At 37.3% G+C, this 72,089-nt stretch overlaps 3 protein-coding genes, 1 long non-coding RNA gene and 1 pseudogene across 7 annotated transcripts in view; 3 read left to right on the top strand and 2 right to left on the bottom strand.

Moving 5' to 3' along the window:
- Window positions 1-1,116: 1,116 nt before the first annotated feature.
- Window positions 1,117-15,403, top strand: LOC113640951 (nectin-3-like). 3 transcript variants are annotated; one of them, XM_027143504.2, is made up of 8 exons: window positions 1,117-1,253; window positions 9,925-10,266; window positions 11,603-11,908; window positions 12,067-12,175; window positions 13,081-13,226; window positions 13,707-13,818; window positions 13,915-13,963; window positions 14,058-15,403. In XM_027143504.2, the coding sequence occupies exons 1-8, from the start codon at window positions 1,190-1,192 to the stop codon at window positions 14,058-14,060; spliced, it is 1,131 nt and encodes a 376-aa protein (XP_026999305.1). In that variant the 5' UTR covers window positions 1,117-1,189; the 3' UTR covers window positions 14,061-15,403. The 3 variants fall into 3 exon arrangements, with proteins under 3 accessions (XP_026999305.1, XP_026999304.1, XP_047671376.1); XM_027143503.2 differs by having other exon boundaries at window positions 14,053-15,403; XM_047815420.1 differs by lacking the exons at window positions 1,117-1,253; window positions 9,925-10,266 and adding an exon at window positions 11,042-11,202 and having other exon boundaries at window positions 14,053-15,403.
- LOC125141537 lies at window positions 14,558-18,321 on the bottom strand. The gene is made up of 2 exons (XR_007140955.1): window positions 17,836-18,321; window positions 14,558-14,706 (listed from the first exon to the last, which is right to left on the bottom strand). It is a non-coding gene; the product is annotated as an uncharacterized LOC125141537 (long non-coding RNA).
- Window positions 18,322-23,693: 5,372 nt separating this feature from the next.
- Window positions 23,694-47,258, bottom strand: LOC113640957 (annotated as a pseudogene).
- Window positions 47,259-50,802: 3,544 nt separating this feature from the next.
- LOC113640947 (fibroblast growth factor 4-like) lies at window positions 50,803-55,222 on the top strand. Its single transcript, XM_027143496.2, has 4 exons — window positions 50,803-50,884; window positions 52,324-52,449; window positions 52,636-52,739; window positions 54,476-55,222. The coding sequence occupies exons 1-4, from the start codon at window positions 50,803-50,805 to the stop codon at window positions 54,662-54,664; spliced, it is 501 nt and encodes a 166-aa protein (XP_026999297.2). The 3' UTR covers window positions 54,665-55,222.
- A 14,687-nt stretch (window positions 55,223-69,909) lies between these two features.
- Window positions 69,910-72,089, top strand: part of LOC125141522 (nectin-4-like) — an 11,294-nt gene continuing 9,114 nt past the window's right edge. For both annotated transcript variants that reach the window (XR_007140923.1, XM_047815282.1), the window contains exon 1: window positions 69,910-70,649. Coding sequence is in view for 1 of the 2 variants with exons in the window: in XM_047815282.1 (XP_047671238.1) it covers window positions 70,586-70,649 (64 nt within the window). In the remaining variant the exon portion in view is untranslated. The remainder of the gene's footprint in view (window positions 70,650-72,089) is intronic.

Here is a 72,089-nt window from a genome sequence, read left to right as displayed (position 1 = left end):
GAAAAGATAGAAACAAAGGAAATGGTGGTGGGGTAGCAACATTTATTAAACAAGATATTGGGTATAGAAAAGATGAGGTAAATGGGGAGCAATATGTTGTAGTGGTGGAAATATGGGAAGGTGTATATAGTATTAGAATAATTAACTTTTACAATCCATGTGACAGGTTAAGTAAGGATAAGCTAGAAAATATTGGAGGAAAAGGAAGTAATAAAGTAGTGTGGTGTGGTGATTTTAATGCCCACAGCACATTATGGGGAGTACAAACACAGATAGTAATGGACTGATTGTGGAAGACATGCTCGATTGGGGAGGATTAGTGTGCATCAATGATGGTAGCTATACAAGAGTTGATTTGTCACAAGGAAAATATGCAATATTAGACTTAACTCTAGTCTCTGAATGTTTAGCAAGAAAATGTGATTGGAAAGTATTAAAGTTGGGAGTGATCATTTCCCTGTCAACAGTACGATCGGTTTAGATGTAGCACAAATTGTGACGGAAAGAATGCCGAGGTGGAAATTTAAATCAGCCAACTGGGACAAATTTAAAGAGGTGTGCAGTAACAGAATGTCAGAAATTAGTAAGTATATGGACGATGTAGAGGATTTCAATTTTAAGATATGTGAAGTTCTTCAAAGTATAGAGGTAATAGGTAAGAAGAAGGCTGGTATCAGGAAGAAAGCCGTCCCATGGTGGAATGAGGAGTGTAGTGAGCCAATTAGGAAAAGGAATAAAGCATTTAAGAAAGTTAGAAAATCATTCAATTATAATGAATTTATTCAGTATAAAAAAAACACAGGCCATAGTGAGAAGAGTAATACGGACATCTAAGAGAAATTATTGGAGGTAATTTTGCAGCAATATTGGGGAAGATATTGAAATAAATGAAGTTTGGAGTATGATAAGGAAAATGGGAGGAAAACAAAGAAATAGCAGCATTCCTGTTTTAGTATATAAAGATAAACTAGTCATATCAGACAGTGAAAAAGATAACATACAGTTGTATTATTAATTTTAATTTTAATTTTATTTATTTCTTTATTTCTTTCTTTGTTTATTTCTTTCTTCCAAACCATTACGCGCTCCACACTCCAGTCCAGTAGGTGGCGGAAAATGCACCATCAAAAAAAATCAAAAGAAGAACAAGTGTGTTGGGCAAAGAAACAAGACAATTAAATGATGTGTTATGATGTTCAGGATTTATTTACCATGTTTTTGTCTGCCGCTTTTGTTTTTTGCCAGCATTAAAGGTATGGGCTCCTTCTTTATCTGTTAAACAAAAGTATAATTGTATGGGTTGAAAAAATCTTTCAGCTAAATTGAGCTAAAATAGCACCTCTGTCTTTGTTTTCCATGTAGATTAGATATTAATATAGAAACCCATCAAGGCTGTCCATTATCTCAGTATTTATTTATAGTTCTTACCAAAAAAAACCCAAAATGATATTTAAAAAAAACTAAATGTGTTTTATACAGTTGTGCTGCTTATTAAATATATGATAAATAGTCAAAAGGTTTTTCTGCGTGAGAAATACGATGTGTGGCGTGAGAAAAGACCGAACTGAGTGACTGTCACTCTCAATGTGTGACACTTGAACGCCCTGCATGACATTAAAATTTATTTATATATTACTTTTTATATTAAATTTATGATATATTACTTGCCGGCTGCAACAAACCAAAAATGCGTCTGCTTGTGTGTCGTGTTTCGCAAGTCGGCAGTTATGACGCATATTTTGAATTAACCACTGTTTATTTTAATGTTACAAGAGCATCATGATCTTATAATTAAGAATGACTTTTTTTTTAACTAACTAAATAAATAGTTAAATTTAAATTCAATATTTAACTTCCAAATCTACAGGGAGCCGCAGCAGAGGGATGCCGACCCCTGCACTTAAAATCAGGGATCAGAAACTAGGGTGCTTTCACACCTATAGTTCGGTTCATTTGATCCGGACCAAAAGCAAAAAATTATACATTGTAGCTTTTTAGCAGTTTTGGTTCCTTTTCACAATACACTAGTGATGGCCAGTTCGTGAACGAATCGTTCTTTTGAACCAGTTCTTTTTAGTGAACTGGATGAACCGGTTCACCAAATCGGACTGATTCGTTCTAAACAGTTCGCGTCTTGAATCAGCGCTGATCCACAAGTTACTAAAGTTACTCACTTTCGGTCATGCCTGAAAGTCGGTCCGACTCTAAATAAACTAATATCCCGGAGTATATGTAACTCCTGTACACTGAACTGACATGTTGTGCTGAGAGTACTGTGGGCGCGAGCTGTTAATACTGCGCATGCTTGAATAACTGAACCGATACAGCGAATCACCAGTACAATGAACTGAGAACTGTTTCTTTCGGACGCGTCCGAGAACCGATGACCTAGTACAGCGAATCATCAGTACACTGAACTGGGAACTGTTTCGGACGCGTCCGACATACTGTTGATGCTGCGCATGCGTGAACCTTCATAGCAAATTATACATATTGGGATATGCATAGTAACTAGTTATAGGCTATTAAACATTTTTATAAAAAAAATCAATATATGTCAGTTAATTTTACTATTGACTATTGTGCAGGTTAGTCTGTATTTTTATATGCCGCTTTTTGTAAATTGATGAAGATTAGTTTATTAACTTTATATCTTTGACACGTAAAACATCCACGTTTGCACATAAATGCCTGTACTGCGTGTTTTAGTTGCAAAACTTAAATGTAAGAAACGTATTCAACTAAAGTTATGATTACAAAGAACTTTTCGATTGTGTTAAATTGATTGTATTAATATCTGCCGGCAGCGGGATAATGGAACTTGCGTCATTACGTCATTGTGAATGACGTCATTACGTCAGGACGTAAAAGAACTGGTGAACTGGATTTTTGAACTGGTTCATTAAATCGAACTGTCCGAAAGAACCGGTTCGTGGAAAAGAACCGAACTTCCCATCACTACACCACACTGATCGTTCTGTTCCGCACCAGTTATCACATGCAGTCATGTGATAACATCCACATCACTCATTGTCCACATGTCTTTGAGCGTATTTCCTAAACTGCTTCTCGATTGGTCAGAATAAACGTGCGGGAAATTTCAATGAAACTCCGGAAGTAAACAAAAAGGAAAATTCAGCATACAGTACACCATGGAGAGACGACTGCACGCTGCAATTATGTTCGTGGCGCTGGCGTCTTTTAAATCTGTGGTGTGGAGACATTTCGGTTTTTCACTTTTTTCAGCACCGAGATAATTCCCGACCTCTATGAAAAGACATGCAACAGTATTGTGTACAAATTGGCTCAAGCACAGAGCCTGACCACAGATGGTTGGACCTTGCGGGCAACCGTGAGTTACCTCACTGTAACTGTTCACTGCATGTCGAATTGGGAAATGAAAAGCGCTGTACTCCAAACCCGTCCCCTGTATAAAAGTCATACAAGCGCTTATTTGGCAGAAGAGTTGACAAACGCAGTGAATACATGAAAGTTGAGGAGGCCAAATATGTTACTTCCAGTCACCACAGATAATGCTCCAAATATTATGAATGCAGTTAATGAAGCTGATGGGCTGGGGCCACAGATAAGTTGTTTTTGCGCATGCTGTAAACGTAGCAGCCAAGAAAACAGTGTCAATCAACACAGTGTCCTGCCTCCTGGGGAGGGTTAGAAAAATAGTGACTTTTTTCACAAAAGCACCAAAGCCCACCATGTTTTGACTGTGAAGCAGGAGATGTTAAATGCCCCGACACAAGTTAATTCATGATGTCACAACTCGGTGGAATGCAGTACATGACATGTTGGAAAGATACACAGAACAGCAGCCTGCCGTCTATTCTGCATTACTGGACAAAGATCTGAAGCTGTCTCTCAAGAACATAACCATGTTGAATGACAGTGAACAGAAACTGGCAGAACTGTTTCAGGTCCTCACACCACTGAAAACAGTGACAACCCTGATGAGCAGTGAAACAAACGCCACTATGTCAATGATCTTTCCTCTGAAAGAGATGACACTCAAATCCATGTAACCAGGAGACCAGGACACTGCAACAGTCAAAGAAGCCAAAGCAGCCATTACAAATGACCTGGCAAAGAGGTACACTGACCCTAATCTTCATGATTACCTCCAAATGGCCACAGCCCTTGACCCCAGGTCTAACCCTCTGGAGTCTGATTTGCCGCCGGCGCCCAAACATGCTTTTTTTTCAGATGCCGGCAAAAAGAGCTTAAACTGCTCTGTCATATTTGATCAACATGTCAAAGTAATACATCATTTAAATTTGTAAAGGGTCTACTTTCATTTGTGTATGCTCAATATATAAACAAAACGTTGTATTTTTTTTAAATGATTAAAATAATCAGGGTGCGCTGTCTGTCACCTTTGTCTGCGTGATCTTCTTTTAGAAACACGTCATTAAAAAGCACTGAAACTTGGCCAATATCTGACACACGGAAATAAAAAATATATCTTTAGACAGCTTAAATTATGTAGTTTTAGAATAAGTCTGTGAAATAAATAACATATGTTTCCAATGAATATAAATCATGTGAAACCAAGTAGAGGCACAGAATTTCTAGCTCAGGTCATTATCTGATAATAAAAACACAAAGGAAACACATTATTTCTTGTAGTACTGTACTTCTCACTCAGATCCTGGCTCAGTGATCCACAGCTCATTATGAGAGATGGTTGTGGTTCTGAGCTGTGTGTGCTTATATGTGTAATAATTATACTAAGGGATCATTCTCTTTGATGCAAAGTGTCTAGTGGAGAATCCTGTGCCCTCCACAGAGGACGACAATCCATCCTCTCCCCCTCCCAAGAAGAAGACAGCAATGTCAGATGTATTTGGGGAGCTTTTCAAAACTGAGGAACAGCAGCGTAGGCCATTTGCCCAGATCATTGAGGAGGAAGTTACCACATACAAGTTAGCAGACAGTATTCATGTGGATGCTGATCCATTCATATGGTGGAAAACAAATGAATGCAAGTTCCCCCATGTACCTGTAGCAAAAGCTGCACAACAACACCTCTGTGTCCCTTTTTACAGAAGAACCTCAAAATACAGGAATAGATAGCTGACCTAAGTGAAATTGCACTTTACATTCTGAATGAAGGATACTGTACTGGAGTACTGTTAAGTTTAATTAAGATGGTTTATTTATGTTCACTGAAGTACAAGTATGTTCATTTGAAATGGTCAGTTTATGTTTACTAACTTCACATGTATGTTTATTTTCAAAATTTAGGAATTTATGTTCCCCAGTTTGTACATGGGCTACCAGCAGCTGTGAGATGTCAGTGTTAATTTTAAAATAAAAAATGTTTATATTATACAAAACACTAGGAACCAGTGGAGTTTTCTTTGCTTTTAAGTAAAATAAAGGAGTATTGCAATAAATCATTTTTATTTGTTTCTTCTTAACCTCTTACTCTTCCTATTGCCTAAGCATAGAATAACAAAAAACACTTTTATGTGTTAAGCCATCAGAACAGAACCGAATCGAAAACCGTGGTTAAAAAAACCGAGGTACTGTATGTATTGAACCGTGGGCATCTACTCTCCATGAACAGTTTATTAGGAACAACATACTAATACTGAATGTGGTCTACTTTTGCTCTCAAATCACCTTTAATTCTTTCTGGCATGTATTCTGCAAGATGTTAGAAAATGTTTGCATTATTCATTTTCTGAAAATTGTTCAGCTGCACTTTAATACAGTGAATCACCATTTCTGCCACATCCCAGACCATCCTTAAAAATATTCTTGTTTGTCATAACCCAACCGACCGTGCCAATTTAGGACCGACTCAATTTTTTATTTTTTTTGCTTTAAGTTCAACCAACTTGGCGGTTGTAAATTTGCGTTAAGACCGACCATTTTTTTTACTCTTCAAACAACTAATACAAAAGCAATAAAATAAAATTTAACGGGTTCAGGCACCATAAAACATCTAAAAAAATCATTAAAACAGCTTGACACCGCTTAAACTTGGCACAAAGTTCTGGAAAAACTGCTCAGCATCAAAATGAGGTTTACAATGATAGGCACGGGTTGAAGACCCAGTCAGTGACGTCACGATATGCTAATTTGTTTAAAGTCATACCTACGAAATCACCATCACCAAAATGGTACTTTTTTTTTTTTTTTACATTGAAACTTGAAAAAAAATTAAAATATATAGACCTACCTACCGACCTTTTTTTTTTTTTTTTTTTTTTTTTTTTTTTTATTTTTTTTTTTTTTTACTGTTACTGCAAACCAAAATATTTTTAAGAATGGCCCCACTGCTGATTTATTGGATTTAGTGTTGGTGACTGGAAAGACACCGAACTCCTTGTCATTGTGACACCAGATTAAGGTTTTTGCTCAGGCAGATGATCAGCACCAGTACTCAGAAACAATCACCAAACTATTACATTATCTCCACCAGCATGGAATTTTGACAAAAAAAAAATTCTGACCTTACTATAGGTACATAGGTTATACTATTATCCTACTATAGGTGTGCTTTATTCGAAATAAAAAAATCTTCAAATCAGACTTTGTTTTTCAGTCTTTAGATGTCCACTTTTAGTCTAGAGAGTCCATGCCAACTGCAGCCTCGGCTTTCTGTTGTCTGACAGGAGTGAAGCCTGTCATGGTTCTGCTGTTGTAGCTCATCTGTTTCAAGGTTTGATGTGTTGTGTAGTCTTTTCTGCTTCCCACAGATGTACGTATTGATCTGAATTACTGTTGCCTTGTCCATCTGAAAAACCGCTGCACACCTGAATTTTTACTTTTTTTGCACCATGCTGATCAAGTCAGGTCAAGAAGCTTTTATTAAACATTTTTAAACATTATTCTCATGTTTGCAGTATAGAAAATGCATCATTTTGAGACTTTAGAATATTAAACTTCTTATCAGTTATGAATTAAGTAACAGTACTATGAAGTAGATTAAATACATTTAATTATGCATTGTTTATAAGCACTGGTGGTTTGTCTAAAATGCATCACATGAGGATCTCAAATTCTCATGTGATAAATTTTATTTGTATGTTGCTTTCAACAATAGATACTTCCTCAAAGCAGCTTTAAAAATCCAGATGATATTTATATTCCTTATGAGTGAGTAAGGTTGTGCCTAGAAATACTCCATGAGATGTTGTGTGGAAGAAAACTTCAGAGGCACCAAACTCAAATGGGAGCCAATCATTTTCTTGGGGGAAAAAAACAGGTATTGGGTCTATAATCCATTACAGAATTCAAAATGCTGTTTCATTAAAACATTTAAATGGCTGAGACTAGATAAATATGAAAATGAAACATCAGGCTGTTGACAGTGCATGCGGTTGTAAACTAAGACAGATCTGATTACTTGAACTTGAGCGTACATGGGTTTTTAATGGTTTTCACCACTGCAGAATGTTATAGTTGTGCAGTGTGAAGTTCACTGCTCTAAAGTCAAACCCTACCATCACAACAAGTCTACAATGTCTTCACTGTTCTATAAATAAAACTTGTTCTAAATCACATGAGTGATCAGGGTCAGACATACATATTAATGAAACATATTCACCCAGAGATCAGTTAAACAACATTATTTATTTATTTTTGTTATTCTTGTTCATGTTTTTGTTTTCAGTTCCTCCTGTTGTGACTGTGGGCACTGATGTTCCTGCTGTTGCTGGAGACACTGAAGGGATTTTAGCGACCTTTATTTGAAATAAAAAATTCTTCAAATCAGACTTTGTTTTTCAGTCTTTAGATGTCCACTTTTAGTCTAGAGAGTCCATGCCAACTGCAGCCTCGGCTTTCTGTTGTCTGACAGGAGTGAAGCCTGTCATGGTTCTGCTGTTGTAGCTCATCTGTTTCAAGGTTTGATGTGTTGTGTAGTCTTTTCTGCTTCCCACAGATGTACGTATTGATCTGAATTACTCTTGCCTTGTCCATCTGAAAAACCGCTGCACACCTGAATTTTTACTTTTTTTGCACCATGCTGATCAAGTCAGGTCAAGAAGCTTTTATTGTCATTACAACCATATATAGCTGTTGCAGTACATAGTGAAATTTCTCCAGGGCCATGGTGCTACATAAAACAAAGACAGAGTTAAGGACTTAGTATAAATAAAATGAATTGCATCTGTGCAACCTGTTGCAAACAGTGCAGGACAAAAGACAGTGCAAACAAAAAAAAATACAAGACATTACACAAAAGACAATACACAAAATGCAATAAACAGAAACATCCATCAATCTGTTTACATGCTGTTTTTGCACACATTTTTGCTCTTTGCACATGCTGTGTCACATTTCAGCTGTTTGCTGTTTACAATACCTCATGTAACTGTAAACAGCAAACAGCTGAAATGTGAGACAGCATGTGCAAAGAGCAAAAATGTGTGCAAAAACAGCATGTAAACAGATTGATGGATGTATATTGGAAGTGTGTGTATTTGGTGTAGGTCTGTTCAGTCCATACAGTTTATGTGCATGTGTGTGTTGTGCTCAGTACAGTTCAGTTCAGTTATTGAGAAATCTGATGGCTTGTGGAAAGAAACTGTTACACAGTCTGGTCGTGAGGGCCCAAATGCTTCAGTACCTTTTTCCAGACGGTGGGAGTGTGAAGAGTGTGTGTGAGGGGTGTGTGGGGTCATCCACAGTGCTGTTGGCTTTGCGGATGCAGCGTGTGGTGTAAGTGTCCATGATAGAGGGAAGAGAGACTCCAATGATCTTCTCAGCTGTTGTCTCTATCCACTGCAGGGTCTTGCGATCCGAGATGGTGCCATTCCTAAACCAGATAGTGATGCAGCTGTTCAGAATGCTCTCAATGGTCCCTCTGTAAAAAGTAGTCAGGATGGGGGGAGGGAGATGTGCCTTTCTCAGGCTTCATAAGAAGTAGAGACGCTGCTGGGCTGTCTTGGTGATGGAGCTGGTGTTGAGTGACCAGGTGAAGTTCTCCGCTAGATGAACACCAAGAAATTTGGTACTCTTGATGATCTCTACAGATGATCCGCCGATGTTCAGTGGAGAGTCGTCACTCTGTGCTCTCCTGAAGTAAACAATCATCTCTTTGGTTTTATCAACATTTAGAGACGGGTTGTTGGTTCTACACCAGGTAGTTAGCTTCTGCACCTCCTCCCTGTATGCTGACCCGTCGTTCTTGCTGATGAGGCCCACAACAGTATCATTAGCGAACTTGATAATATGGTTTGATCTGTGCAACTAACAGTCACAAACTCCTCTAGCGATGAGCAGTAAATAGAAACAAGCAGAGTTCTTACACCATTCTATGTTGATGAAAACACACACACCACCACCGCAATCCTTACCGCACAGAGCTTCTAAACCCTTGCCATGTAGTGCGTTCGAGTCAGATATAATCCAGTTTATTGTCCAGGGAGCAAACATTGGAGAGTAGAATGGATGGGAGAGCTAGCCGGCTAGGGTTTGTTTTTAGCCTAGCATGGACACCCACCCGCTTACAGCGCTTCTGCTTCCTTGCGCACCAAGTCGAGGTCGTGAAACCTTTCCAGCACATCATCGTGGAGGTTGGTTTTTGCACGATTTCTGTATTTTATAAGTTTCTGGCTGTTGTATACATGAACACCGCTGTCTCTGGTTTCCATGTACTGGTATATCTAATAAAGTGACTGGTGAGTGTATATGAACTTGAACACTGATATGGCTTTGGTAAAAGTTTCTGAGTGCCCTTAATTGACCCAGCCCATGCTTGAATTGCATTACTCTTGAGATATTTGCTAAAACTCCACTAACCAGTCAGCCTTCTTCTGAATTCTGGTTGGTTCTTGGCAGAGTAGAGGTGCACAACACACCATTAGCTCTCTGGAGGAAAGCAACAATTTGCTCATTCTCATGATGTGAACATATTTCTTTGTTAAAATATTCTCCTTTTCTCTTTTTTAAACACAGCCATAAAGGTCATTGGTCGGGATGTGACTGTGACAGCAGGAGATGATGCGCAGTTATTCTGTGAAGCAATCGAAGCAACAGAGCCTCTAACAACTATTAGGTGGCATAGACGAACAAAGAAAAAGCCGACAAATACAGATTTTCTGATTATCACTGCCAATGGCAAAGAAGAACATATAAACGGACTTGGGGACCGAGTAAAATTTGCAGGGAACTTGGCAGTACTGGACGGCTCAATTCTTCTAAGTAATGTTACTCTTTTAGATGAAGGAATCTACACCTGCATCTTCAGCGTATTTCCAAGCGGGTCATATAAAACAGAAATTCGTCTCAGAGTACAAGGTAAGATTATTTGTAGATCAAATCAAAAATGTTAAGGAAATAAAATATATTCTTCATTGTTGTACAGACTTATTCTTGTGAATCGATTTAACATTCAACACCCTAGTGTAAGAAACCAAACTGGGGGTCCACACAGCCATGCAATACATCGTATTTGGTACTCTGGATAATATGTTTCAGAGAGACCAAGGGGTATAAAAAATTATACATTATACAATGTATAGAAATGTTTTTTAAAGTCAAGCATTTTCATGACTGTGTCAATTGCATGTCCATTATCTTCAATAAAATGAATCTCAAACTGCAAACCAATTAAAAGAATTTGGTTAATTTTTTTTTTTTTTGCGTCGTGCAAAAAAGAACAAGCTCTTTGTGAGTCTGGCCTGGATACAGAGACTCAGTCAGCCATTCAGTCACTCAACCATTTAACACAACAGTGAGACTCTGTGGCAGGACACCAGTGGGTCAGATCTGTCTTGAGCACTGAATACTGAGCTTTTAGTGGGTTTTTTGAATTTTAATCAGTTGAAAATGGAACCTGATGACCCATCTTTTAGCAATGCTCATGTTTGCAGTATAGAAAATGCATAATTTTGAGACTTTAGAATATTAAACTTCTTATCAGTTATGAATTAAGTAACAGTACTATGAAGTAGATTAAATACATTTAATTATGCATTGTTTATAAGCACTGGTGGTTTGTCTAAAATGCATCACATGAGGATCTCAAATTCTCATGTGATAAATTTTATTTGTATGTTGCTTTCAACAATAGATACTTCCTCAAAGCAGCTTTAAAAATCCAGATGATATTTATATTCCTTATGAGTGAGTAAGGTTGTGCCTAGAAATACTCCATGAGATGTTGTGTGGAAGAAAACTTCAGAGGCACCAAACTCAAATGGGAGCCAATCATTTTCTTGGGAAAAAAAACAGGTATTGGGTCTATAATCCATTACAGAATTCAAAATGCTGTTTCATTAAAACATTTAAATGGCTGAGACTAGATAAATATGAAAATGAAACATCAGGCTGTTGACAGTGCATGCAGTTGTAAACTAAGACAGATCTGATTACTTGAACTTGAGCGTACATGGGTTTTTAATGGTTTTCACCACTGCAGAATGAAACAGTGTGAAGTTCACTGCTCTAAAGTCAAACCCTACCATCACAACAAGTCTACAGTGTCTTCACTGTTCTATAAATAAAACTTGTTCTAAATCACATGAGTGATCAGGGTCAGACATACATATTAATGAAACATATTCACCCAGAGATCAGTTAAACAACATTATTTATTTATTTTTGTTATTCTTGTTCATGTTTTTGTTTTCAGTTCCTCCTGTTGTGACTGTGGGCACTGATGTTCCTGCTGTTGCTGGAGACACTGAAGGGATTTTAGTGACCTGCACTGCAGCCAATGCAAAGCCTGCAGCAGAAGTGTCGTGGAGTCTGGGTGCTTTAAACAACACGGTGAAAGTACAAAATAATGTCACTGTGGACTCTGAAGATAGATACACTGTTAAAAGCAACCTGATTGGAACTGCATCTAAAGATCTAAACCAGAAGAAGTTTCAGTGTGTAGTCACACACCCTGGCCTAAAGCAGAAACTGGAACTGAGTTACACATTGGATATTCACTGTAAGATGACAAGTTCATTATTTTTCCTGATAACTATTTACTGAAACAAAAGGAATATGTGGGAAGTCAGATTTAACACAAAAAATATTACACCTAATTCTGTTTTACTGAATGGTACATTGTGTAAAGTATTAACGTTTCTTTCCTTTTTCTCCCAGATCCTCCCCAGGTGGTTTATATTAGTTCAGCAGGTGATCAAGGGGAAACCCGTGAATTTCTCTGTGATACAGACGCTAATCCAAAACCTACAAACTTTACCTGGGGCAGGTAACAGAGATGAGTCTTCTTTGCATGTTAATCATAAAATGCCACAGTAAGGTACATGAACCATATTATATTTACAATAATGCTGCACCTGCTCATAGTACTCTTAACAACAGACATCAGCACAAAGAAGCTTTATTTAAACACAGATATAGTTTTTGAGTTGCCATGAGAAGCAAAATTCAGTACTTAGATATTTAGCGTACATGAGGCATATTATATGGCTTATCATATAACAGGTGCAGCTTTGTTGTTAAAAATGTGTGTGAAACTTGAACACAAGCCTGGTTTTGGATTTCGGTTTAATGTTTGATGTTCATGTTACCAAGACAGCCATCAGTGTTGTTTGTACATGGCTTTAAGAGTTATAGCAAATAAAGTTAACTTAACTTATATTAAATAGGTTTTGCGTTTATCCTAATGTTGATTTGTGTGAGTTAATAATCTAATCTGTATATGTTTAATAATGTGATCTGAATCTAGCCTTAAAGTCAGACCACTCTGTTCTCTATCACTCCAATGGCTGATGTATTTCTGATATTTTCTTTGGTCATATGTTCCTGATCTTTACTGCAATGTTCCTGTGGATCCTATCCAATTACTATCCAAATTCACAAAACACTCCACATTTTCTTCACGATCATGGTGATATTTTGTATGAAGTGTGTCTTCAGTACATAGCCTAGTAGCATTAACATTGCTCTAATAATGTACATTTTATCACCATTGAGGAATAGAACAGTTTAAATGCTAACAAATGCCTTGAGTCATATAAGTGTTATCAGTAAAAACAGAATTTGCAAAATAAGCATTTTGAAGCCAGCTTTTCCGACAGTATGATGTTTAGTGTAGTTTGTGCTGTTTATACAATCACACTTACCATTATTTATCAAATACATTTTATTTAGATTTTTTCCATTGAGCAAGACTCGTTCCAGTGGTGTTAACAGACTGGTTGTTCCGCTGACCCCTGGCAGTAACGGACCTTACTATTGTGTGGCGTCTAACCAATACGGGGAAGCTGTTGGTTCCCTCTATATGCATGTTGAAACATGTAAGTATGTATATTATTTGTCCTTCACTGGAACAGTAAATAAATGCTCTTGATAGTTGACACAGTTCACATATACACACAGTTTATTTATTAAACATAACTACGTCATCCTTCAACATTTATTCAATAATGTGTTCGCATATGTACACCTACAATAGCTGCATTGGATTATTATGTGCAAAACAGCATTATAGAGAATGCATAGACCGCATATAAACTGAGATTATATCAAGTGTGTGTGAGGCCTGATGGGTTGAGCTGAAAAAACTTACACAGTCTGGTTGTGTGGAACTAAATGTTTCAAAGCTTTTTTCCAGATAGCAGAAGTGTAAAAAGAGAATGTGAGGGTTTGTGGGGTCATCTACAATGCTGTTAGCTTAGTGGATGCAGCATGTGGTGTCAAGTTTAAGATAAATTATAGAAATCTTGATGTAGTGTGTTGTGTGAACTAACTAAAATACTTTCTCTATGGCATTGCAGCTACAGAATCTAAAACCTGTTGGACTCTGTTCATCCTGACCCTCGTTGCTGGGGTTTGCTGTTTTCTCTTTTGGAAATTTGAATTGTTTCAGCGTATTAATAAAATACTGCGGTGAGTTTTCTCATTTTACCAATCTAGTAATGAGAGCAGATTATAAACATTAAATGAGTTGTTAAAGTGAGTTGCTTATTTTCTGTTTTCACTCAGGCGTGATATCGGTCAACCTGTGCGTACGGAATCTCCAGATCGGGCAGAGGTCTGTGTGAAATCCTTTATTACAATCTCTATGGTCTTCTTTTGCTCGCCTATATTGGTGATTACATGGAAGATGTTTTTTTTCTTAAGGGCAGTAATACATGAAACAAACCTCTCTACTGGGACCATACCTTGGCGTGGTGGAGGGGCTTATCCTCCTTCAAGTGAGGAGAAAACCAAATGGTCCCACAGGTTTTGTCACCTAATGGTCCATTTTATGTTTGTTGACTGATCAAGCCAAGTCAGAGGAGTTCACATCACTTAATCCCACTCTGATTCATCCTGAGAGTCAGGACTGTTTGCCTCATTAGATTTCAGTGTAACAAAACATTTTTCTCAGTTTGCCTGTAAGTTTGGGTAGATTTACTAGTCAGGATTTCCTCTAGGTTTGCGAGCAAGCGTCCCCGATGCCCCACAGCGCAACCCTACAATCGCTCTGTTTAAAACCTGGTCATCCAACACATGCTAGATATTTGTGGTAAATTGTTGACAGCTGTGTCCTTAATATTTAATTATAGATTTATTTATGTTATGTATTAAATATACAAACACACACATAAGCATACCGACCTTTGCAGTGTTTCAGAGTTGTAGAGAGCGTTGAGTTGAGGTTTCCAGTGGTGTATTATATGTATGGCTGTCTTGATGTTACATTGTAGGAAGCAGTATTAGAAAATATCTCTGATGTCTGAACCTCTGATGAACAACCCAGAGCCTTAACCAGTTGAGCCACCACTGCCCCAACTAAATTGAAAAGTAAGTAAGAAAACAAGTTGGCTAAGTAGAATGAAGTAAAATCTTGTAAAACTATTTTTTCTATTAGTCAGAAAACGAGACTGAGATAACGATAGATGAACTGTTGCTTAATGCATGCAGGAATCATCAATATTACCCAAGCACAGAGATTGGGGAGCTAAATAAATCACTTTGAATGATTATATACATAACCAGTCTACAATGTTTTGCAAATACATCCACCGTATATACCACTCTAGGTGTGTATGTGTGGAGTGGACACACCACAAAACCTGTTTCAGTAAACACTGCATATGTACAGTAAAAGCATACTAATTCATACAGTGGCTACTGCTAATAAAAACTATAGAATAAATATTAAACTCTGTAATTATTGCCATAAGAAAGTTATATGAAAGTAAGCAACTTACGGATGTTTTGAGATTAAACATGGAAAGACTGGCATCATTCTTTTATTAGCACTCTTACAATGTGGTTGGATTAGTATATCAGAGACACCTTTCCTTTCAGAGTAATACAGTCTTGAAACTCTTACTTTGTTCTCAGCAAACACTTTTATAAAGGCATCTTTGTGGCAGCTAATTATAGTTTTTGTATTTGAATGGTATTAATTGTTCAAGTTTGTGATGTTGTATATTCTAGTGCTCTCTGTGCGCTCTGAAATAAACCTAATCTTTAGAAATCATTGAGGAATTCTGCTTGTGTAATTGTAATATTAATAAAGTTAAGACTATTATACTGAGAAACACATGTTCAAGAAATTTAGTAACCTATTTCCAAATGAGGACAGCTGCTGAACACTACAAATTATAGACAGTAACTTGTCACAGTTAACTTGGCTACAGTGGTGCAGATTCAATACTAATGATGAGTTACAGTGTCATGATTTATACATTTCTGTGTTTAAGAAACATTTTAATTAAGTCTAATGTGGAAATACATGATGTGCTGCCAGGAAACATAAGCAACAAAATCTAGGACACTGCGAAATGTCATATGAGGAAATGTCATATGATCTAGTGTAATGTGACTGTGTGTAAAACTAATCTGATGCCTTGCCTTGTCTAATGAGGCAAAGACCATTTCTAAGCAATAATAGAGAATATTATAGTCATGTGTTGGGTTTCATAGATTCCAGTTCCTTCATTTTATTTTTTTATATAGTTTAATTTGGACATTTATTTAGGTTTTTATTGTAGAAGTTTCCTGTTATTATTGTGAACAAGTCCTACTTGAATGTGTGTGGACAAGTAAGACCACAAAGAACTACACTTTACCTAATTATCCTGCTGTTGGGTGTCAACTGGAATACAGTGTGCTTTGCATGGCTCAATCAAAATAAAAATAAAAATAAATAGTTGACAACATCATTTAAAGAACTTGAATATCAGCTTGATTGAAATATTCATTGCTGGATTGTTTTCACGGTTTGAAGGTTGAGGTCCTGTTATGGATACTGAGTTTAGGATTTTGCAGGGTGGAGGTTAGTGTAGCACAAGTTACACCCAAAGAGCTAACGTGCCAGCCCAGGCCTGCATGACCACTGCTTTAGACGGAACATTAGAATAAATGTTGGCCCACCAAAGCAAGGGCCTTTATGGTAGCAATATATTTTAACTTAAGTCTTTAACTTTACATTCTAAAGCGTAAGTCAAGGCAAATATTTAAAGTGAAAGTGAAGTGACATACGGCTAAGAATGGTGACCCATACTCAGAATTTGTTCTCTGCATTTGACCCATCCAAAGTGCACACACACAGCAATGAACACACTGTATATAACAAACACACTGTATGAAAGCACTGTATGCATACACACTGTATGAAAGCAAAGTAAAAAATATATACTAGAAAGCAGGGAGTTGGTCTGTTTTTTTTTTTTTGTTTGTTTGTTTTGTATTTAAATTTTTTCAGAATGTAACAAAAGAAAAAATCATTTTACTGTATGTCTTATTTACTAAGGTTAGGCCTTTTATAAACAACTTAGTTGATGCCAGTGTAGAAAGAAGTGATCAGGAATTAGGGAAACATTATAAATCAACAGAAAAAACAGGAAAAGTCATATGATCTAGACTAATGTGGCAATGGTCTAGGTCTAATCTTCTGATGGTCTTGTCATATGATTTAAAACCTATAAACAATAACAGAGAATATTATTGTTGTCACATGGTGTTTACATGGTCTGTGTGTGGTTTCACCTGTAAGTGCTAGTGGATTTACGAATGTGGCCATGCTGCCCTAAAGTCCAGTGACCTCTCTCTTATTAGGAAAATCGCAACAGATTCCAAAAATAAGATTGCACATGGAAAATATAAATAAAGATTGTCTGTGTTTCACAAGACTGCATAGAAGAATCAGCATACTCATGGTTACACTTACTCACAAGTAATCTTTGTCATGGGACACATTGCAAATGAACATCATGGGTTATGCCTGCAGCACAGAGAGTTACTTTAGACTACAAATTTGTCTTTGAAATGAAAAGATAAATATGAGAGAGCTGAAATTCTGATACGGATTTTCATTTCCAGTTCAGCTATCTAGATTTGTTAAACAACTCTGAGGATGTCACCTTTAGTGGCAGATCACCCAATTTTTATTGAGCAAAAATCCTGGCACTCTTCAGGAGGCAAAATGCTGCTCAGTTGGTTTAAGGTCTGACTCAACCAGTCTAAAACTTTGACAGTGTGTTTTGGGTCATTGCCTTGATGCATGATTAAGTGCTTTTTAATTAGATTGGATGCATTTCTCTTTAAAATTCCCAGACAATGTTTCTGTTGCTACCATCAATAGTTTAATCATCATAAATAGTAGTAGTAATAGTCATAATAGTCTTTCCATCACTTTGGCAGAGGTTCAACTATAAAAGAAGTTTCCTTATTTTCTAAGATCCAAAATGGCTTGTTTTTCTCTTATAGACAGCTCTCAGGTCTTCATGTTGGTTTATCTCTTTTAATAACAAATGTAGAATTCACAAGTCTCAAAACCAAATCAAAAATGACATTCTACATACTTAACTTCAGTAAAGTGCACATTCATCAAGTGAGAAAATACACTTAAATTGGCTAATTATACATAAACACAGTTATATACAAAAAAAATAAAAAATTAACACATACCTCATTGGCCTCTCTAACTCAAGAGGAATAAACTTGAGTTTTAACTGTTTCTTCTTCTTCAAACAAAAAACAGCAATATTAACTTCTTTCAAGTGCAACTTGTACAGACATCACTAGCGCGTACCTCGTGCGTCTTTTCTGCATGTAGTACCCGGAAGTGTTCTCGATAGCAACATTTCGGGGGGCACTAAATGCAGAAGTGTTCTCGATAGCAACAATCAAATAATTCCCCAATGAAACAAAATTATATGTTCCCTCTTGCCTTTCTATGGCTTTAACTAATAACATAAAATAAATTAACACCTTTATTAACATAATAAATGTCACCTTTAGTGGCAGATCACCCAATTTTTATTGAGCAAAAACAGTGTTGTAATGTAACGGAGTAAAAATACTTTGTTACTGTACTTAAGTACAAATTTCACGTATCTGTACTTTACTTCGCTATTTAAATTTATGTCAACTTTCACTTTTACTCCACTACATTTCCTAGATAAAATGTATACTTTTACCCCGCTATATTTCCACTAAGCATCTTCGTTACTCATTACTCGTAAAATAAAATCAGAAGAAATATGTGCGACTGCAATAAGGGAGGTTTGGCGAATCACTGCTCCTAGATTGCATTACGCAGCTCCGCACTGTATTTCAGCGTAATGTTGCCAAAAGGAGGGGGAAGCACAACTGAAACCTCCATGGAAGCACCTACTGGACGACCTCCCGATATCGTAGACCAGGGGTCGCCAACCGGTCAGAGACCAAGAGCCACATTTTTTACTGTGTTACCGCAAAGAGCCACATCATACACATGGGCACACATGAACATCACCTTTTTTTCCCTGCCATTTTGAGAGCGAACTTGACACAAATTCTTTACTCAAATGATCTTGCTCCTACTGGGAAACTTTGAGGTATTTTCATCCCACTTTTCGTGTTTGACAAAAATACCGTATTGAACTCAAGCGAAGCGAATCATCAATAGTTTAATCATCATAAAAAAATTTTCCTCCACACTTTGGTCTTTCCATCACTTTGGCAGAGGTTCAACTATAAAAGAAATTTCCTTATTTTCTAAGATCCAAAATGGCTTGTTTTTCTCTTATAGACAGCTCTCAGGTCTTCATGTTGGTTTATCTCTTTTAATAACAAATGTAGAATTCACAAGTCTCAAAACCAAATCAAAAATGACATTCTACATACTTAACTTCAGTAAAGTGCACATTCATCAAGTGAGAAAATACACTTAAATTGGCAAATTATACATAAACACAGTTATATACAAAAAAAATAAAAAAATTAACACATACCTCATTGGCCTCTCTAACTCAAGAGGAATAAACTTGAGTTTTAACTGTTTCTTCCTCTTCAAACAAAGAACAGCAATATTAACTTCTTTCAAGTGCATCTTGTACAGACATCACTAGCGCGTACCTCGTGCGTCTTTTCTGCATGTAGTACCCGGAAGTGTTCTCGATTAGCAACGCTTCAGGGGGCACTAAATGCAGAAGTGTTCTCGATAGCAACAATCAAATAATTCCCCAAACAAAATTATATGTTCCCTCTTGCCTTTCTATGGCTTTAACTAATAACATAAAATAAATTAACACCTTTTATTAACATAATAAATGTCACCTTTAGTGGCAGATCACCCAATTTTTATTGAATGTAAGAGCCACATGAAACTGGGCAAAGAGCCGCGGGTTGGCCACCCCTGTCGTAGACGACCACCCTGACGATATTGGTGAACAGGGGAAAGAAGATAACGTTATACACCCGTGGCCGTATTTGCAAGAAATGTTCCTGTACATTGGAATGAAAGATTCTTCCTACCGGATTAAGTGCCTCTTATTCCTACCGAAAATCACTAAAATTTAACTTTTTACTTTTACTTCAAATACTTAAGTACATGAAATATCAGAAAATTACTTTTGATACTTAAGTACAGTAAATATCAGATACTTTAAGACTTTTACTTGAGTAATATTCTCAGAGCCGATCCTGACCTCCCTGGGGCCCTCTGTGTGTGGAATGAATAAATACAGCAAAGTGAGTGAGTGTTTTCTCACATACTGGTGGTATACAGTGATATGTCGTTTATTTTCACTCTGGTCCAAATGCCAGGGCTTTGTGTTTCCATGACGACTGACCAGAAAAGACGCACGTGACATCATGTTTACACGACTCCCGATTGTTAAAATGCGTATCAAATGAATGATAAACTTTACCAGCAGGAACACACGTACGCACTACACAGGTACGCATTTTTTTTTTGCCGTGCTGCTGTTTTTGTTTCACGCTTTAGCAGTAAATAAACAACTGCATGCGTCCTGCGGAAGAACATTGAAACCGGCACTACTTCTCTCCGTTTATGACTATGGACGAGTCACTCAGGTCCTGGGCTACTCGACAGCAGTGACGACAATAAAAATTGTAGGGGTGCTGAGCTCTTTTTTAGCCTCGCCCATGCTACACAGTAAACATTAGCACGTGCTGTAAAATGAGGCAGGGAGGCGGGGCCTTGCGTAATTTGCGGGGCCCTACGCAACTTGCGTAGTGTGCATATAGGGCCGATCGGCTCTGAATATTCTAAAAGGTAACTTTCACTTCTACCAAAGTCTTTTTCTAGTACGATACTTGTACTTTTACTCAAGTATTGCTTTCTAGTACTTTATACAACACTGAGCAAAAATACTGGCACTCTTCAGGAGGCGAAATGCTGCTCAGTTGGTTTAAGGTCTGACTCAACCAGTCTAAAACTTTGACAGTGTGTTTTGGGTCATTGCCTTGATGCATGATTAAGTGCTTTTTAATTAGATTGGATGCATTTCTCTTTAAAATTCCCAGACAATGTTTCTGTTGCTACCATCAATAGTTTAATCATCATAAACATTTTTTTCCTCCACACTTTGGTCTTTCCATCACTTTGGCAGAGGTTCAACTATAAAATAAATTTCCTTATTTTCTAAGATACAAAATAGCTTGTATTTCTCTTGTAGACAGCTCTCAGGTCTTCATGTTGGTTTATCTCTTTTAATAACAAATGTTATTAAACATTTAATAACCCCCCCAAGACTAGACAGTGAACCAGTATCCTCTTTCCATTATTATTTTTGAAAAAGTCTTCAAAGCGCTTCTATAACTCACTCTGGATAATCTAATTTGGATAATTTGCATCTGCCACAAATTTATATTTACAAATTGAATGTATTAATTTCAATAGGATATTTTGCAGATTGGTGAATAGGGTACATACAGGGAAGTGGTAGCTCGCTATAGTTCTGAGCCACTACCTTGAGCAAGGCCTTCAACCCTAAGTTATATATAATATGTGATGAATGTAAGCTGCTCTGAATAAGGGCATCTGCAAAATGGCAAAAATGTAGCAGCTGTGTTATTTAACACTATGTGTTACTGAGTATAGAAGGCATGTTAAACTTTTGTGAAGAAAAGATGTTGCAGTGTTTAACTTCGTTCTTATTAGAGTTTACTTTCTACATTAGATTTCATAATATTTCTGTCAGTACTTGTTTGCTTGCATTCAACCATCTGCCATGCAAAACCTAATGCAAATTATGCAAGGGTTTAGTTTTTTGTATAGTCAAATACTTTGGTTATCTCCTGGTAGCTAGATGGGTTTATGAAAGATGTATTTGAATATTCCCAAGCCTGGGGGGTGCGTCAGAAAGTGCATCTAGTGCAAAATGTGTGTCAAATCAAATGTATGCTGAGCAGCTGAAAGACAACCAAATATTATGAAGAATTATATTTCATTATAATCATATTATAAAGCTGTATGATTGATTATTAGACAAGATTAAAGTGTCATATGGTTATCAAAATTATGATAAGTTACTTCTTGATACCTGTCTACCACTTGGTCAAGGAAACCTCACTTTAATCTCTATCATATTGCTGCTACTATATTGTGTTCATTCCAGTGTTTCTGCATGTGTACTATAGAACATACAGTATGTACACTGGATAGTGCTGCTTTTGTGTATTGTTGTTTGTGTATTGTCTTTTGTCCTGCACTGTCTTTTTGTCTTTTGTCTTGTACTGTCTGCACCAGGTTGCTTATTGACTTGAATTAATGCATGTTATTATATTAAATAGTAGAGTAAAACTTCCTTTATGTTTAACTGTGGTTCTATGATCAAGTGGTTCTCAAGTGTTGATACAGTATAGATCCATGATACATTTGGTATTTTCTGGGTGTTGTCTCAGCAAATGGATTCTCTGGTGTGTCCTGTATATAACAGATAAAGACTGGCAGTTGTGATGTGATAAAGCAAGGCCAAAGGGTGTGAAGACAATTTTGAAATGGCAGAAATTCTAGACATATACTAGACGAGGAAAATAATAAGATATGCCATGCTTAAATATATTACACCAAAAGACTGGACAGCTGACCATCAAACCCATATGTGCTTGTTGAAAATTTCAGTCCAGATATAGTTCCCATTTGCTATTGTTATGAGCTCCACTCAATCTGTCAGGGCTTTCCAGTACATTTAGGGCATAGCTTTGAGGATTTCTAATTACTAATTTCTAATTACTCAGACACAAGAACATTTGTGAGGTTGGGTGTTAAATTTAGCTACAGCCAAATGACCATGTCTTTTAGTCATCTTTTCCCCCACGGTTTAAAAACCCCTACTCTATTACATAGTTGAGTATTCTGTGACTAAATCTGTAGCAGTTTTGGCTAATAATTGAACCACGTCAGAGTATAATTTTATTAGATTATATTTTTGATAATTTGTTATGAAGTACATCCTGAGCTAAACCTGGTGCATGCTTCACCAAATAAACAAGCAGACATTAAAAAAATAAATAAATATAAAACTAAAAGAAAATGTCTCATTATTACACAAGTACCACTGAATCTGACTTTTTTTATTAAACATTTAATAACCCCCCAAGACTAGTCTAAGAATCAACCTTCCTAAGATTGTCACACCACCCTCGTGCTTCGCTCCTCCACTGGCTTCCAGTAACTGCATGCATCAGATTTGAAACACCTACAGTACCTCTCATCTCAAAGACCTCATCATTCTTCACACTGCACATCACACCCGCAGATCTACAAGAACTCGACTGGTTCCACCATCTCTAAGGTTAAAAGGTAAGTCACTGCCTATCTTCAAACAACAGTTGAAGACCTAATTCTTTGCACATGTCTAATATAATAACAGGATAAAGACTAATTGACTTTATACTTTAGGACAACAAAAGTAGCAAGTGATAACTGGACAAAGATAATCCAATCATATTTCCCTATGGCAGAATATTGGGAATGGCGAATATCCAAAAGCCGGTGGAAAACATATAAACACATCATAGAACCTAAAAAAAAAATTCCAGTTAGTAACACGATCAAAGTGGAGTTCCAGGAGCTGTGAGATGGCACTCACACACACCTTCTTTTTCAAGATTTACCACCATCTGCTACATCAAACATACACTGTCTCCATCCCAGTGTTTAGTTTTATTTATTAAAATCACATACGCCTCGAGTTCTTCTGAGGTATAAAGTTTTGTTTAAACTGAACATCTCACATGGCTGGCTTTGATCTGAAAAAAACTTTTGCATATCCAGCTGGAGGCTGATAAAAATGAAGGAAAAAAGTGTTTTATGGTCAACACCAGATGTCAATATATACAAAAATATACAAAAGAACTTATGCAAGTAGTTTTTCTGGATAGAAGAGTAGTGACAGAAAGTGACGGTTAAAACTGTTAAAGACCACAGACAGCTGCAGAGGAACTAGAAACACCAAGTTTCTTCACCATTATAAGTAAACAGTTCTTGGGATTCAGGTGCTACAATGGTATATTTGCTGAGCTCAAGAACATTCTCAAGAACATTAACTTTATTTGATAATCATCATAGTCAGTTGGTGGATCATCAGATAATCAAAGTAAAGGCAGACAGTTCATGTAGCTGATAAGTAAAAGTGAGTTAATGTGTTCATTTTTACCGCTATATTAAAAATTCAGCAGTTACTCGTACAAAGACACGTGATCATTTAATTCTTCTATGTTAATAATCTGCAGCATTTTCAGGTCCCGATATACAGCGACATTTACATTGACTACAAAATGTGATCAAATGCATAGATTCATTAGAAGCATAAGAAAAAGTAAAGATAATTGCTAAAGTGGATTATGCAACATTTCTAGATACTGAACTGAACTGAACCACATTTGCCACAATGAGGCAAGAACAGCAGAAATGAAATTCTGTGTTAAAAGAAAACTTTCACAAGATATGCAACACTCAACATGCAAGACAGTACTGGCTCTCTGACTGCTGGTCCGCATTAAAAAAAATATATTTTTTTATTTTATAACAATTTCTTTCTCCACTCTTGCTACTGAATCATTAGATAAGTCCCTTAAGTGATATTTCCCTAATAAGGAGACTAACATTTTTAGAGAAACATTACACTAATCATGATGACAGAAGTGAAATACAGAAGTTAAAAAACAAGAGGATGTGAATGACAGAAGAACAACGAGTTTACTGTAAGTGGCAGACTCATGAAAGACTCCGATAAGGATATGGTGTCTACTGTAACGGTTTAACTGCCATCTGTTTAAAATGATTAACTATCCTTAATATATTTTAATCCGTTAAAAAAACTCCATTGTAGCAGCAAACATCTGACCGACTGGTTACAGTAATTCCTTATAAGGACTTCCTTTCGCTCACATTATTATATTAAAATATTAAAAACTCTGCGTTATTTGCATACAGTACTGAAGTCAAACACGAAAACCACCATGGCTTTAGTTAGTATTTGGTTAGTATTTGGATGACCTGTAATTTTACCTGTGTTTGAGTCTCATTCATTCACACAAGTTTTTCCTGTTTTACATAATAATGTATTCGTGTTATCTGAAGTGAGATGAGCTCCTTGAGAGAGCTTTTGTGTGTCAGGGCTCAGCTACACACTGGATGACAGTTAAAGTGAAACTCTAGAGCACAATGGCATTAACAGTTATGGCAGGATCCTCAATGTCTGCTTTACTCTGCACCATTCTCAGCTCCAGCTGTGCAGGGCTCGGTCTCCGGTCAGGACCAGCCACGTCTGACGAGAGAAAATGAAAGTGTTTCATTCAAGAACTCTTAAACAATAAAATTACATAGTACACTGTTTCCATCACACCCACTGTTCATAAACCCAGAGCTGTTTAACTATAGTACTAAGGGAGTTATTCTGGGATAATCTTTAGTCTTACCCTTGGCATAGGCAATAGTCCTCTTAATGACATGCTGCATCACTGAAACAGTTTTCTCACAGGCTGCCTGTTAAAACACCACAAACGTATATAATTATCTGTAGAGACCCATATAAAGTGTTTCTGAAGCTCTTTGCTGTGCAATGTGTTGCTTCTGTTTGTCTTTCACAGAACTATAATTGGAGATGTTACTGAAAGTCTAAAAATATCTTGCAACTGATACTAGATGAAGTTACTGCCAACTATAACAAACATTCACTCTTATCAGCCAATCATGTGGCAGCAGAACAATAAAAAAATTTTTATGCAAATACAGATCAACAGCTCAGTTACCATTCATATCAAAATTACAATGGAAAATTTCCCATCTAACAGTTTCTTTAGCTCATTATACAAAACAAAGGTCCCTGACATGTAGCTGCATGTTTTATGTATTGTGCTCCTGCACATGGTGAATAAGCAGGTGTACGGTTATTTCTCATAAAAGTGGATGTGTGTGAGTGTTATTCAATAGTATGTTAACTTGAGAACCAATTTCTTTACGTTTAACCAAAAAATGGTAATATAAGATATGTTCAAACTTTTGCATGACTGTGTGGGAAGTTGAAAATATACCTAGAGTTTAAATTCATGCACTTACTATTTGTTATTTTCTTTATCATTAACTATGTTTACCTTCTGCTCTATGTTTATGTTCTGTAAAACTGCTTTGAGACAATGTCTATTGTAAAAAGCGCTATACAAATAAACTTGAATTGAATTGAACTTCAGTTTTATACTATTTGTAGAGTAAACTGACATCTGGCATATATTTAACCAACCAATAGCCCACAGGAAGCTAAAGCAATTACCCAACCCGATAGTACAATGTGTGTTTTACGAAGAAACGAAACTAAAACTAAAACATGCATCTGTACACCTCCAAGCGGAATACAACCAAACATTATGGGGTTTAAAAATCAGAATGATGAGCAGAAATAAAACTGGTCATAAAAAATAAAACATTAAATTTAATTCAGTTATGTCAAGTGGCTAAATCTGATCTAGATTTGGCTAAGTAGTTAGTGGGGATGTGGTAGCCTAGTGTTGGACTACCAATCAGAAGGTTGTAAGTTCGAATCCCAGGTCCACCAAGTTACATTATTCTTATGACAAGTAATATCACACCACAGTAATTTACTTATAATAACTGCAATATAGCTAAAAATGAAGCTTTATAAAGACATTTGGGTATTTTGTTTTGGTTAACAACTACTGTCTGTTTTGTTTCTCAGTTTGACAGTTGTTAAGGAAGCATTATAAAAAGAACTGAGAAGCGCCAGCTCACTCATCGCCGCACCACTGACTATTATTACTTTTAAGGAAATTCAGCTGATAGAATCGACCACAGCTATGACCCATAAGATAAAATAATGAACAGAATGCGTTGTGTCATACTTTGAGGTCTTTAGGGTGGTGGTGGGTCCAGGCTAACAGCAGCGCAGTAAATAGGTCCCCTGTACCTACAAACACAGCATCCAGTTTGGGAATGTCCATTCTGATCCTCTGCTTCTCTTTACTGCCATCAGCGTTCACTTAAATGGGCAAACAGATGTCAGAGTTTGTCATTAGCAACATGGAAATACAAACAAGACCTCAGTGATAACTCAAAATGCAATTATATCAGCAAACGCTCCATCTGGTGATCCATGTTTTCCAGACAGCAAACAGTCATTGTACTATTAATAAAGAGATGGAGCAAATAGCATTTGGATTATACACTTTGGATTATATATTATTAAAGAAATAAACAGCACTTGTATAAACACCACAATTTAATTAGTACTTTAGATTTGTGGACGTTACACAATAATTCATTTTATTTTCCTTGTGATTTTTTTTTTCTTCAAAACCTTTTACAGTCTCTTGATAAAATCCTGTAGGTTTGAAACCAACGTTAATTTTGACAGCAGTTTTTTAGTTTTAGACAAAATTTAGTCAGTTCAATTTAGTAGTATCCAAATTACTTTAGTTACTTATTTTTTATAAGTTTTATACAGTTTTAGTTAATAAATATCAGAAGAATTTTGTCGGCGATTTTAGATTTAGATCTAAAACAAACGATAATGCTAAAGTTTCCCATACATTACTGAAATGATCATTTCCACCAAAATTATTTTAATGGCATAGTCCGTAATACCAGTATGCCTGCTCTCTCTGAATAAGTAATAGAACCATTTGTGGTTTTGTTCCCTTAGCAGAAATGCATCTTCGCATGAATGCCCGGATGACTCTCCTGCAAATGTCGCGTCATGGCAGCTTCTGGCACTCTTTCTTCCCTTCCTGATGCTAAGTCTTTTTCCTCACTACCCTTAGACTCAGCCACAGATACTTTCCTCTCATCTCTTTCCTCAACTATGGACTCCCTCTGCCCTATGTTCACTAAACCCAAGAAAACTTCTTCTTCTGCTCCTTGGCTTTCAGATGTGCTGCGCAACAATCGAAGAGAGCTAAGATCATCAGAGAGAAAGTGGAAGAAATCACAACTTGATGCAGATCTTGATTTTTACAGAACACTTCTTGTCAAGTTCTCCTCAGCTGTGACTTCTGCCAAGACTTCCTTCTACAAGGAAAAGCTTGAAGCTTCCTCACATGACCCTCGGAAATTCCACAACATCATCTCTTCTCTGCTCAACCCCCCGGCTCCACCTTCTTCATCCTCCCTGACTGCAGAAGACTTTGCTTCTTTCTACCAGGAGAAGATTGAGGAAATCTGCCGGACCTTCACTTCAGCCCCGACTGCACTTACATCTCAGAGTATGGATTCCCCTACACCTTCGTTGTCACATTTTTCAACTGTGGCAGCAGAAGAGATTTTACAACTCATCCAGTCCTGCAATCCTACCACCTGCCCATTGGATCCACTCCCTACCACTATGCTCCAGACCATCTCACAAGACCTCTTGCCCTTCATTTCCACTATCGTCAATAGATCCATAGCATCTGGTCAGGTACCAACTACTTTCAAGAGAGCAAGGGTTATTCCCATCCTGAAACCTGCTCTGGATCCATCAGACATCAGTAACTACAGACCGGTATCACTTCTCTCATTTCTTTCAAAAATTCTTGAGCGCATTGTCTATAATCAACTGTCTGTCTATCTCTCACAGAACAACCTCCAAGATCCCAAACAGTCTGGCTTTAAAGCAGCTCACTCTACAGAGACAGCCCTTTTGAATGTCTCTGAGAAGCTACATACTGCTAGATCAGCCAATATATCATATATCATCCGTCCTTATCCTCCTTGACCTTTCAGCAGCGTTTGATACGGTCAACCACAAGACTCTCTTATCCTCCCTCAAGAGTCTTGGGATTTGCGGATCAGCTTGGGAATGGTTTGCCTCCTACCTGGAAGGACGCTCATATCAAGTAACATGGAGGGGAGTGACATCTGCTCCACGCAGGCTCTCCACTGGCGTCCCACAGGGCTCAGTACTTGGTCCTCTTCTTTTCTCCTTGTATACTCACTCTCTTGGTGAAGTTATTCATCACATGGGTTCTCTTACCACTGCTATGCTGATGATACACAACTTATCTTCTCTTTCCCACCCTCAGATGCCACAGCTTCTGACCGGATCTCAGCATGTCTGGCAGAAATTTCATCATGGATGACTGCTCATCAGTTAAAGCTCAATCCTAGCAAAACTGAACTGCTGTTCATCCCAGGTGATTCATCCCCAGGTCACGATCTTGCTATATCCTTGCACAACGATCTGATCTCCCCTTCAGCCACAGCTCGCAACCTTGGGGTAACCATGGACAATCAACTGTCCTTTTCCTCTCATGTTGCAATGTGACTCGCTCATGTCGGTTTCTTCTCTACAACATTAGAAGGATTCGGCCATTTTTGTCCACACAGACTGCCCAGGTACTTGTTCAGTCTCGTGTCATTTCTAGACTGGATTACTGCAATGCAACTGCTGGCAGGTCTACCTATGAACGCAATCCGTCCTCTGCAAATGATCCAAAATGCAGCTGCCCGGATTGTTTTTCAACCTGCCAAAGTTCCCACTGGCTTCCGGTAGCTGCACGCATCCGGTTCAAAACACTGATGCTGGCCTACAAAGCCAAAAATGGACCAGCCCCCTCTTACCTCAAAGCCCTCATCATTCCTCGCACTGCACCCTGTAACCTCGATCTACCAGGACTGCTCGACTGGTTCCACCATCTCTCAGGGTAAGAGGCAAGTATACTACAAGACTCTTCTCTGTACTGGCACCAAGGTGGTGGAATGAACTTCCCATAGAGGTCCGGACAGCCGAGGTCACTGGCTATTTTCAAGCGGCGATTGAAGACCTAATTATTCAGGAACCACTTCAACTAGCACTTCATTCCTTATCTTTTGCATTAAAAAAAAAAAAAAAAAAAAAAAAAAAAACCTTTGACACTTTTTCATTGTAACTTTGAACAAATGGTTTTTAAACTCATGGTATCTAAGTATGTAACCTAAGTGAACCAGCATTAAAATGTATTCAGTGTTAGAGATTTAAGCACTTATGTACGTCGCTCTGGATAAGGGCGTCTGCCAAATGCTGTAAATGTAAATGTAAATGTCATGTTTGTTGTGTTTTTGCTGGTGTTTGTCATTCCACATGGTTTAGTGTCTTATTTTCCTTGACATTAAATGTGAAACGTGTCCATATGACTGTTCTTTGAAAATTATAAGTTGTACATAATAATATAAAGCAAAAGCAGAAATTGTATCTTTTACCTGTGTTCTGGCTCCCAAGGGCCACTAAATACTGATCCCCCAGAGGAGAGAGCAGGTCTGAGCTGGTGATGACAACAGTGTCGGGTCCCATAGCATGCAGCAGATCCATTGCCTACGTGAGAATGATGTACAATTATACAACACACCTTTCGGTCATTACTGCCTTAAGATAATAGCCTGAGTTGATCTATGAATCCTAGGTTCAGGCTCCACCCTCCTGTTAGTGTTATTCCCAGTACACCTAATATACCAGAAACTAATAAACCTTACAGCTCTGCAAGACTGCAATTTATTTTATTTTAATGGGACACTGTGGATTTTAAAAGGGAAACTGCAGATCCAATGGAAAACATTTCTGCTATGCTTCCACTCAAGGTTTCTTAGTTTTGCCAACAAAAACATGTTTTCTCCCTTATCATATATTTAGTTTATCTTTCTCCCATATTTGTCCTTATGTCCCTGATTACAAAGTGCTATAAACGAGACGGAGTCACCTGTAATTAAAACAAAGTCATATAGGGAGGTCTCTGCTGCTCGTTATTATATATGGTTTACAGTATATGGCCAAAAGATTTGCTTTGACTTTAAAAAAAAAAGAGAGATAGATTCCTCTGTCTGGCACTTTTATTATCCCTTCTGCAATGTTCGCAAACTCTACCCTTTCAAACAACACATAAGGGTGTTAAATTTGAACACAGCGAATAAGACCTGGTGAAAATTCTGAAAGCATCTCTCCAAAGTTCATGTAATATAAATTTGTCACAAAAAATCTTTCCATTTGCTGAACACAGAGAAAGGAAAGATCTGGTAAAACTACGCCTCAGTCTACAATGTCATGAGCCTGTATAGAGTTAAACTCCCTGAACCAATACGCTTAATTCTTACAGCATACAGCATACTCCACAATATTCAACAGTTCACACTGGACTATACACACACACACTGCATTTAATTTAAAATAACAATCTATCGGACAATAAGCTCTCGGTACCACAGGACATTTCTGTATCTGTACAGTCTGTTGCACTTTACATGATACATATATCATTACATGTATGTACTACTTATATATATTATTTATATTCATACTTATACATACATATATGTATGGTATATATGTCTAGTAGTACACTGTGCGTAATGTGTACATGAGCTCATTGCATCCCTTCCACATTTTTCCGCATTTGCACATTTCAAATGGTACTGAGCATTTTGCACATTTTTTTAACCTGTTTGTAAATTGTTCTATTTGTGTTTCTTACTATTGTATGTAAATGGTTCTGCAATTTCTTGAGCTCGCTCCCAAGAATTTCACTCACCATGGCACATGTGCCGTGGTGATGTGACAATAAAAGGTGACTTGACTTGACTTGACTTAACCTTACAATAACCAGAAACCCTTGAGGAGACCAAACTGACCAATGGGAGCACAGCCTTTAAAAAAGTGTTGTTCTTATATATTACACAGCGTAGAGCATTATGAAGACTCACCTCTACGCATCTTTTTCTGTACTGATCTTCCTTCCGTTAAGAAGCCTTTTAGAAACAAAGAGAAAATCTTTTAAATAAACAATTTTTATATGAAGATACACAGTAACTGTGGTCACGTTTTCACAGGGCTCTCAAGTTTGATTGAGACAGGCAAGCATCTCCAACCCCCAGCAAAGAACCCGTTCTTTCTGTTTCGACCGCCAAAGCACCGGGCTCCGAACAGGAAAAGTGGTTCATAAGTAGCACCAAAACGTTGCTGGTCTAGACTAAGAACCGCTTGCGTCAGGAGCTGTGGGCGGGGCTACTGTTATAGCGCATTTGATAATGTACCTTAAGTATACTAATGTTTATATATTTTACTTTAAAACAATATGATTACATATCAGCACACATGATAGTAGGTAGCTACATGCTAAGGCTAATTTTTTCTGTGTTGATAAAATAACGTTATGCACTTTCTCGATTGCAACCTTCGTTATACAGATTACACGGAGCTGCACGTACCAGCTTGGATGCGCTATGTTTGGATGCTAATTAAGGTTTACAAAGTCATGCGCATTAACAGTAAATGCAACATCCACCATTGTTTGATGTGTTTGTTTGCCGCCTGCTGCGACTCTGTGATGCTCTCTAGCCGGTGGTAGGCAAACCGGTTCTTAGAAGGTTCGCCAGTAGAAACCAACTTTGAACCAGCACTCGGTTTAAAAGGGTATCAGTTTTGTGTAATAACCCTTCAGACTGAGGCAACAATGTCTGGGCACATAGCACCTTTTATTGGCCAAAGCGTCTGATTGACATGTAAGTACCGTCTCAATGTTCCAACAATAACAAACCAGCACACAACCATAGATCTTTTATGTATTAAAAGTCGTGCAAATGAATGAGTGTCACAGTTGTAAACACTACGCTTCCTTCCGTGAGTAAAGTACAGCCTCAGGGTCTTTATTTCCGGATTATTGAAGCGTGTGTTGAGTGACACCATGTGGATATGAAAAATCTCCAAGCATTAATTCATTACATTATATTTCCAGCATTAGCAGACACCCTTATCTCTGTTTATACAACTGAGCAATTGCACGTTACGGACTTGTTCAGAGGCCCAGTAGTGTCCGCCTGGTGAACGTGGGCTTCAAACTCACAACCTTAACCAACAGGCTACCACATCCCCTCATATTTAACAGGAATAAATCACCACTCTGCACATAATACCTCATATCAAATGTTATGAAGCTTCTTTATTAAGCATTGCTTAAGTATTCACATTTCAACAACAAAGTGATTATAAAGCAGACATGCCACACAAATGTTTGTAAAGTTCTATAAATGTCATTTTTTTTGTGCTCAGGCCATCCTCTGGTTTTTGGGGTATACATACTTTCACTCCGGAACCCATACAGAGAGTTTTATAAATGAGGGCCACAGGACTTGTTTGCGAAACATAGGACACAAAAAGATGCACAGAAATACCTACAATCGTAAAAAAAATTAGGACACCCATGAAAGCCTTTTGGGTTTTAAACATTCGGGCATTATCTTCATTTTAACAATATTTAAAAGATTAAAGTAATATAACTTAACAAATAAAACCAAGAAAGGTCTTTTTTAAATAATCTGTAAAATGTGAAAAAACTATTTAATAATGTGATGAAACGGTAAAGACACCGCCACATTTATTTGTACTTAAATAGGTAAAATTACCATCAGGGGCAAATTATTAGAACGTTGGTTACAGAGCATTTTGAAGACAGCTTGTCTTATTTAAACCTCATATATTTAATTTGGTTTGCTCTTAATTGTTAAAGTGAGAGGGAGGTATCAACATGGTAAGATCCGAAGAGCTCTCTGAGGCCTTCAGAAAGAAGATTTGTTGATGCTTTCGAGTCTGTTAGGGATATAAACAGATCTCAAAGAATTTGTAATCAGCCATTCCACAGTCCCTAAAATCATGTAGGATGGCAGGTAGGCCGTCCAAATTCACCCCAAGAGCAGACCACAAAATGCTTTAAAAAAAAAGTCTCCAAAAACCCTGAAATGTCATCACAGGACCTACAGCAAGCTCAGGTCACAGTTGCATTAAACAATCAGAAAGAGACTGAACAACTTTAATTATCATGGGAGGTGTGAAAGGAGGAAACCTTTGCCTCCTAGAAAAACATGAGGGCAAGAATGAAGTTTACAAAGAAAACAGAGACAGGCCAAGACTTCTGGAAATAATGTGCTGTGGACAGATTTGATGTAAACAACAAAAGATACCAACTGTGAAACATGGAGGTGTAAGTGTTATGGTTTGGATATGCTTTGCTGTAGCAGGACCTGGTCAGATAATCATCACAGAATCCACTATGAATTCTACATTGTATCAGAAGATGCTTGAGGAACATGCGAGTCCATCTGTCAAGAGAATTGAAGCCGAAGTGGAACTGGACCTTGCAATATGACGAAAACATACCAGTAAGTCCACCAAGGACTCACTGAAAAGTAAAACATGGAGAATTCTGAAATGGCCAAGTCAAAGCTTGGATCCAAATCCTATTGAGATCATGTGGAGCGATTTGAAACGGACTGTGAATGTAAGAAACCCCTCAAACATCACACAGCTGAAAGAATTCTGCATTGAGGAGGAAGATTGTGGCGGAAAATATCTTCCAGTCGATGTCAGGAACTGGTAGAGGATACAGAAATGTCTCATTGAGTTTGTTTCAGCCAAAGTGGGAAATACTAGCTATTACGGCGATTTTTCCTCAGTTGAAATACTCATTTTTTGATTTCTTTTGTTTAATAAGTGAAAACAGTGTGATTTCTTTTCTGTTGTTGACATGCCTTTACATCACTTCCATCTACAGGTACAAATTAAAACTAAATCAGAAATTTACATGTTGACATTTTGTGATAAAGAACTGAATACTTACTGTGTGTCCTAATTTATTCACATGACTGTACATACTTTCATTTTCTTGTTTCGGATTTAGAGCCCAATTATTGCACATGCTAGGAAAGATTCACATTTCTTTATCATCGTAGTTAAACATTTGTAGTTTGTCATCTTGAAAGGTATTATTAAAAACAAATAAAAGACATAATTGCCTGCAGAGCTCATAATACATATAGAGCAGTTGTCCCAGAACACCGGCAGAGTTGTTGTCTCGAATGTAGTTTTAAGGCCGCCGTCATTTGCAGTCTCCAACAGTTGCTATCCTTCTTGCACAGACATGCTAGATTCGCCTGGTTTGTTGACAAATGAGTCGTGGATCCATTCCTTACCAGTTTGTGGTTGGGAAGTAGCAATCGAACTCTTTTAAAAGCAAAGACAGGTGATCGTGCACCAACTGGGTGAATGCTCAGGCTCAGTCTCACCTAAAATCCCTGCTAATGTCTGAAACATGTCCAAAATGCCTCCGTTCACGCGCCGTCCCCACAACTCCAGTTTGGCTTTAAATGCAGCTACTTTGTCTGCCAACATGAAAACAGTTGTCATTTTCCCCTGAAGGGACAGATTGAGTTCATTGAGCAGGCTGAACATGTCACACAGGTAAGCCAGTTTTGCGACCCGTACCTTGTCACTGAAATGTGCTGCCAGCAGTGACTTCTCTTCTGAGAGAAATCTTTGCAATGGCTCTCGTACTCTGGTTAGCGATTTTCCTCTGGATAACTTATTTCTGTGTATAAGAGAAGGCATCTGTGCTCTGCGTACATCTCCTCACAAAACTGCTCAAACAGGCCCAAGTTAAGGACGTGTGCTTTGATGTGGTTAATAACTTTAATGACAATCAATACGCTGTTACATTCCGGTGACATTTTTCAGCTTGTCAGCATTCCCCTGTGAACGATACAATGAACAGATTCACTCTCGGGTGCAACCTCATTAATCCGAGCAGACAGTCGTCCGGTCATGGCAGCAGCTCTGTCTGTGCATATGCTGACACAAAAGGACCATTTTAGTTGTCTTGATATATAACCATCCAGTGACTTGAACAGTTCTGCTCCTGTGGTGTTGGTTGGCAAAGATAACAAATAACAAATGCACATAACAAATCCTCATGCACATCCTCTTGATATAGATATCGCACATAAACAAGTAGTATTGCCTTGTTGTCGAAAGCTGTAGATTCGTCAACCTGGAGTGCGTACCACGTTGATGTATTAATCCTCTCCAACAATTGTGTCTCGATGTCTTCGGCTATTTCCTCAATGCGCCTAGTCACAGTGCTAGCCGACAAAGGCACATGTGCTATCTTTTCCACAGCAGCCGGTCCTAGAAGTTCACGACAAATGTCTTTAGTAGAGGGCAAGATCAATTTTTCACCGATAGTGAATGGCTTTTTAGCCTTAGCAGTATGGTTAGCAAATTTCTTCTGTCCTTCGTGTTCCCATTTTTTTCTGTCAAAATACTCCAGGGGCTTGTCTTTTAAACCAGGGTGCTTGGCGTTCAAGTGGCGAAGCAGTTTTGAAGGTTTCATTGCCTCATGAGAGAGCTGGTTGCCACAAACTCTGCAGAGCTGGGTTGGTGTGTGGGAATCACCTGTCCAGATAAATCCATATTTTAAGTAGGACTCATGGTATTGTCTGTTAAAAGTTCTATGTTTCTTTGATGTAGAAGGCTCTTCTTCTGTCTCTTCACTGGGCCTTTTCTTTTTCCCAAGGAAACCTTCTAATGTTGTCTGTTTCGTGCTCATTTTTGCTAATTTGTGGGCAACATTTGAGTAAACACAAAATACACGTAGACCAAACACTATTTTGCACATGGTGCGGTCTCTCACATACACCAAGCACTATTTTGCGCATGGTGCGGCTTTAGGTTCTCAGCTCCCGGTTAACCTCTCGTTAAAAGTCGAAAGTCGCACAAACCCGAAAGAAATACACCACAGTAATGTTCCTTGGGCGGCCCGGTACCATTTGATCCACGGACCGGTACCGCTCCGCGGACCGGGGGTCGGGGACAACTGATATAGAGCACCTGGTTTCTTCAATCTTATTCAGAAATTTTACACAAACATCCATGTGTTCGACTGATCGGTCATTGGTTCGAAACCCAGGTCCACCAAGTTGCCACTGCAGGGCCCCTGAGTAAGGCCCTTAACCCTCAATTGCTCAGGTGTATAAACTGAAATAAAAATGTAAGTCACTCTGGATAAGAGTGCCTGCTAAATGCTGTAAATGTAAATCAATGACACTTGAGTCTATTTGTTGAATTCATTCCTTTCATTTTCAATGAAATGAAAGGACCGGATGAAAATCTGTTGCCAAATGGGCTCTTTGCAGAGAAGAGAAGACTGATGAATGAAGTAAAGCACTCACCATGATCGATGGATTATTTATATACAGTGTAAGCATATAAAAAGTCTCATTTGACCATTAAGAAAATGTGATCAAAACAATTAACCACATTAAAGGCCTGACATAAAAGCTCCTTATGCCCCTTTTCCACCGAGGCAGTTTGAGTGCTGGTTCAGAGCCAAAGCCTAATTGAGAACCAGTTCTTTCTTTTTCGACAGCCAAAGCACCGGCTCTGAACAAGGAAAAGTGGTTCTTAAGTAGCACCAAAACATTGCTGGTCTAGACTTAAGAACCGCTTGCATTAGGGGCTGGGGGCGGGGCTACTGTTTGCGCATTTGATAATGTACCTTAAGTATGCTAATGTTTAATACACTTTTACTTTACCGCAATATGATCACTTATCAGCACACATGATAGTAGGTAGCTACATGCTAAGGCTATCTTTTTTTCTGTGTTAATGATAAAATAATGTTATGTACTTTCTCGATTACAACCTCCATTTATACAGATTACACGGAGCTGCACGTACACGTTGGATTCGCCGTGTTTGGATGACAATGTATGTTTGCAAAGCCATGAGCATTAACAGTAAAGCAACATCCGCCATTGTTGATGTTGTGTTTGCCGCTGCTGCGCTAACGTTGCTGGGACACGTGACACGTATACAGTGACGTCACACTCTGCGCTGTGATGGCTCTCTAGCTGGTGGAAAGGCAAACCGGTTCTTAGAAGGTTTGCCAGTGGAACCAACTTTGAAACAGCACTAGCGCTAGCTCTGAAACAGCACTCGGTTCTTTTTGGTGGAAAAGAGGCATTAGTCAGAAAATCAGTTAAGAACTCACTGTGCCTCAAAATGGTTAGGCGTTATGATGTCAGACAGTGGCACCACCTTTTCCCTGTAGACAGGCAGCAGGGCTTCTGGAACGTACTACAAGAAGGACACAAAACATGAGTGTATGAATGTACAGCGGGACGAGGAGGTCTTTCTCATATTTTAAATGCGCTTCAAGTTAAGAAGCTCATAGTGAAATGAGACAACGTTTCTCCAAGACCATGGTGCTACATAGAACAAAAACTGCTAAAAAAAAATAAAAAATAAAAAAAAAAAGATCTTCAATCACACCACATTTAAAAGTTTGGGATCACTTGGAACTTTCTTTTTTTTTTCTGTTCTGGTTTAAATCAGTTTGCACTGTTCTAATGAAGGGTCTAGATCAGGGGTCGGCATCCTTAAACACCCAAAGAGCCATTTGGACCCGTTTCCCACAGAAAAAAACAACACAGGGAGCCACAAAACCATTTTGACATCTAAAATGAAGAGAACACTGCATATATCGTTTTTTACCTTTATGGAAAGTATAGAAAAAAACTGTAGTGTGTTGCATTTATGAAATCACTGAAGTGCTACAGAGTAAACAAAATTTTATTTCTGCAGGCAAACAAAAATATTTTGAGCAGTTTGAACTAACCTTAACAAAAAAAAACGCTGGGTTGAGGAATTATTGCCATAAGAAAGTTATATGAAAGTAAGCAACTTACGGATGTTTTGAGATTAAACATGGAAAGACTGGCATCATTCTTTTATTAGCACTCTTACAATGTGGTTGGATTAGTATATCAGAGACACCTTTCCTTTCAGAGTAATACAGTCTTGAAACTCTTACTTTGTTCTCAGCAAACACTTTTATAAAGGCTTCTTTGTGGCAGCAAATTATAGTTTTTGTATTTGAATGGTATTAATTGTTCAAGTTTGTGATGTTGTATATTCTAGTGCTCTCTGTGCGCTCTGAAATAAACCTAATCTTTAGAAATCATTGAGGAATTCTGCTTGTGTAATTGTAATATTAATAAAGTTAAGACTATTATACTGAGAAACACATGTTCAAGAAATTTAGTAACCTATTTCCAAATGAGGACAGCTGCTGAACACTACAAATTATAGACAGTAACTTGTCACGGTTAACTTGGCTACAGTGGTGCTGATTCAATACTAATGATGAGTTACAGTGTCATGATTTATACATTTCTGTGTTTAAGAAACATTTTAATTAAGTCTAATGTGGAAATACATGATGTGCTGCCAGGAAACATAAGCAACAAAATCTAGGACACTGCGAAATGTCATATGAGGAAATGTCATATGATCTAGTGTAATGTGACTGTGTGTAAAACTAATCTGATGCCTTGCCTTGTCTAATGAGGCAAAGACCATTTCTAAGCAATAATAGAGAATATTATAGTCATGTGTTGGGTTTCATAGATTCCAGTTCCTTCATTTTATTTTTTTATATAGTTTAATTTGGACATTTATTTAGGTTTTTATTGTAGAAGTTTCCTGTTATTATTGTGAACAAGTCCTACTTGAATGTGTGTGGACAAGTAAGACCACAAAGAACTACACTTTACCTAATTATCCTGCTGTTGGGTGTCAACTGGAATACAGTGTGCTTTGCATGGCTCAATCAAAATAAAAATAAAAATAAATAGTTGACAACATCATTTAAAGAACTTGAATATCAGCTTGATTGAAATATTCATTGCTGGATTGTTTTCACGGTTTGAAGGTTGAGGTCCTGTTATGGATACTGAGTTTAGGATTTTGCAGGGTGGAGGTTAGTGTAGCACAAGTTACACCCAAAGAGCTAACGTGCCAGCCCAGGCCTGCATGACCACTGCTTTAGACGGAACATTAGAATAAATGTTGGCCCACCAAAGCAAGGGCCTTTATGGTAGCAATATATTTTAACTTAAGTCTTTAACTTTACATTCTAAAGCGTAAGTCAAGGCAAATATTTAAAGTGAAAGTGAAGTGACATACGGCTAAGAATGGTGACCCATACTCAGAATTTGTTCTCTGCATTTGACCCATCCAGTTGAAGGTTACTTTCAAATACAATGTTCAATGTCTAAGTCCTCTTTGTATTCAAGACCAGGGTTCTCAAATTTTGAAGACAGGCAAGCGTGACCTCTCCAACTCCATACCCCCAATACCCCACCCTCCACCCCCACCGCATACACCCCACACCCCACCACCACACCCGCACGCAACCCGAATTTTTTTCCACTGGTTGTTGCGTTAAATCTTTCCCAGATAATGCTATTTTCTGATTGGCTATTGTATAGCCTCTTTTTTTTTGATTGGCTGATAAGCTCGACTAAGAACTGAGACAGCGGTGCGGACTGATACATTTTGGGTGCTGTGGCATATTAAATATATGATAAATAAAAGTTATTTTTTTCAAAAAGTTTTTTTCTGCGTGAGAAATATGATGTGTGGCGTTAGAGCGTGATAAAATACCCAAATGCGTGACTGTCACGCTCAATGCGTGACACTTGACAGCCGTGCATGACTTGCCGGCTGCAGCAAACCAAAAACGCGTCTGGTTCTGTATGTTGGATTTCGCAAGTCAGTCGGTTTATTTTAATGTTACAAGAGCATCATAATCTTAGAATTTAGAATTACATTTTTTTAAACTAACAAACTAAAATTAAATTAAATTAAATATTTATTTTCCAAATCTACAGGGAGCCACAGCAGAGGGATGAAAGAGCCACTTGCGGCTCCGGAGCTGCGGGTTGCCGACCCCTGGTCTAGATCATGGCATGGTTCGATAATTTCTTCCTATATAAAGAAAGAAATAGATTTCTTTCCGGCTATTTTGAGGATGTAAATAAACCCACAGCTTGTGAAATTCCAGAAAGAAAACTAACCTAAATAAAGCCACATTTATTGCTCCCTTGATCAGTAGAAACCTTTTTAGCTGTGCTAACACAACTGCAAAAAGGTTTTCAAAATAATCAATAAGCCTTAAATAAATAATGGGATTACCAAAGAGAGACTGAAATAAAGCAAATGATTGAAACAGATGACAGATGGCTGCTGATAATGGGCCGTTGTGTGCAACTGAGTTGTTTCTTTAAAAAACATCTGATTAATTTGGTGTTTTTGAAATTAATAATAGTGGCATTTTCTTCGGAAAACAAGGAAATTTCCAAGTGATTACCAAACTTTTGAACATCGGTGTAAGTGTTAAGTTAAAGTCACCTTTTCCTGTTCAGTTGGATCACCTGATACAAGGCACAACAGATACAGCGCATAACGGTATAACATGGTGTGGCATCACAGCACCACTCATAACACCACTAAACATCATGGATTCCCAGGAAAAGCTCCAGATCCTCCAGGATTTTGACCAAGATAAAGTGTTATTACTGAAGATAATACATTAAGTATGGTTAAATAAAATATATCATAACTGACATTTTACTGACTGTTCTCTGAATAAATTTATTTCAGGCGGAGCTTATATTACACACTACAAAAAAAAAACATGCTGTTAGGAAGCACCAGTTTGTCCTTCATTTAGAAACCTCTCTTCTTACATTTAGAGCAAAAAAAATGTATTAATTAATTCTTTCCTCTTAACCTATTCCAGTCATCAGGACTGGCAGGCTAAACAAATGTTGATCTGTGCAGCATGACTATAAACTCAAATAACGAATGTTTAATGAATGAATTGAAGTGTGTATAAGTGAAAAACTGACTGAATAACCACATCCATGGACTATGGACAATTTATAGATGCCAATCAGCCTTTGGACTCGAGGTGGGTGCTGGAGAACCCAAAAGAAAGGTGGGACTCATACCTCGAAGGTAAGAGGCAAGCATGCTAACCACCATGCCACCGTGCCTTCTCTAACCTACGATAATAAATTCCATTCCTCAAACTTTTCCTAAGTAAAGAAAAAAGTGATGGAGTGAAAAGATTGACATGGCTCATTAGGCTACTCACCATTGATCCATTATCTCCCATAACTGGATCACATACTGAAAAACAACAGAAACATGGTAATATTAACCTCATTCATCTGTCTGCAGCTTAGTCAGGTGCCGTGCACAAATATTAGTGAGCTTATCTTTGATAATAAATTGACAACAATAAAAAAAAAAAATACTCTTTTCTCATATCACTGCTTGGATTAATGCATCAGTGAATGATTCATATAATGATAATTCTATAAACATATAATTAACATATAATTCATAAAATATACCATAAACACATAACCAAGAATGTCTGATGCTTCACTTCATAACTTACTTGTTGAGTTTTTCCCCAAACTTCAGAACTATTTCTTTTTTGGTTTGATAACTAAAAATAAATGTCATTAGTAGGTCACTGCTAATACCTTAGAAGGAATGAGACTTTGAATTCCTAGACATGATACAGTTTGTATCTCTTGTGCTACAGATTTCTTAGAATCCATGTGATACAAAACCAACCACAAACAAACAATCCGGTGGTTTCTGAGTATGATACCAAAGGAAGACAGAAATAGGAAGCATGATAAACATTGTCCCATTTTCTGAAATGTTTTAAATGTTGGAAATCTTGGCCTCCTACCATATACAAGCCTGGGGTTGGCACGCTTCAGCTCCCAACAAGCTGAAAAATGATGTCAATGTCAATTTTATTTCTAAAATTTTTACATCAATGCAAAAAAACAATAAAATGTCAATAATAGATTTAAAAAAACAGAACACAAGCACATAATACAGTACAATAAAATTGATGTTACAGTGAATTCATGCACCTGTAAGCACATAGTCGTAATGGTTGACTTTGTTAAGTTTAATTCCTTCGTAAAGGACGTGGAGCTCATCAGCAGTCAGCACTTGTCCTTTCCAGTGTTCGTATCCTAGAAGACAAACAGACAAATGGTCAGCATCGAGGTCTACATACCCAGTGGCAGCCTGTATTAGATCGCTAATCTGACTCCTTGTTCTATTTTCACAAGCTAATCAAATCCAAATGGAGAGAGAAAATCCCATTTTACTTTATTCTCACCCACATGTGTAGCGTCACATGAATAGAAAAAACATATCTGAATATGGGTTCAAAAAAACATAAAGTCAATTGGCAGGCTATTTTTTTAATGCAGTTTCTAACATTTTATTTTTTAAATTGTTTTAAATTTCCACACTATCCTGCTAAAATCCTTCTGGTTTATTTGGCATGCATCATTTGCACACATTTGAGAGAAGGGGACATGAATTTGTTAAACAAAAAAGTACTTTTTATGTCCTAATTTACTTACCTGTAAATAATCTACAGAAAGTACTGCTGTCCTTTTGCTTAACTCACTTAGATAATGAACAAGCTACTGTGTGACTCGAAAGGAAAGGCAAAGGCAAAGTGAATGTATGAACAACTAGTATAAGCTTAGCTCGACGTCAAACATTCCCCAGAATTAATCCCCTGCATGCAGTGAAAGCCTAATCCGTTCTCAAAAGAATAAGAACTTAGATTAAATCTAAACACCTAGTGTTTCATTCAAGACAATGTCAAACACATTAATGGAGCTGTGTGTTTTTAACAAGACAAGACACACAGAAAATTATACACAGAGGGTTCAGTGATGCAGTATGTATCTGAATGTAACCTTGACAGATGTGCAACAGCTGTAACAAAAAATATCTTGCAAAAATGAATAACACACTCTGCACAGATAAAACAATAAATCATTCCAGTAACTAAGAGAAACTTAGTTTCTTTGGACAAAGACTCTCTAACCTTTTCTCTCATGCTGCCTTCCCAAGTTCACTCAAGTTCAAGTCATTCACCAACATCTATTCTCTCTCTAATGCTAAACTGAGTACACTCAGTACCAAATGATACATGCAGATCACACATTACTCCAGGAAAATGCCTCTAATGGGCCAGTATATAACCTGTTTGTGATTTAGTAATCTGGACTGTGATTTGCAGCAGAAAACAACTCTACTGATCAGACATGGAGATAATCCTCCAATCCTAGACATGGAGATACACTCTATGTCCAAATGTCATCACAACCAGAAGAACGTCCAACCACATTCCAGGAAGCAGAAATTTTATCTAACACTTAAGATAAGAATCTTGTATGATAGCACTACTTGTTTTGTCTTCTGCTTTCATTTTAAACATTTTGAATCCATGTCCATTCTTAAAAGTGCTATAGAAATAAAACCGAACTGAATTGAATAGATCACTTTGCTTGCATTTCATTGTAAGTTGATTTGGAAAAAAGTACATGGAAATAATATGCTGGCCTGTTGTAAATGTGATCGGCACAAACGTGATCAAGTATGTCAAATGTTCCTGTGCACAATAGCCCATAAATGCAATATTTGTAAAGATTGGTGTTCAGGAACTTTAACACCAAACTCTGTCTTGCACAGAGCCCTGACCTCAACCCCACTGAACCCCAGGACTTTAATTGCTCAACATAAATAAATTTGGGAAGCAATATTATATGGGGTTCAAGTGTTTAAGGCTATGGTTTGTTGATTAGAAGGTCGGGTTTCAAGCCCCAGCACTGACAAGCTGCTACTGTCGGGCGATTGAGCAAGGCCCTTAACATTCCCTGCTCCAGGGGTGCTGTATTATAGCTGCCCCTGCGCTCCGACCCCAACCTTCTGTAAATTTATCATCCTGCACTCGTGCTGTTGTATGTACTGTTGTGTGCTGCACCATAGTCAGGAGAAACAACATTTTATTTCAATGTATACAAGCTAGAAAGTGTAATGACAATAAAAACCCACTTGACAAATAATAAATACTTTACAGATTATTTTGTGTGCTGACGGGTTCTGACTTTCAAATCGCTTTTGGCATGAAAAAGCATAAAAGATCAGGGAGGTAAGGTTAAAACAGTGGGCTGCTAAGTGACCGCATTAAAATGAAAGAAACATCCCAAGTACTCGGTGTCCCTGGCACATGGCCCAGAATGCAGGAACAAAATAATAGGAGAGAAACAAAACTGAGAGTAGAGAGGAGTGAGGGTAAATGAGAGCACACTATTGATATGAGAAACACAAGAGATGTGAAAAAACAGGCCCCTTGCTGTTCTAGGGGCCACAATGCAGGGAGCTGGCACAGCCATTCGACCACTAGCAGAAAAATGGGGCACACACATCCATTTTTAAGCCTTCTGAACAAGGGTAGCCAGTGAGCCATTACTTGCAGACTATAGTAAGCCTCACTATATTTTACATGGATGAGAAAAAAGAAAGAAATAAAAAGGTGTGTTAATGGTATTTTAATATTCCACTTATTTAAAGTAGATATACGGAGTTGGTGAAACAGTTCTACTCAGCAGTCATCGAGTCAGAAGACTACAGAGAACGTTTCGGACTGCCGAAAGGATTATTAGTGTTCCCCTGCCCACCCGTCAAGTCCAATATACAGGTGCATCTCAATAAACTAGTATGTCGTGGAAAAGTTTATTTATTTCAGTAATCATAAATCAAATAGTGAAACTTGTGTATTATATAAATTCAGTACACACAGACTGAAGTAGTTTTGTCTTTGGTTCTTTTAATGATGATGATTTTGGCTCACATTCAACAAAAAAATCTCAAAAACGAAGAATACTTCATACGATTAATAAAAATACATTTGTAGTGAATTGTTGGACTTCTGGAAAGTATGTTCATTTACTGTATATGTACTCAATACATTTTACTTTAATCACTGCCTCAATTCGGCGTAGCATAGAGGTGATAAGTCTGTGGCACATCTGAGGTGGCATGGAAGCCCAGGTTTCTGTTAAATGTGATCCAAAATCATCACAATTAAAAAAAAACAAAGACTTAAACTACTTCAGTCTATGTGTACTGATTTCATATAATACACAAGTTACACAATTTGAGTTGCATTACTGAAATAAATGAACTTTTCCATGACATTCTAGTTTAATGAGATGCACCTATATATCCAGAGCGAGGAAAAGGGCTCAGAAAATCATTCTGGATCCTTCACTTCCAAGTCATACACTTTTTAAACTTTTATCTTGAGGCACTACAGAGCCCCAAATACTAGCACAACCAGTCACAAGAACAGTTTCTTTTCCCTGAGGCAATCGACCTCATGAACAGTTAAATATTCCACCATTACGCAATAAAATTGTGCAATAACCTTGCATTTATTTTTTACCTCCATCCTAGTACATTCCTGTATCTCATTCTGTTCTATCATCTATAGCACAACTGTACATACAATTTATTTAATGTCTATTTGTATTTACATACGTGGGGTTTTTTTGTATCTGTTTTATCAGTGTGTTGTCTCTGTGTTCTGAAAGCGTATGACACTAAAACAAATTCCTTGTATGCACAAGCGTACTTGGTTAATCAAGCGCTCGGATTCTAGATTCTGGATAAAGTCCAAATAAAAACTGCATGCGTTTCAGAAAAATCAGAGAGTCACAGCACGGCACAGATTTTCACCTCTTCTGGGTTTTTCTGTTTGTAAATAATAGACATTAGCAATCAAATACTTTCATCAAATACATATTATTTTCTTGCTGTAAAGTTTATTACTGTGCACATGTAATAAAGTAGGTCAGTGCAGAATAGATATCAAATATTTCTTCAACATAATTAAATGTATGCAACAAAGCCTTACTTATCTTGATCGGTAAACCCATCATAACTCAACCTTATCAGAATCAGGTTTATTACCAAAGTGTGTTGACACACAAGGAATTTGGTTCTAGCTGTTTGTGGCTCTCAAAAGTACAGACATAAATAACACTATACTATACAAGATAGGATAATACAGACTATACAAGACAATACATACCGTATGAGTATTAAATCTATAATCAGATTATCAGTCTAACCTGAAGTCGAGTCTGTGAATCACTATACACATTTATTCATTACACGTAAACATTGTGAACTAGTGTGTGAGTGCGCTATGACAATTGTACTGTTTCAGCAAACTGAGAGGGTTGGTTACCTGTGTGATTGGAGAATTGTACTGAGTTTATAGAGTCCACTTCGAAGCCAAGCACCTATAAAGAGAAACGAAACAAAACACACACAGACACAGATACACACATACAGACACAGAGACACACATACAGACACAGAGACACACATACAGACACAGAGACAGACACACAGACAGACACACACAGACACAGAGACAGACACACATACACACACAGAGACAGACACACAGACAGACACACACAGACACAGAGACAGACACACATACACACACAGACAGACACACATACACACTCACACAGACACACATACACACACAGACAGACACACATACACAGACAGACAGACACACATACACAGACAGACAGACACACATACACAGACAGACAGACACACATACACAGACAGACAGACAGACAGACACAGACACACACACAGACACACACACACACACACACACACACACACACAGACAGACAGACAGACAGACAGACACACACACACACACACACACACACACACACACACTTCTCACTGCTCCATTCATTTTAAGGCACACACGTTTACACATGAATAAAGTGTTTTAGTTGCACAGGAAGTCTTCTTACCTGCAAAGGAAAAGTAGCTGCCTTGTTTCCTACGTATCCTCTAACCACGTGGCTCTGAATAGACAGTATTCGACAGTCCATGTTAAGGACAGATAAACATTGATCAGTCACGTTAAACTCCTTGTAAAATGGCTACACGTAATTATTAAGAAGAAGAAGCAGCGATTTAAAAATGTGGTAAAATCCTTCTGCAGCACTTAATGTAGACTATTCTGCTTTTATCGCCACTTCCACACACGGCTAAATATTTTATCGGATTTGTTGCTATGACGGTACCTTCGGCCAATTGAGAGAGAGGGGCGGGACAGCCATGCAGCCCGTCATCCAATCAGAATCGTCCAAAGACAAAAAGGAAGTCGGAACATGCCATAGTTTAGCAACCAGCGTATGACCTCTTGCCCATGAGTCGATTCCAGAAGAGTCGTTTTATTCAAAATGCTAAAGTGATTAGTGATGGGAAGCTCGGTTCTTTTCCGCGAACCGGTTCTTTCGGACAGATCGATTTAATGAGCCAGTTCAAAAATCCAGTTCACCAGTTATACGTAATGACGCAAATTCCATCATCCCGCTGCCGGCAGATAATACAGTCAATTTAACGAAATTCGAAAAGTTCTTTGTAATCATAACTTTAGTTGAATACGTTTCTTACATTTAAGTTTTGCAACTAAAACACCCAGTACAGGCATTTATGTGCAAACGTGGATGTTTTACGTGTCTTAAAGGTATAAAGTTAATAAACTAGTTTTCATCAACTTACAAAAAGCGGCATATAAAAATACAGACTAACCTGCACAATAGTCAATAGTAAAATTAACTGACATATATTGAGTGACATATATAGATTTTTTTTAATATAAAAATGTTTAATAGCCTATGACTAGTTACTATGCATATCCCAATATGTATAATTTGCTCTGCAGGTTCACGCATGCGCAGCATCAACAGTATGTCGGACGCGTCCGAAACAGTTCGTTCAGTGTACTGATGATTCGCTGTACCAATTCATCGGTTCTCGGACGCGTCCGAAAGAAACAGTTCTCAGTTCAGTGTACTGGTGATTCGCTGTATCGGTTCAGTAATTCACGCATGCGCAGTATCAACAGCTCGCGCTCCCAGTACTCTCAGCACAAGATGTCTCAGTTCAGTGTACAGGAGTTACATTATACTCCGGGATATTAGTTTATTTAGAGTCGGACCGACTGTCAGGCATGACCGAAAGTGAGTAACTTTAGTAACTTGTGGATCAGCGCTGATTCAGGACGCGAACTGTTTAGAACGAATCAGTCCGATTTGGTGAACCGGTTCATCCAGTTCACTAAAAAGAACTGGTTCAAAAGAACGATTCGTTCACGAACTGGCCATCACTAAAAGTGATTAATTTCTGTGTACACTGAAATGTCTCGGTTAAAATCTGTAAACTCACTGTTTAAAGAGTAAAGCACCTTAATATTATTTACTGTAAACCTGTGACTGAATTTACATTCAGCACTATTTTCAGAGCATTATAACCAGAGTTATAGGAAAAGAATCGACACTTCTGACCGGTCAGATTACAAAAAATACTGCTTGACAATACAGGGCTCTCAAGTTTTGAAGACAGGGAAGCGTGACTTCTCCAACCCCCCAGCAACAACCACCCCACCCACCTCCAAAAAAAATAAAAAATAAAAAAACTGGGGAGTTGTGTTTGGTAGGATCACGGACCGCAATTTAACCAAATACAAAGTATTATTAATTTACATTTATTAATTTTAATTTGTGTGTGTGTGTGTGTGTGTGTGTGTGTGTGTGTGAGAGAGAGAGAGAGAGAGAGAGAGAGAGAGAGATTATGACTTGTGTTGTTGATTGTGTTTCTTGCCTTTTTGGACTCCTTTATCATTTGTAATGTTGCTCCCATTTACAACAGTTCGGCTCAATCCCAGACATTTTCTTTGTGATGTGACATACGGTGACCCATACTCAGAATTCGTTCTCTGCATTTAACCCATCCAAAATGCACACACACTGTGAACACACACCCGGAGCAGTGGGCAGCCATTGCTGCACCGCCCGGGGAGCAGTTGGAGGGTTCGGTGCCTTGCTCAAGGGCACCTCAGTCGTGGCCGGCCCGAGACTCGAACCCACAACCTTAGGATTACGAGTCAGACTCTTTAACCATTAGGTCTCGACTTGCCCCATGATTGTTTCGTTTAACCGACCATCGAAAATACCCTCGCTAATGAATGTGTTTTTTTTTTTTTCCATTGGTTGTTGCGTTAAATCTTTCCCAGATAGTGCTATTTTCTGACTAACTATTGTGTAGCCTACTTTTTTGGTTGGCTGATAAGTGTCAGGCTCGACTAAGCGGTGCGGACTGATACATTTTGGGCGCTGCAGCTTATATATACAATAAAGAGTAAAAAGGTTTTTCTGCGTGAGAAATACGATGTAATCACTCTCAATGCGTGACACTTGACAGCCCTGACAATATGTGTAGAGTTCAAACCTCTGGTGTGAGATAAAATCCAGCAATCTAAGAGAATCTTTCAGCTGTAATAACAACCACTCAACCCCTGTTGTCTCTTGAGTCATATCACTTCCTCTCATCATATTCCAAACATTATGTGCCTTCATTAGGACAGGCAACAAAATTATTTCCATGTTCATAATAACAAAGATGTTCTCTACTTAGAGAGAGAGAGAGAGAGAGAGAGAGAGAGAGAGAGAGAGAGAGAGAGAGAGAGAGAGATCCTGAGCATGGGAAAGGTGCTATGAAGCAATATAAAAAAGAGCAATATACTAAATAGCAAATATACAATATATTTATATAGCTATTATTATTTTTTTATAGCTCGGTGACACCTCAGGTACCATTGCTATTCAAGGTTGGGTTACAGTCTCTGTGGAGTTCCTTGTGCTCTTCTATGTCTTTATGGGTTTCCTCTGGGTGCTCCCACTGTCAAAAAATAAACCTAAAGGTAGCCAGATTATCTATGCTAAGTTGCACCAGGTTTGAATGTGTGTGTAAATCCTCAGGGTAAATTCTCCTGACATACACCTAGTTTTCCCAGGATGTACTCCAGATTCACTACAGCCCTGGCCCTGAGTATGTTTATTATCATTCTGATCTTTATTCTTATTAAAGAAATCAATTTCTCAGGGAAATAAAAGTAATATGTAAAATACAACACATAACACACCATTTCTTTTTACATGGAAAAATATTGTATAGCACCTTTTTTTATTAGTATTAAGACAAAAGCCACTAGCGTAATATTTGTGCACACATGATTATGTGAGCAACAATTTCCACACATTTAGAAGATCATATCCAAAGTCAATATTAAAGTCTGATGTTGTTTACGTCAGTCCTACCTGTGAGTCAGTGTAGCTCTGTCCAGTTATCACATCATGGTTTGTTTGTAAGAAAAGCTACTGGTACAGAGATACAGAGATACAGATAACACTGACAATGGGATTAGTACTGTCAGAGACGTAAAACGTCTATCTCTCGAGGCACACTTGTACTGTGCATCTGCTCTGAATGTTCTCACGAGTACAAGTGTCATGGGGGAATCACAGTGAGAGGATATAAGGCAAGATAAAGGATTTAAATATGAGAGAGAGACAGAGAGAGAGAGAGAATGGCATGCTGACCCTGTTTATACTAAGTAGAGGACAGATTATTCAGTAAGGCTCTGTAGTGTGCAGCATGGCATTGTGGCTCACCTGGATGCTCTGTTTGTTTATATGAAACTGATGCAGCTGTCATGGACTCACACTTGACACTTGTGTGTGTGGCATTGCTTTTCAGCATGTGTGTGAGGTCTGAGAGGACAAAGATGGACGCATGCCGAGATCAGGCGAGCAGAATCAGACACTTGTGGCTGCTGTCCATCAAAGAATCACAGATGAGGCAGAAAGGTAGGTTTGGTTTGGTCTAAAATGAGAACTTAAGCAAAATGCTTATTTTTTTTGATGGACGATGGATATTAGCAAAGTCGAAACTTATCAGTATCATAGTTTAAGGAAATGTAATCAGAATTATGTCGGACTATGTAACTGTGGTGTCAGGAAAGATCTTTTTCTTGGCACATTGAAAGACACAGTTCACATACTGCAAATATTTTTACTGTGATAAAGTTACACAGATTTACTTTGAATTAAGTATCATATCAAACCAATGAATGGTATCAAGCAAAAAAGTATTAACAATATTAAACACTATATCAGCCCATGTGTGCTGTTTGAACAGGAATACAATGCATGTCTTACTTGAATATGAAAAGAAAAATTTATTATAAAATTAATGATAGATAATAAGGGAATATTGTCTAATAGAACTGTATATAATTATATCCTATACCATGTTCTATTATAATATGCTGGATATAATGTTGAATATTAATATATTTTACAAAAAGTGTATATATATATATATAGCGCTACAGAGAAACATTACACCTAACATGCACTTTTAATTAACTGCACAAAATATAGAATTATGTAGTTTTATCTCTTACAAGTAAAAGAAAAGTTTAGGTTGGATGCAAAATCACATACTAAAGCTTTGGATTTCTGCTCTGAGATTACAAACAGTATGAGTCTACAGCTTCAGTCATTTTTTAAGTGTTCCTTTGCAACAGGCAGAACAGATGCTAAAAGAGTGTAATGAAGCAAGAGCACGGAAACAAAGTCTCTCCATGTGATATTCATTTGGTATAATCATCAGAGACACAAGGACATGGGCATGACGTATTCCCCAAACTATAAAGTGATAACAGGAATGTTTCAGAGATTAAAGGAATGTGTGATGTGTCTTTGTATAGCTTTTTATTTACCTACAGTGCTAAACAAGTAATGTCTTCAAAGAACTAAACAATGATAATGCCGCTAATCATTAATAGAACTAGTGGGCATGAACTCCAGTCTGCACGTACAATCGATATTTTCAATTTGTTTAGTTGCTGTCAAGTGCAGAAACTTAATGAGACTCAATTTCAAAGACAACAAAGTATCTCTCATGCTATAATGAAGCTATAAATTAAAGATTAAATACATAAAAATAATAGATAAAAATAATAATCAAGCATGAAAATAAATTTAACCAATGGCCAGTCATGAATATTCATATTTATTTAAATATTAATTCAATGCATCATAAATAATGATAAGGATGAAAATAATGGAAATACATATTTGTAAAACTGCAACTGATCATAACACAAACACACGCAAATTAAACACTACAATTGCTACAATAATTATATGGTGGTTATATATATATAAAACACAATTATACAATTATAACACACACTCTCTTTAACATTATGAAGCTATTAATCTTTAGCATCTTTCAACAGATGCTTATTCATCAATAGGAAAGGTCAACACGTATCAGCTTCTGTATTGCCGTGTTGGAATCGGTTATCATCTACAGATCCAGCCCAATGGAACTGTAAGGGGTGTGCACACACCGACCAAGCACAGTAAGTTTTATACTTATATTTATCTTATGTAAGTGTGGAATTAAGTAGGTAAAGTGGTTAGAATACTTGGTAACTCAATAATTCAAGGACATATTTGGACAAATAACAAAAATAATGGTGGAGATTATGTTTTGAAGATTGGTGCTGAACTTAAGTTGTCTTTCTCCTTGTTTTTTTTTGTCTCAGGTTGGGTGAAGGTGTTTGCAGTGAAGTCTGGAGTAGTGGGCATTCGTGGCGTGATAATCAGGCTGTATTTATGTATGAATAAAGAAGGAATCACACAAGGAATGGTGAGATAGTTTTGAACATTCTTACTACACAACACAATGCTTTTTGTTAGGTTCCACTAGGGGTGGGCGATAAGGTAAAATATCATATTGTGATATTATCTCACACAGTGCTCACAACACTGTCTGAGGGATGGAGGCATTCTCTCTTTCTATGGCTCACTATGACACTAGCGAATCTTTGTTATCTATAAACTTACAGTTGAGTTGAAATGTTTACATCCCTCTTTGCTGAATCTGCAAAATCTTAATAATTTAAAAGAAATAAGAGGGATCTTATGAATTGCAGTTTGCTTTTTTATTTAGTATTGTCCTGAATAAGGTATTCCCCTTAAAAGATCTTAACGTATAGTCCACAAAACCAAATAATAACTTAATTTACACAACTGAACCAGTTACAACCGCTTCAAACTTAATACTGTATGTTGGCACCTGGATGATCAATGACTATGGAATCATGTGTTAGTCTTTACCCTGTAATTTGTAATTTAGGGGTGTAGTAGGCTAGTGGTTAAGGTGTTGGATTACCATTCGGAAGGTTGTGAGTTTGAATCCCAGGTCCACCAGAATGCCACTGCTGGGCCCTTGAGCAAATCCCTTAAACCCTCATCTGCTCAGTAGTAGAAAATGATATAAAATCTAAGTTACTCTGAATAAGGGTAGCTGTAATTTGCTATAAGTCTCGGCAAGAACAGATGTGACTGGTAGGTAGTAATTGGCCAATAACAAATTAGGAAGAAAATTAGGGTAATTCTTGTTAGAGACTAATAATATTTTTAAAGCACTGGCAGCTGACATACTTTTAATGTTCAGTGAAGTATATCATGGTCTTAATGTATCACAATACTCAGTTTTACTCAGTAATCAGTTTTGATTTATGATGATTCCACACTGTACTGTTCTGCAAAAAATCCTCATGATGTTTCAAATCTATTAAATCATGATTTGCTGAATATAAGCAAGTGGGTAAAAGAAAACAAATTAGTTTTAAATGTAGACAAATCAACATCTATGCTTTTCTGGAAAAGATTAAAATTAACTACCCAGCCATCTCTGAACTTGTCAGTCAATGGGCTGCAGCTAAGACAAGTGACGCAAGCCAGGTTACTGGGCGTCACCTTGGATTCTTACTTGTCTTTTTCAGCTCATATTGATGGAATGATAGGTAAAATGGGGAAGGGTATTGCAATGTCCAGAAAATGTATGTCATATATTCCTATGTCCATTGCTAGACAGGTGGTCCAGTCTCTTGTTTTGTGCCATTTAGAAAACTGTCCAATTATATGGTCGTCCACATCACTAAAACATCTTCGTAAGCTTCAAGTGGCACAAAATAGGGCGGCAAGGACTGTCCTCCAGTGCTCTTTAAAGACTAACGTGGCCCTGATGCATAAACGTCTTTCTTGGCTCACAGTTGACGACAACATTAAATTACGATTAATTTTAATGTTGTGGAATGCAGTATTTATGAAACAGCCACAGTTTCTCTCTGAGCAGTTTGTTTTTGTAGGAAGTGGACACCTATACGCCACTAGGCAGGCACTAGGTGGTGATATAAAACTTCCGCTTCCCAGGACAAATTTTTTGAAACGCACATCACTTTACAGAGCAATATCTATTTGGAATAGACTTTCTATCTCATCACGCAGAATTCAGAAGAAATACAAATTTATTTACAGGCCTGTGAATTGATCCTTAACTTGTAACAACTCAACAAGTGAAATCCTTCTCATCCACAGACACATTTTTCATCAGACTGTCTATTTAAGGAGCACCTACAGGAGAACCACTACACAACATATTCATCTGTAGCTCATCCAGGCTTATACCTGGCCCTGTCCAGAAAAGGACATATCAGGAGAGGAGACCTGGTGCATCCACACCATGCCAGCAGTCACTTCCTGCCTCGCAAAGTCTCAATGAGCTGAACAACATCACATCAGCACTTTAAGTAGCAACTATACCCCTCTATATACAACACTGCTTTTATTCTGAAGAGGAACAGACTACCTGAAGAAAAGAAATACTTCATCAGAGGTAGAAAACAGCTACAAGATATCTTCTGAAATCTAACAGGCTGAATAGACCACTGTTTAAGATGTTTATAGTTGTGTAATGTTGCAGGCCCCTTTGCACATTTTCTCCTCTTAAATTATTGATGGATTGCTGGTACATGCTTAAAGGTATACACCACCCATGTGTACTACTCTCTCAAGTGACGCTAGTGCATGGATTTTGACAATGAATTTAAATTTTATTTATAAGAGAAACTAGACTTCTGCACAAGCCAACAGTTCACACAGAAATGCGTACATTCCCAGGATACAAGGTTTAAAGGCTAGGTTCCGGTTCCACCACGTACCCTGAGGAGATTAAAGCTCTTACTAAAGCAGAATAAATGTTAAGTAGAGTGAATGTAAATTTAAACTGTTTATATACTATTTATTTGTAGGTATTCTGCATCGATACTGGTATTTTATATGCATATTTTTCATGTATTTATGTACAGTTTGTATACTTTTATATAAATAAATGTTTATTTAAATGTTTATATTTATTGCTCATATTTAATGCTTTTTTCGTTGCTTTATTCCATTTTAATAAACATTAATACACATACGTTAGAAGAAAGTTGAGATGGCATTAAGCACCAACTGCCTTTCCCGTGTTAGGAGCACAGACAACACAGCTGATCATTTAAACCTGGATGCTTATTATTTCATCTCATCCTACTGCAGAACTGGGTGAAGCCAATTCTAGCAGAATAGCCAATTCTGACTCTCTACAGACCTTCTAAACAGTGTTTTATTTTTAGGCTCCAGGTATCTTAAGTCTGGAACCCAGTTAATGGTTTCAATGATAGAGACTTAAAAGCACTTTTGCACGTCGCTTTGGATTAGAGAGTCAAATGCTGTAAATGTGAAGTAGATAAAGCTAACATCAAGTAGAGTTCTGGTAAGTTTAGACCTATTTAAGATGATGACACCAACAAGTCCCTTTTCACAGGGAATCCATCTAACAGATACATTAACATATTAAATTCAGTTCTGGGTAAATTCAATAAATTAAATTCTATACACAAAAGTCTGATTAAAATCTAACAGGATGTCTGCCATCACACAGAAACTTACTGTTTGTTTAGTTCACTTTTTATTTAAACCTGTTTACAGAAAGGAATCTGGGTAATAGATTCACTAGACTGATTCAAAACATTTTTACATTTCAGTTCTTTAGTATTGTATATGCTGATTGTATATGGTGTGTTTTTTTTTTTTGTTGCATTTTTTATTTTATTTTCTTGCTTCACAGTGATTATTATTTTAAATTCCTTTTTTTTTGTTTAAATTGGATTTGTAGCTCTAGCCACAGTAAGACTACACAGCCTTCATTATTTATCAAAACCGGTATTGTGGACTGGCCAAAAAATCTTTGAGCAAGCCAAGTCAGTCCCAAATTCACATCACTTAATCCCACTTTGCTTCATCCTGAGAGTCAGGACTGTTTGCCTCATTAGATTTCAGTGTAACAAAACATTTTACGCAGTTTGCCTGTAAATTTGAGTCGATTTACTAATTCTCTAGGTTTGCGAGCAAGCATCCCCGATGACCTACACATTCTAGTTATTTGTGTCTAGTTATTCTTGGTTCTTGCATGTGTTTGCTAGATTTGGATAAGAACTCATTTCCTGATTTTTGGCCCATGTGCAATATTCGTTTGAATTCCTGTGCTAACTAAATTGAACAGTAAGTAAGAAAACAAGTTGGCTAAGTAGAATGAAGTAAAATTTCATAAAATATTTTTTCTTTTGGTCAGCAAAACAGCAAGTGAGAATGATAAATGAACCGTTGCTTAATACATACAGTAATCACGAATCACAAAGCACAGAGAATGGAGAGCTAAATAAATGTCTTATAAAGATGTTTATGTACATATCTAATTTACAATGTTACAATGCAAATACATCCATACACCATATATATCACTGTAAGAGTGACTGCGTGGAGTGGACACACCACAAAATCTGCTGTTTCACTAAACACCGCATATGTAAAAGCATCCTGCTAATAAATACTCTAGAATAAATATTAAACTTTAATTATTTAATATTACAGTATTATTGCCATAAGAATGTTATATGAAAGTAAGCAACTTATGGATGTTTTGAGATTAAACATGGAAAGACTGGCATCATTCTTTTATTAGCACTCTTACAATGTGGTTGGGATTTTTCTTTTTGTTTAATCGTAATTAAAGACACCTTCCCTTTCAGAGTAATACAGTCTTGAAACTCTTACTTTGTTCTAAGCAAACAATTGTATAAAGTCTTCTTTGTGTCCGCAAATTATAGTTGTATTTGAATGCTATTCATTGTTCAAGTTTGTGATGTTGTTTGTAGACACATATTCCAGTAAAACTCTCTCTGAAATAAACCTAATCTTTAGAAATCACTGAGGAATTCTGCTTGTGTAACTACAAGCAGACTACATAAAGTTAAGACTATTATACTGAGAAATACGTTTGTTCAAGAAATTTAGTAACCTAGTAACTTAGTAACTTTAGTAATTTAGTAACCTATTTCCAAATGAGGAGCTGCCGAACAATACCAACTATAGACAGTAATTTGTCACAGTTATAACTTGGCTACAGTGGTGCTGATTCACTGAGTTACAGTGTCATGATTTATACATTTCTGTGTTTAATAAACATTTTAATTAAGTGGAAAGACATGATGTGCTGCCAGGAAAACATAAGCAACAAAAACTAGGACACTGAGAAATGACATGAGGAAATGTCATATGATCTAGTGTAACGTGACAGTGTGTAAAACTAATCTGATGCCTTGCCTTGTCTAATGAGGCAAAGACCATTTCTAAGCAATAATAGAGAATAATAAATTCATGTGTTGAGTTTCATAGATTCCAGTTCCTTCATTTTATTGAAAGTCTTTTTAAAGATTTTTTTTATTTAGTTTAATTTTGACACTTATTGAGGTTTTTATTGTAGAATTTTCCTTTTATTATTATGAACAAGTCCTTTATTTGAATGTGTGTAGACAAGTAAAACCACAAAGAACTACACTTTACCTAATTATCCTGCTGTTGGGTGACAACTGGAATACAGTGTGCTTTGCATGGCTCAATCAAAATAAAAATAAAAAAAAGTTTACATTATTTAAAGAACTTGAATATCAGCTTGACTGAAAACTATTTTCTGTTTTACTTTTACTGTAGCCAATGAGCAGAAAGGTCTTGTCAATATGTGAGGAGAGAGTGTTCAGTGCGCATATGTGACATTAGCAGAAAGCGGTTTTAACATTGACATGGAGGATAAAAATAAAGAATGGCTTACGATAAGGCAAGAAGTAGGACGTGTTAATATAGGATCAGCTTTTCAGGGCTGAAGAGAACAGAAGGAGCAGGAAGTTGGCCACATATTCACAGGTTGGAGTTTCCCGAGTCAATAACTCCTGACCTAAACGCTGAGGTGAAAAGGTGTTATTTGTGTAGTAACAGTGTTTAGCTCAGGAGTTATTGACTTGGGGAAACTCCAATCTGTGAATATGTGGCCGACTTTACTTAAGACGCCGAGGCGCTTTTTTCCTTCTCGATAGGTGAGTAACGTTGGTTTTGCTTTGTTACACAGAACTAATATATGCCGTCCTTTGCATGATTATGCTTGTGTGTCATTTTTGCTTGTTTGTCTATCTGCAATCGTATTGTTCTTCCCTTCAGCTATAATAAAGACACATTTCTTTCCATTAGTCGACTGGGTTACGTATTAGTGACGGCCAGTTCGTGAACGAATCGTTCTGCAAACTGGCTCAGTCCCTGCCAACCTAAAGGTTGCCACTGTTACTCCCTTGCTCAAGAAGCCTTCATTGGACCCCTCTATTCAAAAAAACTTTCGACCTTTCGTCTTGCCTTTCGTGTCAAAAATTCTGGAGAAAATTGTGCTAAATCAACTTCAAAGTTTTCTGAATAACAATTGTATCTATGAGGTTTTTCAATCGGGTTTTAGGTCTGCTCACAGTACTGAATCTGCCCTTTTGAGAGTTTTAAATGACATTTATCTTTCTACTGACTCCGGAGATTCTGTGGTTCTTATTCTTTTAGATTTATCAGCTGCTTTTGATACCATAGACCACTCCCTCTTATTATCGAGGCTTGAGACCTGGGTAGGTCTAAAAGCAAATGTTTTGAGATGGTTTCAGTCATACCTAACTGACAGAAAATTCATAGTGAAACTGGGTAACTTTTCCTCCGCCCCTGCCGCGCTGTCCTATGGCCTTCCACAAGGCTCTATTTTAGCTCCTCTATTTTCGTTATGCATGCTACCCCTGGGCTCTATTCTCCGGAAACACGGTGTATCTTTTCATTTCTATGCTGATGACACCCAAATCTACTTACCAATTAGGAAAAACAATCCTTCAGCAATCTCATCTCTTCTAAAATGTTTAGAAGAGGTTAAATTTTGGCTGGCACAAAATTTCCTGTTTTTAAATGAAGAAAAGACTGAAGTAATAATGTTTAGCCCAAATGAGAACTCTCAGTCCTCAAGCTTCAATCTAGAGAGTTTATCTGTTTTTAGATCTTCACGGGTGCAGAATCTTGGCGTCTTTTATTGATCAGAACTTAAAATTTGACAAACACATCTCGTCCGTTATCGGGTCTAGCTTTTACCAACTGCGGATTCTCTCCAAAATTAAACACTTTCTTACCCCTAAGACCTTAGAAATGGCTGTTCATGCGTTTATAACCTCTCGCTTAGATTACTGTAACTCGTTATATTGCGGTATATCTAAAACTCAGATTACGCGTCTCCAGCTCGTTCAAAATGCTGCTGCCAGATTTCTCTCCAGTTGTCGCAAACATGAACACATCACTCCCATTCTCAAATCTCTACACTGGCTTCCGATTTCTCAGAGAATAGATTTTAAGATTTTACTCTTTGTCTATAAGTCTCTCCATAATATCGCTCCTCTCTACCTATCTGAACTTCTTCATCCCTATTTTCCTATTAGAAGTCTCCGTTCATCTGACCAGGCTTTGTTGGTTGTCCCTCGTGTACGGCTCAAGCATAGAGGAGAGCGTGCCTTTTCTGTGGCCGGTCCTAAATTATGGAACTCCCTGCCACTAGAGATTAGGATGGCACCCACCATTTCTAGTTTTAAGTCCATGCTAAAGACCCACTTATTTTCTCTAGCCTTTTCATGATTGCCCAGGGTTTTATGTCTGTTATATCTTATGGTCTTAAACTGGCTATTTTATTTTATTTTATTTTTTTTATAATTCTTATTTTAGTTTCTTGTACTATCTTATTGTGTATTTTTTAAGTGTATCTGAAATATCAAACGCACTGTGAAGCACTTTGGTCAGCCGTGTGGCTGTTTGTAAATGTGCTATATAAATAAACTTGAACTTTTGAACCTGTTATTTTTAGTGAACCGGATGAACCGGTTCACCAAATCGGACTGATTCGTTCTAAACAGTTCGCGTCTTGAATCAGCGCTGATCCACAAGTTACTAAAGTTACTCACTTTCGGTCATGCCTGACAGTCGGTCCGACTCTAACTAAACTAATATCTCGGAGTATATGTAACTCCTGTACACTGAACTGAGATATCTTGTGCTGAGAGAACTGTGAGCGCGAGCTGTTGATACTGCGCATTGGAACGAATGTGTCAATTGAGCCGCCATCTTGGTACGGGGGACCCCCTCTTCTTAATGCATTAGCGTCAATGTAGGCAAAGAAATAAAATCACCATAAATCGTCATGAATGCCATTTTCTAGTCTCTTTTGGTTCGTTCGAACGGTCAGACATGTATTTATCATTAAGTCCAGAGAAAATTTAAGGTTTTGATATTAAGATAATCTACTTTTCACAATATAATACATAGTGCTAGTAGATGTAAGTTTATTAGTTACATTCTTCCACTCGAGTAAACTTCAAATGAACAATCACTACTTACCTTATAGCCTACTGCATGCAACACTGCTACAATGGTGTGACTATACATGTTAATTTAATCATTTAAATTGTATTGGTTTATTAAATATGATACACAAAGCAATTTGCAGGTGGAAACAAATCACAAATTTGAGAGGAACATAATGTGAAAGTTAGATAGTTGAGGTGCCAAAGACTGTTCACTCTTTTATTTATCAATCTTTTATTTATTCTTTTTCTGCAATACTTTTGCCACATTAAATAAGTATGTAATAAAGTCACATATCACTTGGGAATCTACAAACAGATTCAGATTATTTTATTTAATACCATGTCAGCAATCAAAAGCTATTTTCATAGCAAAATTCAATTACAAAAATACAAATATCATATAAATGCAATAAAAACAAAACAAATATAAACAGCAAATCATATTATAAATTTTTTTATTTTAATTAACATACGATAAAAAAATCCAAAACCTCTTCAGGCATAATGTCATTAAATATTTCCTTAAGTGAAGTAACTTAATAAAAAAGCATTCTGCTTGTGTTAAGTCCAGGACAATCTAATAAAATGTTTGACAGATAAGGGAATCTTACAGAACATACATAAAGTTGGGTCTTTTCACCTTTAACCTAAAAAGCATGGGTCAATTTTTAACGTCCTTATTAAGAGCTTCGGAATCTACAGACATTGTCGGTTTTCCTGTCAAAACTAATGGGTAACTAGCATGGATTAGCTGCGGTCGTTAACCAAAGATTAAAACAAATCAACGGAACAAGAAATATAATTTCCTAACATTCAATATCATAAAACACATTCTCACTTGTGTAATGTAATCCCTTGCTGTCTGGTTTTTAGATTTCTTTCGTTTTAACAACCAAACGCAGCACAGAAGTCTGGCATCGTCCATGCATTTGAGGTAAAGGAGCACCGTACAAAGATGGCGGCGGTTTTGACGCATTTTTAGGACCCCAAGGTGACATCTAGTGTCTTAATACACCTTGGATAAAACTTTAAAGTCATCTAAAAGTTTGATATCTAAACCACGCCCACAGACACCTGAAACAATGGGAATTTTTCCTTCCGAAACCTTGGCCGTAGTATTGGCCATCTCCCCAAAGATGGATGGAGTTCGCGACCTTCAAATTGTCACAAACACCACCAATCCGTGGTCAGACTTTCGGAACAGCTTGGAGACGACTCCATCTTCCTTCAAAGAAGTTCCTGCAAGATTCACTTCCAAGAACGACAACTATTCTGATCTTCAGGAGAACTTGGAAGAACGTCTGACCCCACCCTAACTGACTTTTCAGAGATTTCTCTGTTGCATCCGGACTCTTGTTCAGTAAGCCAATGCAAGTAACCGTTTCCTCTACCAACCAATTTAGATGCGTAATTTTAAGTAGGAATCTTTCATTGAATCTTAAGGTGAATTTAAGTTTCTGTGACGATTTCCCAGTTAGGGTGTGATTAATTTTTGAGTTTAAGCTTGCCATTCCTTTCCTTCCTTTCTCTAATTTCTTCTTTCCAGTCTCTTCCTCCCTTTCCCCAATTTTAATTTCTTTTGTGTATTTTTTATTTTCATCTTCGTTTTCTCTATTTCTTTTGTTTGTTTGTGTAGTTAGTTTTATGTTGTGTTTGTCTCATTCATTAAATGCCATATTTTTGTGCCACAATTGATTGTCTCCGAGTATCGCTCACAAAATTTAAGGTACCTGCAAAAGGTTCACTCCCCCTTTTTCTTTATACCGTAATTTAAATTAAATTAACTTAATAGAGCATGTAGTTCAGACCAGATATTGCAGGTACCTTAATTTGTGAGCAATACTCAGAGACAAATCACCTGTGGCTCAAAATTATGACATTTAATGAATGAGACAAACACAACATAAAACTAACTACAAAGAATGTTTGAAGGGCCTTGTTCACTTTCTGTGGCTGTTTCTGCAACAGGGTGTTATGTGCTTAATTTTTTTAATTAATTCATACTTTGCCAGTTTACAATTATATATACACCATTATTCATGTAAAATGTTGGACCACGTTCATAATGTTTTGATGCAAAAACACACAATGTGCAGACATTGTTTTACTGTATAATCACATTTAATCTCTAAAAATACGTCTCACACTTTCCGTGTTGCATCAGAATTTAGTAGTACGATAAGAACATTTATCACATGCTTGGAAGCAAGTTGTGTCTTATGGAAATTGAGACAATTGTGCAGCAACTTAGCAAGCATTTATTTTAATGGCTAGCAATGACATTGTGCAGTGCTTTAGATCTCACCTGCTCTCTTTAGCAAAAAACTTGTGAGGAGTTGTTTTCCCTCATTTTGTTTTCTTTTTCTCTCCTCCCTCTCCTTTCTTTTCTGATAGCCAGATTTTGGTATTGACATCATGTGCATCACCGACGGAACACTCACAAACTCCCCTGTATCATCCACCAAGTCCGCGCAGTCTCTACTATCCCTCACAGCCAATGCGCGCTTTGCATCGCTTCTAGGCAACCAATAAAATTATGTCCAGTCTGTGCATTGCTGCATGCACGCTCGAGGTGGGTGAGGTAGATTCGTGTCAAAACAACGGAGAACTAGAAGTAGCACATAAGCGCGAAGTTAATAAAATAATTACATTAATAAAAATTATAAAATGATCGTCCCCTCACATGCCAGGGCCCTATGTACCCCCCCCCCCCCAAAAAAAAACAAAAACAAAAACTTGAATATAATATTTAAATGTGCAAAAAATAACTAAAAACAGTACTCTCTGAAAAAAAATAAAAGTGCTGTAAAACTGTTCTGATAAATAACAATAAATAAAAAAGCTCCGGAACAATTTATTTAAAATTGAACTAGATTTATTTAAAGATTTATTTATTTAGGGGTTACATTGGACATTGTAGCACGCAATGTCCAGGCATCACAGCTAAGTGCGACTCGTTGAGCTTTGCTTAAACTTTTTTTATCTCTGACGCAACCTCGTAATAGATTTTAGGCACGACTATGTCTGCGAAAAGCTTTCTCGAAGGAATAACGTACCTCAGCTCCAAAGTATGTATTGTATTTCGAAAACCTGCATTTTCCACAACACAATAAGGTGGAATGTCTTTGGAGATAAAAAGAGCAATCGACTCTGTGATGCGTTTTTCCTTCTCAGAAGTGCATGGTAATTTACTCAGTCACATCCAGAGTTTGTTCACAGCCCGAAATTCAGCTCGGGATGGTGTCGAGTAAGGTGGGCACTCAAGTTAGTCGTATTGCCACAATATGCTATCACTGTATGGCAGAGTTTGCATACTGTTTTAGTCATGTCCAGCGCAGCTCTTCCTGACAGTGTGTAAAATCCAGAGTGTTTCGACACTTGTGATTTAAAACGTGAAGGGGCAGAAATAATTCTCAAAAGAGGTTTGCTCCCCTGCCTCTGCCGTGGTTTTGCTTTCTCGCGCCAACTTAAAACGGATACGACGTCGGCTAATGCAGACAACAACAAAATACGTTTCGCCCTCTGTTGGAATAAAAGCGATAACGTCTTCCCACCACCTCTCTGGAAAAATAATTAAATATATATCGATTCTGAGCTAAACAAATCGATCTCAAAATCGCTTTAAAAAGAATCGCGATAGATTGGTGAATCGATTTTTTTCTCCCACCCCTACTTGTGGTGCTGCCGACCCTGTTTTCCTCGGGCAATGGTTTCTGATGTTAACAAGGAACTTTACAACATTCTGATGAAACATGAGACTCTCAGTCGGATTGTCATACATGTGGGAAAGAATGATATTTGGAAAGAACAGTCTGAGCTCCTCAAGAGGGATTTCAATGAACTTATTGAAACACTTGCAAGACTGAAAGTTCAATCATTCATCAGTGGACCTCTCCCAGCCAGAGGAACAAATATGTTTTCTCGGTTACTAAGTTTAAATTCATGGCTGCAAAAAACCTGCACCATGAGAGGACTGAATTACATTGACAATTTTAATATCTTCTGGAGTCAAAGGCAACTTTTTAACAGAGATGGTGTCCACCCAAACAAACTAGGTGCTAGGTTGCTTAAAGACAATAACTTTTTCTTCCTTCATCATTCATCAGCTGAGTGTGCCAGTCCACTCAGGATTTCACAACAAAACTTGGATGGACATTCAGTTGACAAGGATAAAACTCCGCAGCCACAACACCTACTGTTCACAGACACAGCTCAGGCTGAGCCCTGCCCACAGAACTCACTACAGCCGGATGGTGAATCAACACCCAAGGACGTTTCTGTGGATAACAACCAGGAAAAACAAGATAACACACCCGAGCTTCCAGGAACACCAGAATCACAGCTGATGTCATCACACTCTGTCTCCCTCCTTAAATTAGCACTTCTGAACATCCGTTCATTAAAGAACAAATCATTTTTAGTTAATGATCTTATCACCACTAACAACCTGGACTTCGTGTTTCTAAATGAAACCTGGTTAGATGACAGCTGCAGCGCTACAGTCCTCAATGTATCAGCCCCACCCAACTTTACTTTTATAAGTGTCTGTAGAGCTGTTAGAAGAGGTGGAGGAACAGCTGCTTTATTCAAATATGCCTTTCAATGCAAGCAAGTGTTACTTGGTGATTACCAGTCTTTTGAATATCTGTGTATTGTTCTAAAAGGTACACCACGCATTCTGTTTACAATTATTTATAGTCCTCCCAAATACACCCCAACTTTTGTTGATGAATTCACAGAACTTTTATCAACAATCTCCTCTGAATTTGATTATTTTGTTATTGCTGGAGATTTCAACATTCATATAGACAATGCAGAAAACAATACTGCAATTGAACTGTTAAATGTTTTAAACACTTTCGATCTGACTCAGCATGTGCAAGGTCCTACACACAATAGGTGACACACTCTTGAGCTACTCATTAACAAGGGTCTAAACATTCCATCCACTGTTATCAAGGATGAAGCGCTATCTGACCATTTCTGTGTTTACTTTGATTTATTGATCTGTCCTGCCACTGATGCTGGATCTGTCTGTGTCGAGAAAAGGTTCATAAATGAAGACACCAGTGAGGTATTTATGAATGCTATATCAATGTTGCCAAACATATCAGCAGACTCTGTTGATGTTCTCCTTGAAAATTTTAACTTAAAAGTTAAAGATGTTATTGATGGTATAGCTCCAGTAAAGGTCAGGATGATCACTGGCAGACGTAAAGCACCTTGGAGAAACACAACAGCGGTACAGAGCATGAAAAGAACATGCTCTGTTATACACCCAGATATACTTAGCCCTGTCCCCTAATGACTACAGCCCCATTGACTCTCTATGTAAGTGCATTGATGAAATTAACAGTTGGATGCGTCAAAACTTCCTCCAGTTAAACAAAGACAAAACCGAAGTCATTGTATTCGGAAATAAAGATGAAACTCTCAAAGTTAACACACACCTTGACTCTAGGGGTCTAAAGACACAAAATAAAGTCAGAAATCTTGGTGTAATTTTAGAGTCTGACCTTAATTTCAGTAGTCATGTGAAAGCGATAAGCAAATCAGCTTACTACCATCTCAGAAATATAGCCAGAATTAGATGTTTTGTCTCAAGACAGGACTTAGAGAAACTTGTTCATGCTTTCATCACCAGCAGGGTGGATTATTGCAATGGACTCCTTACTGGGATCCCAAAAAAGACCATTAGACATCTGCAGCTCATACAGAACGCTGCTGCCAGAATTCTGACCAGAACCAAAAAATCTGAGTACATCACTCCAGTCCTCAGGTCCATACACTGGCTTCCAGTTACATTTAGAATAGATTTTAAAGTATTGTTACTGGTTTATAAATCACTTCATGGCTTAGGACCGAAATACATTACAGATATGCTAAGTGAATATAAACCAAGCAGACTACTCAGATCATTAGGATCAGGTCAGTTAGAGATACCAAGGGTTCACTCAAAACAAGGTGCATCAGCATTTAGTTATTACGCCACCTATAGCTGGAATCAGCTTCCAGAAGAGATCAGATGTGCTTCAACAGTAGACACTTTTAAATCAAGATTAAAAACACATCTGTTTAACTCTGCATTTACTGAATGAGCGCTGTGCTGCTTCACACTGACACTTTTTATCCAAATCACTTTTACTCCTGTTTTATTCTTTTTAACACATTTTAAACTGTTTTTATTAAAATCACATTTATTTTCTTTAATTGTTTTTTGTTATGATTTTATCGTGTTTCTTATTTTTCATATATATTTTTTTCTCTTTTATAAACTGTTTTCTAATTTCTATGTAAAGCACTTTGAATGACCTCTGTGTATGAAATGTGCTATACAAATAAACTTGCCTTGCCTTCCTTGCTCGAGCACTCCTTGACTCCGTCTCTAACATTTATTGGTCTACGTGAAAAGGACCAATGTCTTGTCTTTTTTATATTGTTTTTTGCACAAAATTGTCAACAAATCATCTATTTTTGTAAGACAGCTAATGTATCTGACCTTTATTGGTAATTCAAACCTGTGCATGCTTTTGTGAGAGATGTATGCTAATTCTTTGGGTAAAATTCCCAGTTTGGTATAGTGGGATAGAGCGAATTCTGTTAGTCTGATCAATTTTCTTCGTAATTTGCTTACATAGGCTGTCCTCTTTCCTTTTCCCTCCCTGCCACAGTAGTCAATAGTAACATTTGCTTGCTTACATCTTCATTTAAAAAATGATAGTAGATGATATTATTAGACTACATTTCAAAACTCATTTTCGATTCAATTTGTGTAACGAACAGTATCACATGGCAGCTTTACAGAAATCTTAATGCAGATTTAGATTACTACTGAGCAAGCCAGAGCTTCTCCTTCAGATGGTCAGAGGAAGAAACCTTGAGAAAAAATGGACTCAAAACAGTATCCATCCCCAATCTGGGTGAAAACCAATGTTAATATTCCATGTATACCATTTGGAAGACACCCTTATACAGAGTGATTTACATTTATTTCATTTATACATCTGAGCAGTTCAGGGTTAAGAGTCTGGCCCAACAGTGGCAGTTCAGAGGTGCTAATATTAAAACATATGACCTTTCGAGCAGTAGCCCAGCACCTTCAGCACTGAGCTACCACTTTATTAAACAGTATTTAATTATTATTATTACTCTTCCACAAGAACAAGCCAGGGCAAACGGGACTGACTGGAGGGGGAAAGAAGGGGGGGGGGAGTATTGGAGGAGTGCTAAAAGAAGAAGGAAATGTTTTCTTCACTTTTCTAATTGTTTTTACTAAAACATTGTCTACATTCAATGTGTCAACATTCACATTGTCTCAAAGCAAAGAGATTGTTGAACTGGAGCTGATGGGTGATGAGGCATCTAACTGGACCCTAGGCTAGAAAGATGGTTTATACGCTGCACGAGTCGAGCTGGTGTAAACCACATCCCCACAATATATCAAATAAATCTAGATCACACAAATGATTTAAATTTAAAGTTTTATAGATAAACAGCACTGGACTATAGACAGTGGGATGATAGACACAGAGTACTGTGTGAGTTGGTTAAGAGTTATACAAAGCTCGTCAAACGTGGCTGGTCCTGACCGGAGAGATCGAGCCCTGCACAGCTGGAGCTGAGAATGGTGCAGATTAAAGCAGACATCGAGGTTCCTATCATAACCGTTAATGCCATTGTGCTCTAGAGTTTCACTTTAACCATCATCCAGTGTGTAGCTGAGCCCTGACACACAAAAGCTCTCTCAATGAGCTCATCTCACTTCAAATAACTTAAAATTACAGGCAAACTGAGAAAAATGTTTTGTTACACTGAAATCTATTGAGGCCAACAGTCCAGACTCATGAAGCAGAGTAGGATCAAATCATATGAACTCATCTGACTTGGTTTACTCAAAGATCACGTTTCTGGTCCAGTCCACAATACCAGTTTCATAAACTGTGTAGTCTTACTGTGGTTAGATCTACAAATTTAATTTAAACTATATTTTTTATTTAATATCATTTTTACTGTGAGGCTAGCAAAGAAAAAAATGCAAAAAAGAAAACATACAATTCGCATGTACAATACTAAAGAACTGAAATGTAAAAATGTTTTGAATCAGTCTAGTGATTCTATTACCCAGTTTCCTTTCTATAAACTTTATATATAAAGTGAACTAATCAAAAAAAGTTTCTGTGGGATGTTTACATTTACAGAATTTGGCAGACTCGGTATTTGGCATTTGGTATATACTTATGGTATATGGTATATACTTAAGCAGAGCAAAATACGAAAGTGCTTTAAGGTCTTGTTGTGGAAATTTTTTGAGAAAATGTATCACACTGGTAGGCATTAGCAAGAGTACAAAGGTTAACGATTTACTTGCACTGATGCTGAACTGCAGGACCCAACCCTCCTCCTGTAGCATGAGAGGAAAAGCCCTGATAATTTGTTACACTGAGTTTTTATAAACATGATTCAAACACAGAGTCTGAAGAAAGGAAAACATCATCTACCATTGGCTAGACTGACAACGCCTGATCATCTCCTGATCAGGATAATCTTACCCTTACCAAGGTCTGCCTAGAGTTATTTATTAGCCAACTCGTCTCCAGCTCATTGCGACCCTCTAATACGTTTATACAAACAATCTCTGCTAATAACAATTTCTAGTCAAAACCAACTTCTAGTCCTGCACACAAAAGGACATTAGTTTTGACATTATTTGACATTATTACACAATTTTGACATTTTGACATTAGTTACCACATTACTTAACATGAACTAATAATGAACTGCACTTCTACAGCATTTATTCATTTTGTTCATGTTAATTTCAACATTTACTAATACATTATTAACACCGTGTTAAAATTACTTAATATACTGTGAACTAACATGAACAAAGAATAAACTTTATTTTAACAAAGATTACTAAATACAATAATTTATTACTCATGGTTAGTAAATGTTAGTTAATACATTACATTTGATCTAATGATCCTTATTGTAACGTGATTATATTTTTTCCCAGTAAAATCACTGATTGATGCTTTAGTTCAAGATCTTCATGGCGCTTGTTTCAGGAAAAGATAAATGGATTTTCAGGTGTGCTCTTTTGTTGCAGGTGAGAAACTAGTCTGCAAATATAACCATAGTAACTGTGCAGCCATACCCTAGCAACCATGTAGTGCACCTTACGAACCATATTGCAATATAAAGAAGCCATATCTCAGTTACACAACATAAAACACTCAGCACGATGAGGGGAACTGACGTCACGTGTAGCCCCGCCCCCAAAATAAGCGAAATCAAAAATTTAGCACAACATGGACATGTCATATATCAAAACACTCAGCACGATGAAGGGAACAGACGTCACGTGCAATCACATTCACATTTTCTTTAGGAAATGTACCGTTCTAGTTTATTCTAGTAGATTGTATTATCTGCCGGCAGCGGGATGATGAAATTTGCGTCATTACGTCAGGACGTATAAGAACTGGTGAACTGGATTTTTGAACTGGTTCATTAAATCGAACTGTCCGAAAGAACCGGTTCGCGGAAAAGAAACGAACTTCCCATCACTAGTGGAACACACTGCGACCGAAAAGTGACCAGTGTCTAGGACCAGTTTACCTTCAAAGGCAGAAAGCAGGTTGGAAGGAATTTACGTCATGACGTCATTGTGAATTACGTCAGGACGTAAAAGAAAAAAAAAACTTGTTTTTTGAAATGTTTTCGCGGAAAAGAACCCAACCATCCATAGCAGTCCAGTTATAGTTCCACTTCCAGTCTATTAGGCGGTGCGCATCTGCAATACAACAACAACAAAATAACATATACAGCAAGAAATGAACACGACGCGCACTGGTCGGTCTGTTGGACAAAAAAAAAAAGAAAATGAAATGATATAAGATGGTGTGTTATGATGGTCAGGACACGGTTAACATGTTTTTGTCTGCTGTTTATGTTTTTTGCCAACATTAAAGGTAGGAGCTCCTTCTTTATCTGTTAAACAAAAGTATAATTATAGGGGTTGAAACAATCTCAAAACGAGCCATTGTGTGTGTGTGTGTGTAAATATATATGTAAAATTATATGTGATAATATACCTCAATGTACAAGATAATATACTCAGATTTATATGGGAACATATGTATTAAATATATTGATTTATATTACATAATATATTATATATAATTATCATATTATATATTGTATACATGGCAAATATGAAATGAATGTCTGTCATATATTTTAAAATATAATAGATTGCATAAGACTAGGGCTGCACGATTAAGGGAAAATGTCATATTACGATTATTGAGGTGAATATTGCGATATGCGATTGCGATACACACCATTATTTGATGATATTTGGAGCAATATTACATGTAATTGTTAAACTTGATTCTCTTACACATACATTTGCTTTTAAGCCTAATTATTACTTTTGATTATGATGTGATTGTGACAGGGGAAGAGGTTTCAGGTTGGGGTAAAGAGTTTTTTCAGTCACCACTTTTGAATAAGAAACAATATCAAGTCTTATAAAACTTTATTTATTTTTGCACGGCGTGTGGATGAGTTCTTTCTACACACACACTATTTTATTTCTTGATAACAGACCGCTGCTAACTATAACACACCGTTGCCATGAAAAACGGAGCTTTGCCTTGGACACACAGGATTCTAACCGTATAGACGGAGCGCATTATTTTCTTTAGCGGAAGCATGCGGAAGCATGAGACCTGTAACTTGAGCAGCAGCCGCGAACTCGTTCTGAATATTTTAAACGCGTAACAGCTGATGAAAAAACAGAGACAATTGTAGATGAAAATGAAGAGAGATTTTATCTTAGTTTTTATTTTATACAAAACATTTTCGTCTCGTCTTTTTTCGTCAACAATAATGCATGTTAATTTAGTCTTAGTCAGCGTTTTTGGACAGTTGACGAACATACTTCGTCTTGTCTCGTCTGACGAAATTAACACTACATATAACAGAGGTAGCATTTTTTCTGGCCACCAGTTCAGTGTCCGTCTGCTCGGCATCCATCTTCACCCTTTCCGCGCTGCACACCGGAAAAAGTCACGACATGACCATACACGCCACACGTGCCACTGCCTAAACTGAAACTCACTGGTCTTTTTTTTTTTTTTTTTTAGCGGATAGCGGTGTATTGTATGAAATAGGCAAACAGCTTTCGGAGAGAATGGGGTGTCATGTCCACACATGCATTTATTTATTATTTATTTATTTCATAAAATCGCAGCATTTTGCATCATATAATCGCACAGGCTTGATATCACGATTGCGATATGATTAATCGTGCAGCACAACATAAGACATCAATATAGTTCACAGTAACTGAATGAGGTTTACAGTAATACATCGAGATACGAGTTTAATTTGTTCCATGACCCTGC

This window comes from Tachysurus fulvidraco, chromosome 6 (genome assembly GCF_022655615.1).
Source record: "Tachysurus fulvidraco isolate hzauxx_2018 chromosome 6, HZAU_PFXX_2.0, whole genome shotgun sequence".
Lineage (NCBI taxonomy): Eukaryota > Metazoa > Chordata > Actinopteri > Siluriformes > Bagridae > Tachysurus > Tachysurus fulvidraco.
The sequence above is the reverse complement of the archived record's forward strand: the minus strand, read 5'-3'. Positions and strand labels throughout refer to the sequence as shown.

Excerpts from the sequence above, each read along its gene's own strand:
- LOC113640951 (XM_027143503.2), top strand. The coding sequence starts at position 1,190 with ATGATGTTCAGGATTTATTTACCATGTTTTTGTCTGCCGCTTTTGTTT. Across the intron at positions 1,254-9,924 it reads GTTTTTTGCCAGCATTAAAG|CCATAAAGGTCATTGGTCGG; the intron begins GTATGGGCTCCT and ends TTTTAAACACAG. Across the intron at positions 13,227-13,706 it reads CTATATGCATGTTGAAACAT|CTACAGAATCTAAAACCTGT; the intron begins GTAAGTATGTAT and ends ATGGCATTGCAG.
- LOC113640947 (XM_027143496.2), top strand. The coding sequence starts at position 50,803 with ATGGACGCATGCCGAGATCAGGCGAGCAGAATCAGACACTTGTGGCTG. Across the intron at positions 50,885-52,323 it reads ATCACAGATGAGGCAGAAAG|ATGCTTATTCATCAATAGGA; the intron begins GTAGGTTTGGTT and ends ATCTTTCAACAG. Across the intron at positions 52,450-52,635 it reads GCACACACCGACCAAGCACA|GTTGGGTGAAGGTGTTTGCA; the intron begins GTAAGTTTTATA and ends TTTTTGTCTCAG.